The sequence below is a fragment of the Pleurodeles waltl genome, chromosome 5 (assembly GCF_031143425.1).
Source record: "Pleurodeles waltl isolate 20211129_DDA chromosome 5, aPleWal1.hap1.20221129, whole genome shotgun sequence".
NCBI lineage: Eukaryota > Metazoa > Chordata > Amphibia > Caudata > Salamandridae > Pleurodeles > Pleurodeles waltl.
The window spans coordinates 643087636-643159724 of NC_090444.1; the positions used below are offsets into that span (position 1 = coordinate 643087636).

The following is a 72089-nucleotide window of genomic DNA, read 5'->3' on the forward strand; positions in this document are numbered from 1 at the left end:
CATTCCAAAGGTAGGCCCTAAAGGTTCACAAGGCAGGGTGCATTTTATTTAAAAAGTAGGACATATGTGCTCAAATTTTACATATCCTGGTAGTCCCTAAATCCCTTTTCACTACTGTAAGGCCTAGCTCTCCGATGTCTAACACTGAGGTATCTTACTATAATTAATAAGTGCTAACTCTGAATTGGGATCATGTAGAAGTACACTGAACTCAAATGAGTTGTTATTTATAAATCTCTTTAATGGTAAGGTTGGATTTTAGATTACAATTTAGAAAATTTCACTTTTAGGAAGTTTGAATTTTCCTGCCCTAAACTTTCTGAAGCCTTCTAGAAACTTCCAACCTGTTAATTTCTCCCCCATCAGGAATGCGTGTTGGGCCCAGACAGTGAACAACAGGACCTGGGTGTAACTGGGAAAGGGCAAATCTGCCAGGGTGGCAGGGGGGAGCTGTGCCCTGCCCCACTTGCACTTCGAAGGGCTTGCCTCCAGCACACACAAAGGAACCTGACACCAGCCTTTTGTCATCCCAGACTTCTTGAAGGCTTGACAAGGACAGAACTTTCCAGAACCAAAATTGGGGGAAGAACAGTGTGTCCCCCCACACACAAAATCTGATACCAGATGTAAAGATGAGACATTCCCCAGTTCATTCCTGGACCTGTGAACACTACAGAGAAAGGACTGCTCTGTTCCCTAGAGGACTGCCCTGCTGCTTGAGGCCTGCCCTGCTATCTGAGAAGGAAAACTAGACCTGCTCCTTTCATCCCATGCTAACCTCAGGGACTCAAAGGGTCAGTTGGCTGATCTCCGGTTCTGAGCTATGGGGACACAACAAGCTCTATTGGTCTCTCTGCAACTGCCCAGCAGACCTGCTGCAAATAAACCTGCCTTGACCTGAAACTGGACCTGGTTTAGCCCTGCTGGCCTCTACTAGCCGGAGTCCCTGATCTCCAAGAGGTGCCATCCCCGATCCTGAACTTTTGGCTGGCATCAGAGTGCGCTCCTCTACAAAAATGGTAAAACCATGAAGTTTTGGGCTCTTCGCAACTGCAAACAGGCCTGTTCTCACTGAGAAAGGTCCAGCAGAGACCGTCTGATGTGCTCAACCTGTACTTCACACTATAGCGATGATAGCCCGTGCCACCCAGCGACGACCTTATGCGATGCTATCCCTGCTCCTTGCGGCCTTCTCCCTCAGAATGAAACTCTTTGCACAGGACTTTCAGAAGGCAACTTTTCAGTGGGACTAACCTGGACTCTGTATCCAGTATACGCTCCATCTTGGTAGGACTGAACTTGTGACTCTCTCCCGGTGTAGTACGAATAGATGAACGAGAATGGGCCTTTGTGCTTTTAGATCATATACTTACCTAAAACTTTAAAATTGCATCGCTTTGGTTCTACTGATTGGATTTAATTTGTTGTGGTATCATGTTATTTATTAGGATGTCCCCTATGTTTCTAAATTGGTGTATGACTTTTCTTGTGTTGTGTTTTACGTTATTACTGTTTGTGTGCTACAGAAATATTTAAAATAGCACCTCTAAGTTAAGCCTGACTGCTTTTGTGCCAAGTTACTGGATGAGTAAACACATGTTAATTTAGTGACTTTTGTGGCTCACCATGACAAGGAGTGTGGTTGTCCTCCTGAACCAATAACCTAGTTTCATACAGTTGACAAATGTAATCCTCAGGCCCGAGCAAGAACCTGGCTCAGGGTCCAGGGATTGATGTCTTCAACTATGATATAGTACCATGGACACAACATCATCTGAAACCTTTTGTTTGCCTTCTACTCAATCACTGATGACTCAGAGTTATAAGAGGTTTATACCAGTCACAACAAAAGATAAGTCACAACCTCTAGTGGTGGTTGGATATGCACAGCCTCAGGAATGGGCTATTGCTTCACTATCATAATCACACAGTGATAACAACAGAAGTGAGTGCATGTGGCAGAGAAAAAACCACGGAACAGTTGGAGGTTAGTGGGAGGTGGTTAGAATCAGAAGCAATCCACTCCTCGAAATGGAAAGTGTTGACAGTAGTGTTGTATGCTCTTGAAAGGGTTTCTCAGCATCTTTGTCAAAAATCAATTCAGATAAAAAAAATGACCAGGTGCAAAATATTACTTCCACAGACATGGGTGTACAGATAACAAAGCTATGACGAAGCTGGTGGAGAAAATCACAGCACTGATTGTGACATCCACTTAAGTAGCATTTCAAACATGTCTCAGGCCTGCCAAAAAAAGTTCAGAAGTTCAAATTTATTTGCACAGTTAATTAAAACCATTGCATACCATTTCTAAAAAAAAATATGAAACCAAATTGAATACATTTGTTTAAATTACTAAGAACACAATTCTAAAAACCTTACTTTTACCTCTACTGTTACACTACAACCCTTGGTATTATGTCATTCGCCCTATAAATTAATTGATGCTGTATAAAATAAAGTGAAAATAACCTGTCCAGGATTTTTATGGCCCAATGTTGCACCTGTCCTTACTTCGTTTGCAGCTAAAGTGCGAGTGCCTTCAAGTCGCTAGTCCGTTCTACTTCATTTTCCTACTAACCACAGATTATTGGCCACTTTGGCACCTAGGGGGTCATTCTGACTTTGGCGGGCGGCGGAGGCCGCCCGCCAAAGTACCGCCGTCAGAATACCGCTGCGCGGTCAAAAGACCGCCGCGGTAATTCTGAGTTTCCCGCTGGGCGGGCGGTCGACCGCCAGAAGGCCGCCCGCCCACCCAGCGGGAAACCCCCTTCCACGAGGATGCCGGCTCCGAATGGAGCCGGCGGAGTGGAAAGGGTGCGATGGGTGCAGTTGCACCCGTCGCAATTTTCAGTGTCTGCTATGCAGACACTGAAAATCTTGGTGGGGCCCTGTTAGGGGGCCCATGCCATTGGCATGGGCACAGCAGGGGCCCCCAGGGGCCCCATGACACCCGTTACCGCCAACCAGGTTCTGGCGGTCAAAACCGCCAGAACCAGGCTGGCGGTAAGGGGGTCGGAATCCCCATGGCGGCGCTGGATTCCTCAGGCCAGGGGAAAACCGGCGGGAAACCGCCGGTTTCACTTTTCTGACCGCGCGGCTTTACCGCCACGGTCAGAATTGGCCTGGATGCACCGCCAGCCTGTTGGCGGTGCATCCGCGGTCCCCGGCCCTGGCGGTCCATGACCGCCAGAGTCATAATGAACCCCCAAGTCTCCAGTCGTTACTGCTTCATTTTCCACAATTTGAGAGGCCTGTATTACACCTTTCATTGCTCAGTTCAAGGGTAAAATGCAAGTTTCCTATCTATATCTGTAGTCTCACAAGAAGGTCACCCTTGCTGCTTCATTTGGCCCCCAGCAGCAGATCTAAAATGCAGATTACTTACAGGGTTAGTTATCCTGAAGAACTGCCAGGCCTTGGATTGTTCCCCAGAAAGATGGTAAGACTTTGCTGCTTCGTTAGCATCCTTAGAGGCATTATAAAGTGCCTGTGCCTTACTGTGTTCAGTGCTCCAAGGATGTGCCTGACCAAAAAAGTATTTTTAGAAAAACACTTTTCAGTGAGATAAATCTTATTTGCTCACTTGTCCAGTTTTTTTAGTAGTGATTTTAAGAATGGTATTCCTTCACAGGCTAAGGCGATTTTTGTACTGTGAGAAAGTAGCCTCTTTCTAGCATGGTTACCCCCATTTGTCGCCTGTTTGCCTGTGTTTGTCAGTGTGTTTTTACTGTCTCACTGGGATTCTGCTAGTCAGGACCCCAGTGCTCATAGTTTGTGGGCTAAATGTCACTATGTTTTACTGTTTTGTCAGTATGCTTGACTGTGTCACTGGAATCTTGCTAATCAGAGCTCCAGTGCTTATGCTCTCTCTGATTCCAAGTTTGTACTTACATACTGGTAACCCAGTATCCCACTCTAAATTGGCATACTGGACTCCCCCTTACAAGTCCCTTGTATATGGTACCTAGGTACCCAGGAGATCCTTATGGGCTGCAGCATTTCTTTTGCCACCCATAAGGAGCTCATACAAACACTTCTTCTGGACTGCCATTGCAGCCTGAGTGAAATTCACAGACATTTGCACCGCACCAGGCCACTTAGAAGTCACCTATATGTCTAACCTTCAGACCCTGAAGGCTAGGTGCATAGTACTTGTGTTTGAGGACACCCCTGCACTAAAAGAGGTGCCCCCACATCATCCAGGCCCATTTTCCCAGACTTTGTGAGTGCGGGGACGCCATTATAAGTGTGCACTACATATAGGTTAATACAAATATGTAGCTTCACAATGTTAACTCTGAATATGGCCATGTGAGGTGTCTAGGATTGGAAATTGTACCCCCAATCTAATTCTGGTATTATGGGGGCAATTCCATGCACCCAGGGGTCTTCCCCATGGACTCCAAGTACTGCTATACCAGCCTTCTGAGGTTTTCCAGGCAGCCCCAGCTGCTGCCACCTCACAGACAGGCTTCTGCCCACCTGGGACTTGAGCAGCTCAATCCCAGGAAGGCAGACCAATGCATTTCCTTTAGGAGAGGGGTGTTACACCCTCTCCCTTTGGAAATAGGTGTTACAGGCATGGGAGGGGTTCCTCCTAGAGCCTCTGGAAGTGATTTGAAGGACACAGATGGTGCCCTCCTTGCATAATCCAGTCTACACCGGTTCAGGGATCCCCAGTCCCTGCTCTGGCACAAAACTGGACAAAGGAAAGGGGAGTGACCACTCCCCTGTCCATCACCACTACAGGGGTGGTACCCAGAGTTCCTGGGTTCTACCATCTTGTTCTCAGGGTGGGCAGGGAACTCTGGGAGCATCTGAGTGGCCAGTGCCGGCAGGTGACATCAGAAACCCCTCCTGATAGGTGCTTACCTGGTTAGGTGACCAATCCCCCTCTGAGGGATATTTAGGGTCTCTCCTGTGGGTGTTTCCTCAGATTCGGTTTTGCAAGACTCCAGTAGGAATCCCTTGCAACCTCTGCTTCACCTTCTACCGTTGGATCAACCACAGACCTGCTTCAGGAATTCTACAACTGCAACAAGGTATCCAAGAAGGCTACTGCAACTCTGTAACTTCAGCTCCTGCCAGCAACTGCAACAGTTTCCAGGTTGTGAACACTCTGAGGGCTGTCTGTCTTCATCCAGCACCAGAAAGACTGAAGGAATCTCCCATGGAGTGACAGAGTCACTTCCCTGCTTCAACCTGCACCTCTCTGTAGCGATTACCTGGTACTCTGTGTCCCCTCTCCTGATGACGAGCGTGGATCCTGGAACACAAGTGGTGAACTGAAATGACCCAGACTGTCCAAAGGTCCAACTGTCCAAATTTGGTGGAGGTAAGAGCTTGCCTTCCTGAGCCAGCCAATACCCCTGTGCACTACGTGTTTTGCAGGTCCTAGGGCTTCTGTGTACTTCTCCAAGGAATCATTCGTGCACAGCGTAGCCCAGGTCCCCAGCACTCTATCCTGTGATGCTCAGCTCCCTGAGTTGTTCTCCAGGGGCGTGGGATCCCTTTGTGTAGTGCTGCAACAGCCGTGATTTGCAACTCCTTTGTCCCCGTGTCCTGGGACTCCTGTGGGTGCTGCCTGGTCTTCTGAGGGCTCTCTGAAGTGCTGAGAGCCCACTCTGTCTCCTCAGTCTGAGTTGAGACCCCCAGGTCCCGCCTGGGTCCAGATAGCACCTTCTCCCGCCAAACGCATCTTTTGCGTGAGCCAAGGCTTGTGGGTGGAATCCAAAGATGAAAAACAGCCTGTGTTCTTCTACTCAGCGTGGGACATCTCTTGCACCAAGCAGGAACCTGCCGCTGTCTTCTTTGCTGCATTTCTGACTTTTTCTTCCAACCGGTGAATCCACTTTTGCACTTTCATCCGGGTTAGCAGGTGCTCCTGTACTTCCTGAACTCTTCAGTTGTTTTTGGACTTGGTCTCCTCTCTCCACAGGTCTTCAGGTCCAGGAATCCATCGTTGGTGACTCTGCAGTCTTGCTTGGTTTTTGCATAATTCTTTATCACGACTTCTAGTGTGTTCTGAGGAAATTGCTGTACTTTACTCCTGTTTTCCTTGGCTTTGGGGTGGGGTAATTTACTTACCTTTGGGGGCATATTTATACTCCGTCTGCGCCGAATGTGCGTCAAAAATGTTGACGCACATTCGGCGCAAACCTTGCCCCATTTTTAAACTTTGACGCCCGAGGACCTCAAAATCCCGCAGTGTGCGTCATTTTCTGGATGCGGGAAACCACCTTGCGTTAATGATATGTAAGGTAGGCGTTCCCGTCCAAAAAATGACTTAAACGCCCGTGCGTCATATTTATGCTACCGGGCAAAAATCCTGCACGGCCTGGAGGCGGAGTCGGAAAATGACGTACAGGCTGTTTTGCGTCAAAAATTAATGCCTGGGTCAGGGCAGGCATTAAAATGGGGCAAACACACCTGTATTTAATCAGAACACACAGAAGCAACAGCAGAGCAGCAAAAGGAAGACATGGAGGTGCTTCTCATCCAGCGTGCACGCAGAGCACAGCAACAACAGCAGCTTCCACAACACCACCAGGGACCCCAAAGGCATTGCAGAAGGCAGGAAAGGATATTCCGCACCAGGACAACCCTTCATGGCCTCAGGGAACATGACATCATCCAGAGGTACAGGTTGAACTGGCAAGCCATTCAGCAGCTGCTGAGCAACATTGAGCCACAGTTGGCACCCAGTTTGCTGACACCCCGCACCATCCCAACAGAAACCAAGCTGCTAGCTGTACTAAACATGTTGGCAAGTGGCTCCTTTCAAACCACTGGCGCCCTGGTTGCTGGGATCTAACAGCCATCATTCTCCGCCTTCCTGCCCAAGGTACTGGATGCCATCATCAGACTCACACCCCACCACATCTGCTTCCCAAACACACAGCAGAAGCAGCAGGAGACAAAACAGAGATTTTACCTCATTAATGGATTCCCACATGTCCTTGGTGCCATTGACTGCACACATGTACGCCTTGTGCCACCTGCTGCAACTGATCATCTATACCGCAACAGGAAGCACACACACTCCATCAATGTACAGGTCATTGTGGATCACCAAGGATTGATCACCAACATCGTGGCAAAGTATCCTGGGATTGTCCATGACTCATTCATCTTCCGTCACTCTACCATCAATCAACACTTCCAGGATGGACGATATGGCAATGGACTACTTGTTGGTAAGTACAGAAACCTACTTATATACACACTGCACAGCAACCCTCTAGGACAAACAACACATACACCACGACAGCAACATGTGAACAGGAACACACTGAGGTTGTGACACCGCTAGGCATGTTTGATAGGTCTGCAGTGAACCTGTCACACAACTGAAATTAGTGTACAGTCAAATGTTAAGCGTCAATGATCACAACGTATGGAGAGGTTTGGCTAATTGTCACCTTGCAAAATGTAAGCGTCTCACTGATGTTTAAATTAATCTATTGCATATGTCTAAAAGTATGAGATGTCCAGGGTACATAGATGCTAACGTGTTACCACAACTGTCAAATTGAATTTGTGTATGGAACTATCATCTCACACCCAGTGAAGACACAGGAACACCTTTATCACAAGTCACAACGCTAGGGAGTACACACTGTACTGCAAAGCCCAAAACATACTGCTGACAACCGGTCAGCAGGCAAACACTCGTTCAGCCAAGGAAACAACCCAATGCAGATGGTACATCCTAGAAGCCTAGGAATCAACACAATAACACAAAAGAGTCACAGACAACACAAGACAACTACTGCCATGCAAGGTGATATAAATGGGGCAAGCTACATCAACATGATCTCATTCATTTTCTCTTTCAGCTGATCAGGGGTATGGGATCCAGCCATGGATTATGACACCCAAGCACTGCAGCAGAGCGTGCCTACAATGAGGCACATAGGAGGACACGCACCATTGTCGAGAGGACCTTTGGCATCCTCAACTCGAGATTCAGGTACCTCGACATCACTGGTGGCAGCCTCCTATACTCACCAGAGATGGTCTGCAAGATCATTTTAACATGTGCCATCCTGCACAACATTTGTGTACGAAGGAACATTCCCCTATTAGAACCAGAGCCACAAATGCCTGAAGAGGAGGAAGAGAAGGATGCTGGCCTGCAACATGAGGGGGACCAACAAAACACAGCTGCTGGATTGCGTAGACGCCAACATATTGTGAACAATTTCTTTTGAAACAACTCACCATCACCACTGTATCAACATATGTAAATAAACACCTATAATAATCACCATATCATGGTCTGGGTAATCATTTTTGCTCACCTTTATCTCTAACTATCAGAAGAAGAGTGTAGCCTCATGGAGCATTGCAGACATACCGATCAGGACACAGAAATTTCCAAAGCATTTGTGGTGCGTATTATACAACAGTCACATTCACACACACTGTAAATTACATATATCCTGTACATTTCACCTTTGAAGGGCAGTAGCAGAGGACTACACCTATTTCACACATACATGTTGGCAACATAGTTCATCGCAGCATATGGCACGCAAATAAGACACCATCAGTCAATAAGGGAAAAAAAGCCTCATACATGAGGCAGTGGATGTGCTATTCCATTGGTAACAGGAATGTATGACCAGACCCTTGACAGCAGTAAGTCGTACAGCACCTATCTTTGCAAGGACTATCTGTGACTAGAATTCCATATAAGCAGAACATAGACAGCACAAGTGCCACACCTATGACAAGCATTTTGGCACATGACATTCCATGTACATGTCAGCCCATGTCCTAAGTCCTGACACACCCATGCTCCTGGTCTCACCCCACCTGTCTTAGGAGGTCTCTGGAATGGTAATATGTGTACCCAGATATTCCCTCCTCTGCACACACACAGACTAACAATAGTAATCCAGTGTGCTTCACCCTTTAGTATGGTATGCCATAGTCATTGTACATCTGTCTGCAAGGACATCAGGTAAAGTTATGCACTGGCTTGTAGTCTCTAAGCCCTGTTCTCACCTGTAGTTTGCTTCCCATGTGAAAGGTACTGTTGGCCATTTGAACTCAAATCTCACCTACAGGACTTGTGAGAAACTGATGCAGCACACACCTGTGAGCTCCTCCACGAAGACCAGCCATTTGAACATGCACTGCCCTTGCAGATGCTTGGAACAGCATAGAAGCTGCCATTTTGTTGATTACACTATTATGCATTGCTAGAAAAATAAGCTGTGTAACACAGCCCTTGGGTTTATGTGTCACCTTCCAAAACACAGGACAAACACAGTTTTCCATGTCAACTGTCTTGTTCTTCCTCCGACCAGTCTTAGTCAGACCACTGAGTATGTACCTTGTGAAATTGCTGGATCCTGATGGACCCTGCTTCCTGTCAGCCTGACTGGCACCTGTCTGTGCGTTACCCTAAAGAATCCTTGTGGCTACATATGATTCATACTTGCTTTCCCAACCCTCACATTCCTCTGGGGGTATTTTGTCAGGTGGTTCTTCAATGCATACTCAAATACATTGTGTAGCATAATCTGCTTATTTATCGTACAATAATTGGGAACTTGTCTCCAAATACAAAAATCATGGCCTATTCCTTGTCTGGGTCTCATGTATGCATGAGCGACAAAGTGTGACAGTGTACCAAGACCGTATGCAGGGATTGGGTATGGTGCCTCCAGCAGGACCAGCAATGTCAGATAATGTGCTTGAAAAGTCCACACGTTAGGACCCTGACAGTTCACACGCTGAATCACATTGCTCACAACATATTGATGGGCTGTGCGTGCTGAATAGCTGCAAGATTAATCAACACAGAGGCTATGATGTTCCCAGATGCAGTGGGAACTTTACAGGCCAACCTGTGTACAAATGTTGTAATGACACCTGCCGGAAAAAGAATCCTGAGATATGATCTCACTCAGCTCACCAAGGTTGCCCTGTTGACAGTCTCATAACATATCTGCAGTGACAGGGTGGGACCATCCCCATGTAGGTTCTTATATCCTCATTGGCTTTACTTCCATTGATCTCCGAAGGATACTCAGTAGATACAGGAATAGCCACCACTGACTCATGATGAGACCTGGACGTAACTGTGATAACATAGACCACTAAAAATATACAGGATCACGTTGGACCACACACATGAACTCTCTCCCTCTGTGCAATTGATCTCTGGAAGTATGTGGCCATGTGCTGCTTCGTCTACTGGTCGACCACTGCCACAGGAGAGTTGTGGCTCAGTCATATGACCACAACTGTGGCGTGATATTAAATTTGTGGTTCACCTTTGGCTTTCCGTGTCAATAACATGGTACCCACTTAGTCTGTACATGTGCCTGACTCATGGTGGGTTCACCAACAACTGCCTAGGAAGCAGTATCCAAATTTCCTGGACATGTGATGGGCAAGTTTTGGACCATTGACATGAACAAGCGTCTGCTATCTATCCAGTGCATGCTTTGTCATTTGTGGTGTTTACGTTACCCAAAAATTAGGAAGTGCACACAACAGATGTTGCTACATGTATGACTAACACATGTTCTCTCTCATTTCCACACTGACTTGCATCTGAGGGTTGGAAACACTGACTTCACATTCATACAAGCATATTTGCAATGATGCATCTTGTGATGCTCACACAGTGCGTCAACAACTACATTAGTAGCCAATGCACACACATTGAGCCATAGGCATTGAGGTATTGTACTTATGTGCGTCACCTTGCTATCCTCTCCTGATGCCAAACATGCCCAATTTGTGCAACACAGATATGTAGGCTACACGTTTGGCCATCTGGTGCATTGGTCAAGAATGAAAATCCTGGACATGAAGTAGCGGATCATGGTCCTCAGTAGTATGATGTCTCACATGTGCCCATACACCGTCATGACCAAAGTGGGTGCAATCAGCCTATCTCAGTTTTGTCACAAATGTGATATAACATTAAAATGGTAAAATGACGCACAAGCGTCAAAAAATTACACTTATGCCCGGAAAATGATGCATAATGCCCTGAAATAACCATTGCCCCTGAGCTGTATCTTCCACACTGTACCTCAGAAAATTGGTTAAGTGTAAAACTATTTCCAAACATATGGTTGCAGGCTCAATTCTACTCCTGTGCGTCGAAAACAATTACGCGCAGACTGTATGCGTCAAAATATTTTGACGCATAACGATAAAAACGCCCGCCATTTTAGACAGAAAGTGATGTAATAGGATATCCTGTTTACAGATTATGTACAGTGGGTGTACTTTCACTTTCACTTTGCAGTCTGTGATACTTCCTGACTGTGTGGCTGTGTTGAGAGTTTTGTCTGGTCAAATTGTGCTTTTGTCTCTTGTGTGGTCTTTTTGTGCATAAAAACTTGTTGTTGTATCCTGTCTGAGTGTTTTTTGTGTACATTTGTGTTGTAAAATATTGTCATTGTTTTTTTGGGAGTCTGTTGTGGGTAGTGTTAGTTTGGGTATAGTTGGGCTGTGTTAGTTGTTTAGTTTAAGTATTTCCTGTTATACTTTCCCCCTATTCTCCTTTGTTCCTATTTCTCTGTTGCTGCAAAGATGTTAGGTAGGCCTCGTCTTGGCAAGATTGGTGAGGAGGAGCTGGGTGGATTTATATGGCTGGTGTGCCATTTCCTACCCCTAATGATTGAGGCAGGTGGGTGGGTGATACAGGGGTATCACACTGAGGCACAGAGGCTCAGATGGGCAAAGGTGTTGCATCATCTGCAACAGATTTATCGGACAACAAGGAACGACCACCAGCTGAAGCACCGCTGGGCTGCCCTTATCTCCAGGGAGCAAGATCTGCTGGACCACCTGGGGATTGTGATTGGTGGCCCTGTTGGTGAATATAAATCATGTAAATGTGCACGTTTAAATGCTCTTTAGTGACATCAGATGATTTTTACAATATCTGCCGGCAATGTTGTTGAGTGTGTGGAATGCTAATTTTATCATACAGGGTCATATATCTACTTTGTTAAGGACAACAATTGCTGGCTGTTAGGAAGCAAGAGCTCCACAAACTTACTGAATACTTTTGCATTATGTAAGTTAGTGCCGCCTTTGTGTCAAACAGCAACACAAATCAGGAGCCAATTATGTCTAGATATAGGCCACAGTTGCCTCTGAGGTATAGAAATTTCCAAATAATTACTAACATTTGTTGACGCAACAGCTATACTGACTTTTGAAACACTACATGAGGCTGAAAATGAGTGCAGGCGTCACGTCAATTGATGATAGCAAAGTGGCCCGAACATATGTCTTATGTGTGTCTGGTGAGTGTGTAAGGAAACCGATCACGGAAATTCCAAAAATCTTAAGGATTATTGTGCCCCTCCTTCATTTCGGATACATGTCTGATCTGGATTTGGACACATAGGGAACAAGTTCTAGTTGCGCTCAGCAAACATCTTAGACTGGTATTTGGAGTTTGTAGTGCCACATTTCGTTTAGAGATGGCTGGCCAAAGGTATGCACATGGGTTCATATCTCTATGGTTGGTGCAATTCATCATAGCTGGGCCACATCAAATGAAGAAACTGTAACAACATGAGGGCTAACAACTGTCCCTGGCCCTCTGTACATTGTACCTGTGTGTCATAAATTTGTCATGGTCACAATGGCTGGTTGACTGGTAATGCAGTCCTCACGGAAAGTGGCTTTGGATGTCTCTCTTGGATTCACATGATGAGACGAATACACTCTATTATTATGTCTGCTCACTAATAAAGGAGCATGTTTGCCACCACATGATAGTTAGGGCCACTGCATGTGTGCAGATATGTGTGTAACACTCACTGTAGACCCATGGTATGTACATGTTAGCCGTGCTATATCGGATGCAGTATCATCATGTCTGAGAGGCTTTACTTTCTTATGTAATATTACACATAGTATTTGTCTTTGGAATTGTTGTACAGTGCACAGACATTGAGCACATTTCTCCCGTCCATGCCTTACAGGTGGACCGGCACCCTACACTGTTGGCCAGGTGGCCCAATTCGAGGACCCAGACAACTCCAGTAGGTGTTGATATGTCTGTTATGTGTTGTGTTTGCTGGTGATGTGTGATGGACTCCTGTGTGTTGGACACATAGCAAGGTGTGATGTGCAGGCCAATCTTTTGTTTTGTTCCATGAGTTGAATATCATTTTATCACCATCTTTGAGTTGGCCAATCCTTATCCTATTTTCTTATTTAGAGATTCTAGGTCAGTCCTGTAGGCCCCGCAATGTGAATAGGGATGAGTCATGTGGATAACACTTGAATCAGAAAGAGTCGCACTGGACCTAATTTGTGATTTAGTCAGACAGTCAGACCCAAATTCTCCTAGAATGGGGCTGCCAAATGCTTACCCACAGACTTCTGCTTCCCAATTCACTAATGTACTTATTAAACTGTAGGTTGAACTTCCTAGCAGCATGTAGCTCCACATGTAGTGCTATGAGTATCTGGCACTTGAGTCCAATGGCCTAGGTGTGCATGAATCTCATGGCCAGGGTTGTTCTTGCATCTCTGTTTTTGTTGTGAGTCATGGCTTACTGGTAGTAAATGATGTGGACAAAGGTCTGCTTTTCCAAACATGAGTGGCGCTGGAATTGGTCAAGGTTTGGCTGTCTCCTTTTTGGAGTTCCTCCTTACCTGTGGTGTGTGTGTTGAGCCAAGCACATGTCCAGCTTTCCTAAGCTTCCTGGGTATCCGTGTTGTTTGAAATTGTTAGTTGTTAGTCCACCCCCCCACCCTCAAACACAGGCATAGGTTTGTGAATTGTGTACCTAGGACTGATGATACAAGTTTGGTACACAGACAAGTAAATCAGTGAATCTCTTGTCTGAACCTAGCATCCATGCGAAGGTGCGACATGTCAACCGGCGGGTGCAGTCAATCAAGAGGACCCTCCGGAGGGCCAACCTGTAGCAGATTAGATGGACATGATTCCCTCCCCTCCCTCCTCTTTCCTGGTTCTTATACTTTGTGGGTTTAGGGGGCTTAGTGTTAGGTTGGTATAGGATGTTAGTTTAGTTAGTGTTAGAGGGTGGGGTTTCCTGAATATTTCTACTGTTTATTTTTAAGTGTGTGGTTGGGTGGGTGGGTGCATGGCAATGTTGGGGTTCTTGTGTGTTTAAAAAAACTAAATAAAAATAATAATAAAAAATTCAAACAAAAAAAACAAACAAATATATATTTGTTTAGTATAGGACAATATGTGTTTAGGTTAATATCTGTAGTCCTCCATGTGTCCCGTCTCATAAGGGGGGTGGGGGATTGATGTTTAGAATGTTTTGTTAAATGTGATAAGTAAGTTTAGCTTAGGTTAGTTAGGGACAGTTGTGGGTAATGAGTAGTTAGAGTAGATTAGGGTAGGTAAGGCTTTTCCCCGAGTTTTCACTTCTGTTTTTATTGTTTAATAAATATGTAGGTAACCCTTTACAGTATGTGTGACAAGCTTGTAGATCAGGGCCTTGGCTTGAGTGTACAGTGTTTCTTTTGTATTACATTTTGTGTCCTATGCTGCTAACAAATCCCAACTGAGCTGTAACATTGGCAGCAACCCCAAAGCTACCTTCCAAAGATTAGGCCATTCATTGCAACCACCAATCACAGTTACTATGGATCCCAAAGTGTTTTTTTTTCATAATGTATGTTTTCAATGTCACATACAGTGCTTCCAGATTTATGACTGGGGACACTGTGTTATGTCTGACTGCAGTCTCATGTCCAAGGAAACCCTTATAAGGTGAGTGGTAGTAAGCTCTCTTATAGTATAGTGTACATAACTCACATAGATCATTTGTTACACTGTTCAGCATGATTACTTATTTGGATGTAAACTCATACACCTCCATTTATGCAGTTTGGTGACTGTTCGCTTATATTTGTGGGCAATGTTACATGTGTTAGTTTTGCATTGAAGCAACATTTTGTTGGCACCATTTTATTGTTTAGATATCCCTTGCGGAAGGGTTGATCTGTCCAACACAGCATTATGGTGTATAGTTTATCTTTTCCTCAGATATTACCCTCAGGCAGGGCAGAGTATGGTAGAATCCAAGCCACTGTGCATAGTTATCAGCCTACATTATTTCAGGACAGTTGTATTGACAAGCTATGATATTTGACAGGAGGCACAATTCAGTGATCTACTGCATGGTTGATGTGTCACATTACGCAGAGACAAAGTGGTTGTGTAAGTGCTATTTATTAAAAAGTGCTGTAGTGCTATATGTAAATTGTCCATGATTGTGAGTCCATTATAGTGACATCTTCCATTGTGATCCTACACAAGTGCAAAAGGACATTTCATTGGACATGCTGGGGTGAAGTGTCAGACAGTGCAGAGGGACAGGATTTGCCAATGAGTTAGTGAGAGACAATCACAGGGCAGGCTGACAAGATAGACAGTGGTTTGCAGAACAGTGCTTGAGTACAGTTGTTGCAAGACTGGCAGGTTATGAAGCGCAGGACCTTGGTAATAGGTGGCCATGTGGCAGGGACTAGTGCTTCCGGGTACTTTTATGTGTGAAGGTGATCTGTTCCTGGTCTTCATCTTCTGATGTGTGTGTTGCCTCCTCTGCCCTTGTTGGTAGTGGTTGTGAAGGGGCAACACACACCTCAGTGTGTGTAGACGTGGAGTCAGACATCCCGCTAGCTGCTACCTGTGGGGGTCTTAAGGGCAGTACTGCTGCAAGGAGGATCTGCTGGTTCTTAAGAATAGCAGCCACATCACGATGGTAGGCAGCCAGGTTGGCCCTGAGGGGGTCATGATTGCATTCGTGCATGCAGTGGAAGGTTTGGGGTGCGAGGTGTTGTGGCAACTCCCTTACTGCAGTGGTGAATTCCTTTACAGTTTGTTGTAGTCCTTGCAGGATGGATGTTAGCGCTTGCATGGCTGCTGCCTGATCTGCAGATGACATCATGCACAAACGCATCCCCTCAAGGCTGGCTGCCATAGTTTGCATCCCCACCCGCACCTCCTTGGCCAGCACCCGCTGTACTCCCTCTACAGTTCTCTCAAAGCTGGTGCCCGTGTCGTCAGAGTCCTCAGCTGCATTGGAGCTGGCAGGTTGTACAATTGGGGTGGTGGGTGGATCCTCTGCAATGGCTGCTTGTTCTGTGCTCCTCCTTGTGACTGAAGGTGGGGTCTGGAGGGTTCCAAGGACATCTTGGAGGGTCTGCTGACTGATGTTTGTCAGCTCGTCATCCACGTCATCAGGGTAGTCCTGGACAGGCATATCCGCAGGAGATTCATCGTCCTCTGCAATGAAATAGAGTACAATTAGTGTGTCTGTGTTGTGGCATTTGTGATGTGACATGCCTGCCTTGTGATGATTTCACATCGTGATCTTGGTTCCTGTTCATTGATCCAGTCTTTCAGATGGGCATTCTCCCAGGCCTATGCCCCACCTGCATGTCACATGTATTGTAGTCAGTTAGTGGACTTGTCAGCATCACATCCTCTAGGTGTTGGTTTTGGCCAAATAGTGAATTGCCACATTCTTGTCCTACTCAACCCTCCCCCTACTTCCATTCTTATGGTGAGACCTTTCACTGGCTGTGGGGGCTCTGATGGCACTAGCAGCACACTTAACATTCTGGACCTGCCCCAGTCTCTGATCTTTCACATCCATCTATATGTAGTTGAAATGTAGCGTATACTATGCATAGCATTTTTATGGCACAATATGGATGTCAGCATTGGTAATGTGTACAGCTGATCTTGGGGAATGTGTGGTACATTGGATTGCCCTGATTGTCGTAGCAGTGTCCTATTTCCTCCTCTGACTGTGCAGGTGTATTTCAGAGACCAGTTACATGTGTCCTCTCCCTCAATGCTGTTGTCTGAGCAGTATGACATTTGGGATGTTGCATTGTGACCCAGGCACAGGGTGGACCCTGACATATGCAGCATGGGTATGACATTAGTGCTGTGTACCTCCTAATGTTGATGACATTGGCTGATGTTTGCAGCAACTATGGGCATTCACATTTGACAGGACTGGAACATTTATCTTGTTTCAGGGGATTGTTAACGTTGTCATCCTAAACCCTCTAATTTGGGTGTGTATGATCCATGGGGACATTACTGCCATTGGCTACTTGGCCAGCACACACAGAGGAGGTGGTAGTGGCAACTGGTGTCAATGTTACATTCCAGTTCTCAGTATGGCTAGAGGTTGTTAATTGGGCCCTAGTTAATGTAGGGGGTATAGTGGCTGACGTGTGAGGGGAAGTCAGTTTGACGTTGTGCCCTTCCCTCCTGGCATGGCTTTACCTTTGCAACATCATTGGCATGGCAGCATACCCCCATGGAAAGGTTGTTGGTGTTGTGTTATGGTGTGCCCCAGCTTTTCTCTGAATGGGCCATGCCCCCGTGCCGTACCCCTTTACCCATGCCACTCCATGTATATGATGACTTACATGCATTGTGTAGTAGGTATTCCCCTTCCCCCGGTTGCAGTTAACATTAGTGCATTTTAGTTCCCCATGCGACTTACCCTGCATGTGCGTTGTCTCCTGGTAGTCTGCGCTGTCCTATCCTTGAATCCTTGTGACGATCTCCTCAGGGATGAGGGCTGTGACCTCGCCAGGGCCTCCTGGTTTGCTGGACTCCTACCTCCAGTCTGCAGTGCTGCCTTCCTGTTCCTGGCCATCTTTTCCTTGGCCCTGTGCTTGCAGTCATGCCAGCGTTTCTTGCACTCGATGACTGTTCTGCGTACTTCTGCCACACTGTTAATCTTGTCAACAAATTGTTGCCATATTGCCTCTCTCCTACTGATTGGCAACTTTGAGGTGACAAACAGTTGGTGCTGGTGTTCCGTCACCTCTTTCACCAGAATTTCCTGCTCCTCTGCACTGAAGTGACACTTTCTTTTCTTCTTCTCCCTGTCCTGGGTCTTGTGTGCGTCCTCCTGGTTGGTTCCTGGTCTGTTGTCATCTTCCTGGGGTCTGTACAGGCATCCGGGATCCATTTTGGCTCTCCTCTGCTGAAATGGCTGTGTTTGCTGTGAATTTTGACGCTTTTGCGTCAAAAAACACTGCATATCCGGTTTGCGGTGTTGTAAATCGGCTCACAGTCATTTCCGTCGCGTTGACGTCATTTTCCTTTACGACGTGACGCTGCGGTGTGCGTAAAAAAAATGACTCACACCTGTGGTTTGCGCCGCCGTGCGTCAAAGTATAAATTTGACGTCTGCACGGCACACAGAAATGGTGTTAGCTGGCGGAAATATTTTTGACGCAAAACTGCATCGGCGCAGTTTTGCATCAAAAAGTATAAATATGGCCCTTGGTGTTTTCTTACACTCCCAGCATCCCTCTACACACTATTCTTGCCTAGGTGGGAAACCAACATTTGCATTCCACTATTTTAGTATATGGTTTGTGTTCCCCCTAGGCCCATTGTAACCTATGGTGATTTTCACTATTTGCACTATTCTATGACTGTTTACTTAGTTGATTTTGGTTACAAGTGTATATTTTGTGCATAATACTTACTTCCTAAGAGAGTATAGTCTCTAAGATATTTTTGGCCTTGTGTCACTAAAATAAAGTACCTTTATTTTTGGTAACACTGAGTATTATCTTTCTCGTGTGTAAGTACTGTGAGACTACAGTGGTATTGCAAGAGCTTTGCATGTCTCCGAGTTCAGCTTTGGCTGCTCTGCCCACAGCTACCTCTAGACTGCCTGGCTTCTAGACACTGACTACATTTCAGTAATAAGAGATAACTGGACCTGGTATAAAGTGTAAGTACCTTAGGTACCCACTACCAACCAGGCCAGCCTACTACATGTACCACTTAAGCAAGTAAATACTGCTTGTCTGGAGGAACAAATGTGCGGGTTTCCTAGTATTGGTTTGAACATATTTTTCCTTTGAGCCCGGGGCACCACACATAGGCAAAAAATATGTGCTAGAAACTCTTGCTTGTAACCACAAAGCCAGCATTTTCTATTTTGACACAGGTTTTTCCAGGCTGGAATCAGATCATTAACGTTTATGATCCAAAAGCAAATAACATGAACTGATGTTTTAAGGCCTGGGAAAAGTACGCTGAGACATATTCCTGGGGTCCTTAGGTGATGTAAGAGTTGATCACAGCCCAGACATGCTGTTACAGCGGTGGGCTGTTTTGTCTGTTAGATGGGACAAGATCCAAGCTAAGGCATTGGTTGCATGATTAAATGCTAATTTTCCCATGTTGGTAACCCAGGCATCTGGCATGCCTAATTCCTTGATAGCCTGGCCTAAGTGTTTTCCTCATGAGCCTTTTGCAATACTGTGTTGTTGCTCCTCAGTTTCCAACCATCATAAATTGTTGATGGAACCCCTCTAAGAAGCATGCAGCCTCCAGCATAGTTTAATAAAACCCTCTCACTTTGAGAAGATTGTTTTTTTTAAACCAAACTCAAGACGTACCTGGGCTGGTGTGGCTGATTTTGAAATAATATCCGTCACTTTACCTTCACTTTTGGGACGGATTAACACCTCCTCCAAAGTTGTAATAACCCCCTGTGTGTCTTTCATCGTTTTATCAGTTGGTGAATGAAACCAGAAACCACTTTCTCTCCAGTCTTTTTCACATGAACTGCCTTTTCATAAATCCCTACGAATTCCTAATTTCTCAGTTTATTAGTGTAGGAGGCTGGCCTGACTTATAGTGGGTACCTTGTGGTACTTACACCTTGTGCCAGGTCCAGTTATCCCTTATTAGTAGATTAGTAGAGTTCTAGCAGCTTAGGCTGATAGAGGTAGCTATAGCAAAGCAGCTTAGGCTGAAGTAGAAGACATGCAAAGCTCCTACTATACCATTTATATCATATAGCACTATATCATAAGAAAACACAATACTCAGAGTTACTAAAAATAAAGGTACTTTATTTTAGTGACAATATACCAAAAGTATCTCAGAGAATATACTCCCTTCGGAGGTAAGTAAAATACACAAAATATACACACAAACCAAAATCAGGTAAGTAAAACACTTAGAAAAGTAGTGCAAACACTGTAGGACACAATAGAATGCAATAGGAGACAATAGGCCTAGGGGCAACACAAACCGTATACTCCAAAAGTGGAATGCGAACCCCAAATGGACCCCAGACCTAGTGTAGTGTGTAGAAAGTTGCTGGGAGTGTAAGAAAACACTAAGGGTGTCCAAGATACCCCACCTCAAGACCCTGAAAAGTAGGAGTAAATTTACCCTACTACCCCAGAAAGACAGTAAAGTCGAGATAGGGGATTCTGAAAAGGCAACAACTGACTGCAAAGCACTGAAGATAGATTCCTGGACCTGAGGACCTGCAAAGGAAGGGTACCAAGTCCAAGAGCTACGCAAGTGTCCAGGAGGGGCAAGAGCCCACTAAACCCCAGATGAAGGTGCAAAAGGGCTGCCTCCGGGTGGAAGAAGCTGTAGATTCTGCAACAACGGAAGGTGCCAGGAACTTCTCCTTTGGTCAGAAGATGTTGCACGGCGTGCTGGAGGATGCAGAGTAGTTTCCATGCAGAAATATCCCAAACAAGCCTTGCTAGCTGCAAGAGTTGCCATTAAAGATTTTGGATGCTGCCAGGGCCCAGGCAAGACCAGGAGGTTGCCCCTTCAAGGAGGACACAGAGGGGCTGCTCTGCAACAGAGAGAGTCCATGCAGAAGCAGTCAGCACTCGTAGAAGGACCTGAACAGGTGTTCAAGAAATCTGAGAACGGCGGTCATCTCAGCACAACAAAAGAGAGTCCCACGAAGTCGGAGGTCAACTCAGCGAGTTGAGCAGTGCAGGACGGAGTGCTGGGGACCTGGGCTAGGCTGTGCATGAAGGAATCCTTGCAAAAGTGCACAGAATCCCTAGCAGCTGTAGATCATGCAGTACACAGGATTACTATCTGGCGTGGGGAGGCAAGGACTTACCTCCACCAAATTTGGAAAGGAGGACCACTGGACTGTTGGGGTCACTTGGCTCCATCTCCTGTGTTCCAGGGACCATGCTCGTCAAGATGGGAGGGGACCCAGAGGACCAGTGATGCAGATGTTTGGTGCCTTCATCAGCAGGGGGAAGATTCCGTCGACCCACGGGAGATTTCTTCTTGGCTTCCAGTGCAGGGTGAAGGCAGACAGCCCTCAGAGCATGCACCACCAGGAAACAGTCGAGAAAGCCGGCAGAATTAGGCGCTACAATGTTGCTGGTAGTCTTCTTGCTACTTTGTTGCGGTTTTGCAGGCGTCCTGGAGCAGTCAGCGGTTGATCCTTGGCAGAAGTCGAAGAGGGAAGTGCAGAGGAACTCTGGTGAGCTCTTGCATTCATTATCTGGAGAGAAACCCACAGGAGAGACCCTAAATAGCCTTCAGAGGAGGATTGGATACCTAACCAGGTAAGAGCCTATCAGGAGGGGTCTCTGACGTCACCTGCTGGCACTGGCCACTCAGAGGTCTCAATTATTCCAATGGTCATCAGAGATATAAACTCCGACTTATGAGATTATCTATTTCGAGATAAGGTACCACCCTTTTTTCTACTGACATCATTCAAGGGGAATACTTACTGCACAATGGTATCACTAAGCATGATCTTTCATATATTGATTCTTTTAAAAAAAGGTTTTGTTAAAATTGGGTTTCACGATTTTGGGTCCACACGGAGATGAAGTGATGTGTATATATAGAAGTTTGATATTTTGTCATCTAAAGAGTGGCATTTTTACTGCACGTTGATTGGAACCACGGTTTTCACATATGAATATACAACAATTAAGTCACATTGGACAGTGAGGGGTCATTGGACTGACATTCATATTTTGATAATATAATTACAATGTATGTTGTAGAAGGTCCTGAAGAAATCAAGGGGTATTCCCCAGACGAAACACATGTTGACCTGGACTGGAACGGGAGCAATTTTGGATATAAGAACTTTCAAGAAGAATAAAGAAGACTTTGATTTAATTTATGGAGACTGTTATAATTGTGGATCTTTAAAACAATCAATGTATTATTAAATATTAATGCTTACTGAGTTTTAACGTGTGCTGATACATTAGGGCCGGGATACTCCTCGGAGCAGTTGAGTGCTTTGTAACACCATTCATTCATTCATTTGTTTATTCGTTCTGAATGTATGGGCAGTTCATGCAGTAGTGATACATTGGCCTAAGGGATTGCTCCATGCTTTTCTCCCACTGCCACTACTACTGAGAGTATTATGGACGATCCAAACAGTGGATGTGGAATTAATGGTGATTACTCTGTTCTGGCCACACGTGCCATAGTTTTCCCTGCTCAAACACCTAGCAATAGACCAATATTACCAGCTTCCCTTGGATCCTTCCCTTCTTCAATTTCCAGTTTTATGCCAGAAACTATTTTTGAGTTTATTTTACTTTGCATGGAGATTGAAAGGGCGGTTTTACAAAGTCTAGGATGTTGTACTGGGGTTGTTCAGGATATTTAATCAGCGAAGAAAATGACAACCCTTAAGTCCTACACTGTGTGTTAGTCCCATTTTGAAAAGTGGTGCTTGCCGAAAGCAGTAGAACCTAAAGCATCTGATCAATTTCTGATATTGGAGTTTTTAGGTGATGGGTTTTGTTGAGTTTAGCTCAAGTTACTTTATCAGCAGAGTGGGCATTTAAAGAGACATTAAAAAAATAATCCAGTTGACTGTGAAACTTCCAAAAAATGTATAGTCAAGGAAGTCAGTCATCCTGGCTCCAGTAGCAGATTAAGACTCGACAATACTACTGAAAAGGCCACTCGGATTCGCTTTTGAATCAGAGGTGTACCATCAGAAGGTTGTTTGGGGTGTTACACCCCCCTAAAAAAAAAATTATATAGTAAATAGTTGGGGACAAGTGATTTCAGTCGGGTATAGTGAGGTGTCTGTCAGATTTCACCTGGGATATTTACCTGCCCATACTGACAAAAACATGCACACACACACACTCTCTTGCCTCTGTTTTGAAGGCCTTAAAATGATTAGTTTGAAAAATATTGTTTAAGTATCCCTAACAATGTCAATCCCTCTCTCTTTTCACTTCACTTTAAGCCCTCCTCATATCTTGCTTCTCATATAATGTATTTTTATAAGATACCCCAGCGTGATGGTTGAGAAATCTGAAGCCCACACCCCCCAGCCTTACTGACCAAGTTACGCCTCTGTTTTGAACCACTAGAAATAGCCTATATTGTATAGGTTTCATCAAAAGATGCCTTTTTGATTGTAATATCTTTGAAAATTAGACTGGGAAACTTGGCTTACTGGAGGTCAATTACCCTTACTTAAAGTTCCTTTCAGATGGGGTGGTTCTTAAATCAGATCCCACGTCTAGACAAAAAGTGCAGAAACGTTTCTCTTATCTCAGGAGAGAGTCTTGACTATTGCTGAGGTAGAGTCGCAGCACTCTGTTTCAGTGGAACTAGATGCTAAAGGAGCTTTGGAAATTTACATCCAAAAAACAAAGGAGTTTAGAGAATCCAGTTCTTTATTTGTCTCCCATGGGGTTACTAACAGAGGTAAGACAGTATTTATAGCAATGTTCTGCAAATCAGTTATGCAAGCAATATCCCAAGCATATCTATTGGCATGGTACAAAGTACTTCAAATAGCTCGGGTCAACCTACAAGAACAATAGCTATGCATGGGCGGGAGCAGCAGGAGTTTGGTCACGGGAGATATGTAGGGCAGTTACCTGGTCCACCCCAAACACATTTGTATGTGGTTATCATTCAGATCTGGGGAATAATGAATGGGATAACTATGCTTCTGGTATATTAAAAGCTGCAGTGAAAATTTGTATTCAATATTGTCAAAATTCTCAAAACATATATGGCACATCTGCATTATGGGGCCTGGGGCCAACTCTTATCTTGTGTATATCCTCAATGTGTAACGACTGGGATAAGCAGCACTTACAAAGTGGTAATGATTTCATTATTTACTTAGGGTGACCACCCGTCTGTAATTTTCACGGACTGCCCATAATTTTGCCCTGCCATCTGTTGACCGTGATGAAAGGTTTAAAGGACAGCATTTGTCCATAATTTTAGCCTTTCACCTAAAGGACAAAATGTAATTAGCACAGGTCAGTTTTCTCAGCTGGATTGAAAGGTAGGGAGTCTTGAATGCTCTGAGGGAGGGAGGGGCAGACAGATAAGAAAAGGCCTTCTTGCCAGGGTATCTCCTTGCCTAAAGAAATGCAAATGTGGGCAACTGGTAAAGCTGCAAATGCAAAGGGGCTTGGAAACCTGCATTGACTTTAATCAAAGGAGTCACTTGAAGCTTTCTGATGATATTTGAAGATATTTTCTTTTAGAGAGGTACTGTAATGATCTTCCAAGGTGAGCTGTGGACTGTGTGGTTTTCTTGGACTGTTATTAAAAAAATGTAATAATACGTATAAACTGTCTATTATTCAAATCTGTATTTAGAAGGACTTTTGGCATACAATAGACTGGCAGAGAAAGCAGTAGTTTAGAGTGGTGCAATGGCATAGAGTGCAGCGTAGACTGGAGTGGCATAGAGTGCAGTGGCGTACAGTGGTGCAAAGTGGAGTAGTGGAGCATGGTGCAGTGCAGAGCAGAGTATAGTGCTGTAAAGTGCAGTGATGTAGAGTGGAGTTATGCACAGTAGAGTGGTATTGAGTGCAGTGGAATACAGTGTATTGATGACAAATGCAGTAGTAAAGAGTAGAGTGGAGTACAGTATAGTGGTGGCCAGTGCAGTGTTGCAGAGTAGAGTGTCAGAGTGCAGTGGTGTATAGTGCAGTTGTTTAGAGTACATTGGTGTAAAGTGCATTGAAGTAGAGTGCAGTGGTTTAGAGTGCAGTGGCATAGAATAGTTTGTTTCAGAGTAGAGTGCAGTGGCATGGAGTGGAGTGGTGTAGGGTAGAGTGCAGAGGCATAGAATGCAGTGGTGCAGAGTACAGTGGCATAAACTAGATTGTTTCACAGTAGAGTGAAGTGGCGTAGAGTGGAGAGGTGCAGGGTTGAGTGGAGTTGTATAGAGTAAAGTGGTGTGGAGTGTCGGTGCATAGAGTAGATTAGAGTGACGTACAGTATATTGATGTAGAGTGCAGGATCACAGAAGTGAACTAGCATAGAGTGTATTAGCATAGAGCGCAGTGGCATACAGTGCAGTGTTGCAGAGTGGCATAGAGTGAAGTTGTCTGGACTAGATTGGTGTTGCCTAGACTGAAGTGATATAGCGTGCAGAGGCACAGAGCGCAATGGTGTAGAGAGGCGTAAAGTACATTGGCATAGAATAGAATGGTACAGAGTAGAGTAGAGAGGCATAGTGTGAAGTAGCATAGAGTGCAGTGGCATAGAGTGGAGTAGTTCAGAGTGGATAAGAGTGCAGTGGCTCAATGTGCAATGGCATGGAGTGGTGTAAAGTGGAGTGATGCAGAGTAGGGTGCAGTGGTGTGGAGTGGTGCAGAGCAGAGTGGAGTGAAGTATGCATGGTGTGGTAACACATTGCCATTACAGACAACACGTTTTTGATTGAAATGACCATTACATTGCACAGCCATACAGTTTTTCAACTATACAGAGCACAGACAATGATGTGTGGACATTGTATCACCTAATGCAATGATTTGTTTTAATCATACAAAGGTATTTGTTTCCAGCACAGTTCAGAATTAACAAAAATGTGCTCATTTGTACTCCTAATTCTGATATATTCTGAAGTTTATTTAAATGTTGTCATGTGATAGAAAAAACTCTTTCCTATCCCCAGTATCCAGCAAGAGTGTTGCATAAATCCTCTCACTTGGAAGTCAGAGAAAGAAAAGTAAACACTAAGGGCCATATGTACGAACACTTTTTCCCATAGACACAGAATGGGTAAAAACCTTTGCTACATCTGGCCCTAAGTTCCCACCGAAGACAGAGCCTGACATTTGACCTTGTTATTTGAATGCACAGCAAATGTGATGAGATAAGAACAAGATTTACTGGCCTGTTTACAGAAAAGGAGCACTCGGAAGGATACTGTAAATAAGATTTTGGCAAGGGAAGGGATGAGCTCAAGCTGCATAGCCTGAAACAAATAAAGCCAGCAAATTGAAAGCAACGAAATGTAAGTTACAAACCACAAAGCCAATGGCAAGCAATGGGCGGAATGTATTCTCAAGGAAGCTCTACGTACTTAAAGTGACAGCTGTGCTAAGCTTTGTGGGGAAAGTCCAGTATTTTAGTCCAGTCCATTTCTTGCAGAGGTTTGGCCACATAAATCACCCAGGTAGTATGATGAGAAGACCTGGAGTGGTTTCAATGTTGCAGGAAAGGTCTGTACACCCATTCTATCAGTTTGCCACCAGTCCCTATGGTGTAGAGGTTCTGGTACACCTCATGTACGGTTAGTGTTAAGTGGCAGACATGAAGTAGGGCATTTAATGATTGTTTAAGGTGTTTGTAAGTAAGGAGTTGACCGGAGTGAAGATGGTAGTCAGCCACAAAGGTTTGGAAATTTAGTAGCTCGCCATCCAGAAAGAAACCCCCCAATTTAAGACACCTGCAGCATGCCACTGATGGTGTTGCTCTGAACACAGCTGTCCTGTGCGAGTGGAGAGGCTTTGTAAACGTAGTGCAGGAGCACAGGGTTTCTTTGTGTCAGTGAGTTTACAGATTTTAGCATGGCAAGAGAAAGCTGTGCATGATAACCCCAGATGGGGATCCATAGAATGGTCAGTCAGAAACAATGAGCAGTGCAGTAAGCCCTCCTTAAAAGTATTTCCGGATAAACCCCATCTCAGGCATGGGGCGAGCAGAAAGCCAGCCTGCCACCCATTTGACCTGTGCAACTGAATAATAGTGTTCTAAGTCCAGAAGGCCTAATCCACCCAGGCAACTTTAGAGTGGAAAGAGCTACCCGACGGCACCTCAGCGCCGAAATCAGATGTGCAGCATGTCTAAAGAAGGAAATAAGGATAAGCAAGAGAGGGTTTGCAAAATAATACTATCATAGGGGTAGCACACCATCTTCACTAGTGCTGCATGGCCAACTAGGGAAAGCAGAAGAGAAGCCCAAAAAGCAAACTGGGCTCGGAGGGACCGTGACACTCGGCTGAGATTTCCATCCTGCAAATCAGTGGGAGAATGGTAGATAGTAATCACTAGGTATCGAAAGGTATCTGGTTCCCACTTCAATCTGAGCTCTAATTGTATATAAAGGGGAAAACAGTGCCATATGTTAAAGAAACACTAATTGCATTTCAACCCAGATCACTAGTTTGGCTTTTACTCAATTCCAAAACCATTTTCAGACATGGACTAAGCAGGCAATTGCCTTGCACAACCTTACAAGGGGTCTGGTTCCTACTCACCCTTCACAAGCCCGAACAGTGGACTTCTGCAGCAGAAGAGTTTGCCAAGGTGGGTGGGTGCTGCTTATTGAACCACTTGACAGTGCCTCTTCTGTTTCTCTCCTGTCCACAGAGACAACTCCCCAGGTACCCAATACCTTCTGATAGTCTTGGTGGACCCATAATATATGATTTTAGCAATTCCCCACCTTGTTCTTCTCTTCCTTATTTATCCAGTTCTTAGCAACAACCTCCTGTTTGATCCCGATTTCAACCTCCTCTTTTATTATCTTTAATTGGTAATCCAGACTCCCAGTTCTGAGATAAATGTAGAGTCCCAGATATGCACACTAGTGCTGTGAGACTACAGACAAGTTGTGGGTACCTCACATTCCGACATTAGGAGTGAGACTGTCATCCTCACCATCTGCTCTGCCTCATTAACATTTTTTTAGATTGAAAGTCCATGGGCGGTTGGGGTGAGCCAGATGTTTTTGTTCAATTTGTTTAAACTACTTTAAGGTTAATGATATTTATGTTTCCCAAACGGTTTGCCAGGGGATTTAAAATGCTCAGACACATAATCAAAATGTTGTTACTTTCTCTTTAAGAAAGATTGAGTAGATTTGAGTAGGGTGATGGCCTTGACACAGTGCTGAAGGGCATTCATTTACTACTGAACAAGGACGTAAAGTGACACCTGAATGTAGCATACCATGAGGCAATCACAAAAAGACCACAGTGAATAAATAGTGCTATGTAAAAAAAGAGCAAATAAGTGCACTGATAACATAGTGAGGATTGGCCTCTCTTGGGTATGTCTGCAAAACTAATGTTTGTTCTTGAATTTTTGTCCTGAATTCTGACCCTTCGTCCTGAATTTTAGTCCTGAATTTTGACCCTTCATCCTGAATTTTTTACAGTCCTGTACAGAATTTGCCTCAATGCCAGGTGGCACCCTATATTTACTGGTAAACTTCATTACACTATTTTAGGTATTTTTTACATTATAGTGGTTTTTTTCGCGCAGTTCATATCTCGCTTAGAGTCCTTTTTTAGCTCGAACCATTGTCCTGCCGCTATCTCCCGTGATTTTTGCACCCGAACTGTGCAGCCATGTTAATAAAGTCGAAGAGTTACGGCCAAGCCACTCTTCGCTCTTAAAGCATACTTTTATGATCTCTTTATGGAATTTTGCAAAATTGCACGGAGAAAAAAGTAAGTGATTTCGCCCAACTTTACTCTCATGTTACAAATCATTGTGTGTTAGTGTGCGGTACCTTAAACCAAACTGAAACCACAACTACCAGAATGCACTTGTTTTTCCCCATACATGAATAGGACTAGATAAACGCTTATCTGGTGACATGGAGCAATATTTGCGCCCTGTCACTGTGTCTACCACATGTATTGTCATCAGTGCTTAATTTTTAAATAAAAAGGTGCTGGTGCCCAAAGCCCTCCTCTTAAACACGCGGCTGCTGCAATTGTGTGAACACGGAATACTGAGGCAACTTAATCCTGAAGCCATCTCGGGCCTCTTCAATCCATATAAATCCACTCGCTGCTCCTTCAGCTCACTCTTGCAGCTTTCTACTTTCTCCCTTTGTGACGTTTTTTCGTTTTTCCCTTCCTCCGTCTGTCCCATATGTGTCTTTTGTTCGCAGCAAATGCTTGAGGCAGAAGAATAAGCCCCGGCCCTCAAAAATAACTGCCGGTGCTCAGCACCAGAAACAAGCCCAAATTAAGCACTGATTGTCATGGTTTACCCATCCTACTTTCTGTGGCAAAGGTAGGCATTGTATTAATTATATCAGGCTGCTGTTTCTGTAGCTAAATCCGAACATTAGCCAGCATCCACGGTTCCTGATATCCTCTTTTTGGTTGATGTTTTGTGGCGAAACTGTTGTCATCCTGTGGGCATCAGCTGTACGACTAGCCAGGCTGCATGCATCCACCCACCGGCTGCTTCTTCGGTTGTCAGTGCTCTGCTCTGTGCTGACTGCCCGCCCGCGCTGCCCTGTGGTGGGGGCTCCAGCAGCAGCCACTGAGACCTCTCTGGCGCTCGTCTGCCTGCTAATGGTATTCCGCTCAGGTAGCCCTGCAGATCAGAGCTCATTTTAGAAATGAAAGGCTGCCGTTTACTGCATCTCCTTTGACGTCAGGCCCAGTCTTCGGGATCACCAAAACAAGCCACGGCAGCACCTTCTTGCAGGGATGACAGCGGCCAGCGCCTGCTCGCCTTCCTAAATGTGTTATGACACTATATAGACAATGTCTGCCTAGCCAATGGGACATTTGCCGTCCCTGGGACTATATTCTTGCAGTATGTGTATAAAGGTCAAACTTGGTGGTGAATGGATTAATTTATTCTAAGCATATTGCATATGTGTAATGCAATATGGATGCTGTGTTGTGATGGCGTGCTACTGCGTGATACATATTGACATATGGATGGATGGCTGGATGGGAGATCTATCTATCTATTTATCTATTTTTTGTCTATCTATCCATATACGCATGCATTCAGACCTCCATCCATTTTCACACCGGCCACTCGGCCAACAAGCCTATAGCCTCCCTTTTTCTCGCTCTCTGTGAGACTGTCTAGCTGTATGAGTACTACGCGCAACATAGACCTTGCTGTATTGATAGACATACGTTGCTGATGTGTGTGCGTACGAACATGCGCATGCCTGCGATACTTAACTAAATGTGGGTATACATGTTGCGAAAAGCCAGCGCAATGGACCTAGTGAGTAATAAATACAAATAGTCATCGTGTAGTCTCAGCGTTGTGTACACACACGCACGTTTACGTGCCCTCACGTATGAGCGTGTGTGCGTACAGAAAGGTCACGAAAGAAGGCTGCTTCGAGACATATCTGTGGACATAGGTATTGTTCACCATGCAACCTTTTTAATGTTATGTTGCAATTCCCTTTAATGCAGGTTTGTTTTCCATTTTGCGATTCTAGGCAAACACACATATTGCGGTAAATATAGTCAATATTCATGCGTTAGAGTGGTAGAACTACTAGAATGGGCGCATTATTATATTAACACGTGGGTTATTAGTGGAATGTACATGTACCAAGTGGGTCGTTATGTAATATTACTATTTCTTGAATGTCGAAAATCCAGTGTGCCTATCAGACCAAGACATACATGGATGGATGGATGGACGGGTGCAGGCCTGAACATAAATGGATTTCTATGTGGCATATGTTTATCCATATATTTATGTGTATGCGTATGTACAAGTATGTTTGCCCTATCATGTATTGACAAACGAAAAATCCTTCGACATGCAATTATTTGCCTCACAGATTATGACGTACGAATGGGTACATTAATGGATGGTGAAAGGGATGGGTGGATGAATGACAGATGACTGGACGGATACATGGACCTATCCATGCGTTGGTGATACCTGCATGCATGGAAACATACACGGGTGCATAAATCTTTATAAAGCGAGCTCTTCCTGTGTGTGGGCGGAGAGCCACGTGTTTTTTAATGATATGCACATGTATTTGCAAACATCGTAGTCTTATTATTTATTTACAAAGGACAAGTCCTTCAAAATATTATTTTCCTGTCACACCAAAGTATACAAAGGCGTACAGCTAAACGGATGCCTTGATGCATACATTTATGCATAGTGAGATAGATGCATGTATGCATCCATGGATGTTCCTAGATGGGGTTCTGTGTGTTCCCACGGTGGGGTGCTTGTGTATTTAAAGGGGTATGCGTATTTTAAATGCACGTTAGTCCTGTTACTTATTTACAAACGAAAAAATCTTCAAAGTACAATAATTTCCCTGACAGAACAAGACATGGATGGATTGATCGATCGATCGATCAAAGCGTTTGTTTGTGTAGGGTGTGTGTTCGTGTGCTGCATAAAAGTGTGGTCAAATATTTATGCATACATATTTCCATGTACAACGCTACTGTTATTTAGAAATGGTAAAATCCTCCAAAATTCGAAAATGGCTCCAAAAGACAGATAAAACATATGCAGACACAATGTTGAGAACAATAGAATGGTCACATCGGCAGGGGAAATTACTCTGAATCTGGGAACGGACAGAAGATTCCTCTCGAAATATAAAAACACTCTAGTATTGTGAGAATTAACTGAATTGAGAAATGAATTTGAAATGAGTATCTTGAACTGATCAGTTATACCGAAGAGGGTAAACCACAAGACAGTCAGTGTAAAAAGGCTGTGCTGAAAAATGCCTGATTGCACCCCACCTGATAGCCCGACTTAACCTTGCTTTAAAACCACAATCAGTAACGCGTCCATATAATCACTCCAGGCACTGCTCCATATCGTACATCAGAACCACTACCCCATCACCCCAATCCTGGTCACTGAAAGGGAGTATTTCTCCGTTGGCCAATTTCAACACCCCCGCTCTCTCCAATCCCAAACTCATATAAGTCAAGTGTAACCTGAACCTGCTGAGATGAATCCTGAGCATATACGTGAGGGTTATACCATATATATTGACAGTTAGATGGGTGAGTGGGTGGATAGATAGATAGATAGATAGATAGATAGATAGATAGATAGATAGATAGATAGATAGATAGATAGATAGATAGACATCAGCCCTGTTTAATAAGAGTCTCTCCTCAGTACAAGAATTTGTTGAACATGGTCTGTAACCCTGCTTTCTAGTTGCTTTTTATTGTCATCCAACACCATGATGCTACACACACACACAACAGGACCACTTGTTTTAAAGAGTTTATTTCTCTGTGTACAAAATCTGTCTTAATTTATCAATGTGTGCCGCAAAATAGACTATCACGTACAACAAAATACAACATGTTGTCCCCTCTGTTTCATTGTCCCCACCCACACTTTTGAAAATCTCAACACTGTTTTGGCAGTTCAGCAGCTAAAAATAAAGTGCTATCATGAAGCAATACTGGAATGTCTTCACTTCACGTGTGTGACATGCACCACATTGTTCATAGACTGGACAGCCCCTTGGATAAAGAGTCATTGCCAGGCTGGGGGTTTAAAGTGCTCATGTTTATAAATATGTCCTCCACAACTTCACAACATAGACCCTTTCCGGGACAGGCACTGGATTTGACTAGATTGTCCACTTGTGCAATGTCACCCAAAAAGCTGTGTGTTCTCATACATCACTGGGGGATCTGGAGCGAAAGGGCACTTTGGACTGGAAACAGCCACAGAAGAGGACCCACATGGCCCTCTGGATCTCTGTGTTTCTGTAGGCATAGATGATAGGGTTGATCATAGAATTGTAAGTGGCTGGCAGCAGGGTGGCGTAAGTGTACACCGTTGGGTAGTCATGGTCGCCCACCACACAGTAGATGGCAAAGGGCAGCCAACTGGCCCCAAATGTCCCCAGGATGATAGCCAGCGTGGACACCCCCTTCTTGGTGGCCACGTAATGAGAGGCCGTCAGGAAGTGCTGCTGCAGGGCAATCTGGTGGGCATGCCTGCAGACAATCTTGCAGATCTTGATGTACAGGTGGAGCATTAAGGTAAAGATAAAGAAAAAGGAGGCAGAGAGGAGAGTTACATTGCTCTTGGTCAGGGGCCGGACAATGCTGCAGGACGAGCTGTCCTCCAGGCAGTTCCAGCCCAGGATAGGCAGGAGGCCCAAGCAGATGGATACCCCCCAGGTGATGATGAGCATGAGGTGGATCCACAGGATGGTCCTCTCAGAGTAGTAAGTCAGTGCATTGTACAGCGAGAGATAGCGATCCACTGTGATGGCTAACAAGCTGCTCACCGACGCTGTGAAAGAGGCCACCAGGAAGCCAACAGTGACCAGACTGACGGTCTCCGACTGTATCACATACTGAAAGACAAAGTTCATGATCAGGCCGAAGCCTGCCAGCAGGTCCGCTGTGGCCAGGCTACCAATCAGTACGAACATGGGCGTCCGCAGGGTGGGTGTATAGAATATGATGGCCACCACTATGGCATTCTCGCAGGCAATGATGGTGCCAGAAATGCAGAGCATGATGTCCCAGGGGTTGATTGCGAAGAACGGGAAGAGGGATGACAGTTCCAGGGAGGAGTTGCCATCACTAGCCTGGATCCAGGGCAGGGGTACCAGAGCTTCGCTCTCGTTGGCGCTCTCATTCATTTCTTACACGCTCCTAGAGAGGAAAGAATGATACAGGAGTTTGATCATCACAGTAATGCCATCAAAAAAATACGAACAATATACATATGTACAACACCCATCATTGACGCCCCAGGCATTTCAATTTGGTTATTGTGTGTGCTCTAAGTCTATGTTATGGATCTATTATGGTCCGAGGAAAAACACCTGAGTTTCATAAAGAAACAGGCATCATGTTCTAAACGTCACACCATAATTTTCAAGGAGTTGGAACGGTTTGTTCAGATACATAAATCGCGTTCATTCATCGATGCATGCAAGATTGCGTTCAGAGCGCCTTAAAAATGCAAGGGTGTACACGGCAAGCGAGCCTTTTACTAAGCTCTCATTTATACGGATGTTGCTTTTAAATCGAAGTACACCTCTACGTAAATGTCTGACTGTTGGAAGAAAATAAACTCTCTCCTTTCTCGTGCCTCGAGATGTGCTATCGCGCTTCAGAATGATGATATAGCTCTGGTGAGCTGACCACGGTGCTGAAATACAGCACACTCCCGAACAGTAGTTCAGTGATCTATGGCAAGGCCACTTCATGCACAAAACAGTTACCTCTTCTCAAGGCAGCTGGTTCATGGGTGCTCTGCGCCGGCTCCGTCGCTTGCTCCGGGCTGTGGCCTGAGCTCTGTCCCCGGTCCGGGCTCTGCTCGCATGGGCTCTGGGACTCCTGTGCTGCAGCCGCGGCGCTCCTCGGAGCAGGTGTCAGAGCGGAGGAGCTGGCTCTAGTGCAGCGGACGAGTGGTGCTGCAGTGTGATCAGCCGGCCGGGGGCGGAGCAGTACCGGCGCGAGGGGCTATGGACGAGCCCGCCGTTGATTGGTGATGGCGGTGTGGGCGGGGCGTGGATGGCTGCGGGAGTCCGTGTGTTCTCACGTGTATCCTTGCGCACAGGGAATGTGATCAGAGCCTGTCGCTCTGACGTTCAGAGCAGACCTGTTGCTGCATCGATGGGTCCAGGGGACCCCTGTGTGCAGCGCGTATCGCCAGGATTAGCGTCAGTGCCCCCCAAAGCCTGATCCACATCTCCCCAGAGTGCTGTTCGGGAGCCCTCCACCGGTGGTGAAGAAGTCTCAGGCTGCATCATTCTTGGCCAGGATTAGCGTCAGTGCCCCCACAAACCGTCCCACGTCTCAATTGGGTGCCATGCTGGTGCACCCCCCGGGTAGTGAAGAATTAGACTTTTCAGGCTGCCTCATCCTTGGCCAGGGCTAGCATCAGTGCCCCAACTCCTGCCTACTTAGACTGCCTCTTTTTTGGCTAGGACTAGCGTCAGGGCCCCCACACCTTGTCCCCCATCTCACTTGGTTGCCGCACTGGTGCACGCCCTGGGCAATGCAGGCTACTCAGAATATCAGAATATCTCCTCTCGGTTCAGGAGTACGCCATGTTTACATGCCTCTGAACCAATGAGGGGGGCCGGTGAGTCGGCGTGGGCAGCCTTCTGTTGGCATCTAGGATGTCTTTTAAGGAAAATGGGCTGATAAGGCCATTCTTCTTCATTCAGCCTATCCTCAGAGTCAGGTCACATCAGGGGAAGTTAGCGCTCAAATATGTGGATTAAAAGACGGACGGAGCGATATACTGAGTAGGATAATGGTATGAAACAGTCATGCCTTTCGCCTTCTCGATTTTGTAAAAAATGCTCCAGGATGCACATATGAATGTTTCCAGGGGTCGTAGGTATGGCAATCCGGGGGCTGCACTCTTCTCCACACAGGCTGGTCTCTCTTCGTTTGTTTGCACCAGGACCCTAGACTCATTAAACACGAGCAGATAAGGTAAACACACCAGGGGGCATATTACGATGAGCTTTTGTGACGCAGCACAGGGCACAAAGCCTGTTTCTGTCCCCCCAGGGAGTAAAGTGAATTCATTGAATCCAATATTTCTCTGAATCAAATAAGCGAAAGGGAACCCTTAGTGGACCTCCTGCAATACATCGGAAAAGATGCAAGAACCCTTCCAAGTCTTGCGTAATTTATTAATACAGACAACGTCCGAAGCTTTTACTTAACAGACGTGATGTTTACAGTTCAAATATGTTATTGAAAAAAATAATGAATATTAAAGCCAAGCCAACATCAAAGAGATCCGGTCATCCAGTTATTTTTTTCCACCAGACGTATTCGAATTTTGACAATGCAGTTATCATGCGTCCTTCAAATTGGGTACATAACCATAAAAAATGAAGTGATGCGTTCCCTTTTTTCTCTCCTGAAGACAGTCACCTTTTACCCCGAACAGGGAGACTGAATGTCTGTAACGAATTGACTGGAACTTATAAAACTTGTGACACTTTTTGTAAAAACTCAGTGTTTCCTCTGAAGAAGCAACAGACAAATATAGAGGTTGCAAATCGTGTTGACTTGGTTTTAGTATTTATTAAAATTTCCGATAATATATTTGGACTGTGACCATATGTGTAGGAACGTAACCTCTTTCTAGCATGGTTACCCCCACTTTTGGCCTGTTTGTGAGTGTGTGTCAGTGTGTTTTTACTGTGTCACTGGGATCCTGCTAGCCAGGACCCCATTGCTCATAGATAAAAACCTATATGTCAGTGTGTTTTGCCTGTCTCACTGGGATCCTGCTAGCCAGGACCCCAGTGCTCATAGTTTGTGGCCTAATGTGTATGACTGTGTAGTGCCTAACTGTGTCACTGAGGCTCTGCTAATCAGAACCTCAGTGCTTATGCTCTCTGTGCTTTTAAATTTGTCACTGTAGGCCAGTGACTTCTTTACCAATTTCAATTGGCATACTGGACCCCATTATAAGTCCCTAGTATATAGTACCCAGGCACCCAGGGCATCGGGGTTCCAGGAGATCCATATGGGCTGCATAATTATTTTGTCACCCATAAGGAGCTAAGTCAAACCCTTACACAGGACTGCCACTGCAACCTGCATGAAATAGTGCACACACTATTTCACAGCCATTCACTGCACTTAAGTAACTTATAAGTCACCTATATGTCTAATCTTCACTTGCTGAAGGTTAGGTGCAAAGTTAATAAGTGTGAGGGCACCCTTGAACTAGCAAAGGTGCCTCCACATAGTTCAGGGCCATTTCCCCGGACTTTGTGAGTACGGGGATGCCATTACACGCGTCAGCTACATATAGGTCAATACCTATGTATAGCTCCACAATGGTAACTTCGAATATGGTCATGTAACATGTCTAAGACCATGGAATTGTCCCCCCATTCCAAATCCGGTATTGGGGAGCCAATTCCATGCATCCTGGGGGCTCCACCATGGACCCCCAGTACTGCCAAACCAGCTCTCTGAGGCTTGCACTACAGCTACAGTTGCTGCCACCTCACAGACAGGGTTCTGCCCTCCTGGGGTCTGGGCAGCCCAGTCCCAGGAAGGCAGAACAAAGCATTTCCTCTGAGAGCAGGGTGTTACACCCTCTCCCTTTGGAAATATGTGTTACAGGCTGGGGAGGGATAGCCTCCCCCAGCCTCTGGAAATACTTTGAAGGGCACAGATGGTGTCCTCCTTGCATAAACTAGTCTACACTGGCTCAGGGACCCCTTCTCCCCTGCTCTGGTGGGAAACTGGACAAAGGAAAGGGGAGTGACCACTCCCCTGTCCATCACCACCCCAGGGGTGGTGCCCAGAGCTCCTCCAGTGTGTCCCAGACATCAGTCATCTTGCTTTGCAAGGTGTGGGGGCACTCTGGAGGGCTCTGAGTGGCCAGTGCCAGCAGGTGACATCAGAGACCCCTCCTGATAGATCCATACCTGATAAGGTAGCCAATCCCCTTCTCAGGGCTATTTAGGGTCTCTCCTGTGGATTCTCTTCAGATTCTGCTTGCAAGTTTCCTTCAGGAATCCTCTGCAACAACTTCAGCATCCTCTGACCTCAGATCAACAGCATCCTGCTCCAAGAAACGCTGTAACTGCAACAAAGTGTCTACAAGAGACACTTTTCTTCAGCAACCTCAGCTCCAAGTCAGCAACTGCAACAGTTTCCATAGTGTGCATGCTCTGGGGACTCCTTGTCTTCATCCTGCACCAGAAGAACCGAAGAACTCTCCCATGGAGTGAAGGTTTCACTCCCCTGCTCCAAGCAGGTACCTTCCAAGGCGACAGCCAGTACCTTGGGACTCCTCTCACGGCGACGTGCATGCTCCTAAGGACACAGAGGGTGGACATTATCGACATAGACTGTCCTGAGGTCCAGCTGACGCAATGTGGAGGAGGTAAGATCTTGCGTTCCCCGAGAACAACGGTACCCCTGTGTATTGTGTCTTCTTCGCCTCCTGAGGCCTCTGGGCACTCTTTGCACAATTCCTTCATGCACAGCCTGGCCCAGGTCCCCAGCACTTGACCCTGCAACGCTCAAATCGCTGAGTTGTTCTCCGGTGGCGTGGGACCTTCTTTTGTTGTGCTGCATCGACCGCGTTTTGCAACTCCCTTGAACCCGGATCCTACGGCTTTGGGGGTGCTGGCTGGCATCCTGAGGGCTCTCTAAAGTGCTGAGAGCCCCCTCTTCCTCCTCACACAGTTGAGGCCTCCAGGTCCCTCCCGGGTCCATCCAGCGCCATTTTGATGAAAGGCGCACTTTTGCCGTAGACAAGGCTTGTTGGCGTCTTCCAACACGAAATCTCATCTGCTATGATCTTCACGCTGTGGGACATCTTTTGCATCACACAGGAACCTGCTAACGTCTTCCTAGGGTGCATTTCTGGATTCTTCTACTAACCAGGGACACTTCTTTTGCACCCTCTTCTCGGCTGGCAGGGGCTCCTGTCCTTCCTGGACCTTCTTTCGACTTCTGAACTTGGTCCCCTTCTTTTGCAGGTCTTCAGGTCCAATAATCCAGCAGTTGTTCTTTGCAGACTTGGTTGGTTGCTGCAAAATCCCAAAAAAGACGTGTAGTGTGTCCTAATGAAGCTTGTAGTACTTTACTCCTGCTTTTCAGGACTCTGGGGTGGGGTAATTTACTTACCTTTACTGTATTCTTACTCTCACAGCGATTCTGCACACACTACACTTGTCTAGGGGGGAATTTGTGATTCACATTCCACTTTTTTACTATATGGTTAGACCTATTTTCTCCCTTTGCATTCTATAGGATTTCCTACTGTTTGCTTTGTTCTATGACTATTGTCTAATTTTGGTGTCTAGTGTATATATTGTGTATAATATTTACCTCCAGAAGGAGTATTGTTTCTAAGATATTTTTGGTACTGTCTCACTGTAGGAGGCGGGCCTTGCTTAAAGTGGGTACCTGATGGTACTTACACCTTGTGTCTGGTCCAGTTATCCCTTATTAGTAGATTAGTAGTGTTCTAGCAGCTTAGGCTGATAGAGGTAGCTATAGCAGAGCAGCTCAGGCTGAACTAGGAGACATGCAAAGCTCCTACTATACCACTTATATCACATAGCACTATATCATAAGAAACACAATACTCAGAGTTACTAAAAATAAAGGTACTTTATTTTAGTGACAATGTGCCAAAATATCTCAGAGGATATACTCCCTTAGGAGTTAAGTAAAATACACAAAATATACACACAAACCAAAATCAGGTAAGTAAACAGTTAGAAAAGTAGTGCAAATACTGTAGAACACAATAGGATACAATAGGCCTGGGGGCAACACAAACCAGATACTCCAAAAGTGGAATGCGAACCACGAATGGACCCCAGGACTAGTGTAGTGTGTAGAGGGTCGCTGGGAGTGTAAGAAAACACCAAGGGTGTCCAAGATACCCCACCCCAGGACTCTGAAAAGTAGGAGTAAAGTTACCCTGTTACCCCAGAAAAACACTAAAGTCGTGATACGATATTCTGCAAGGACAACAACTGACTGCAAAGCACTGAAGACAGATTCCTGGACCTGAGGACCTGTAAAGGAAGGGGACCAAGTCCAAGAGTCATGCAAGTGTCCGGGGGGGCAGGAGCCCACTATACCCCAGATGAAGGTGCAAAAGGGCTGGCTCTGGGTGGAAGAAGCTGAAGATTCTCCAACAAGGGAAGGCACTATGAACTTCTCTTTAGCACAGAAGATGTCCCACCGTGTGCTGAAGGATGCAGAGAAAGACTACAAACAAGCCTTGCTAGCTGCAAGAGTCGTGGTTGAAGAAAATGGGTGCTGCCCGGGCCCAGGAAGGACCAGGAGGTCACCCCTTGGAGGAGGAGACAGAGGGGGCGATCACCTGTACAGCGAGCCCACGCAGAAGCAGGCAGCACCCACAGAAGCACTTGGACAGGCATTCAAGAAATCTGAGCACAGCGGTCGTCTCAACACTACAAAAGAGGGTCCCACGAAGTTGGAGGTCAACTCAGTGAGCTGAGCAATGCAGAATGGAGTGCTGGGGACCTGGGCTATGCTGTGCACAAAGGATTCCTTTCAAAAGTGCACAGAAGCCCTAGCAGCTGCAGATCACGCAGTACACAGGATTACTGTCTGGCGTGGGGAGGCAAGGACTTACCTCCACCAACTTTGGACAGAAGGACACTGGACTGTCGGGTTCACTTGGATGCAGCTCCTATGTTACAGGGACCATGCTCGTCAAGATGGGAGGGGACCCAGACGACCGGTGATGCAGAAGTTTGGTGCCTGCGTTAGCAGGGGGAAGATTCCGTCGACCCACAGGAGATTTCTTCTTGGCTTCCAGTGCAGGGTGAAGGCAGACAGCCCTCAGAGCATGCACCACCAGGAAACATTTGAGAAGGCCGGCAGGATTAGGCGCTACAATGTTGCTGGTAGTCATCTTGTTACTTTGTTGCGATTTTGCAGGCATCCTGGAGCAGTCAGTGGTTGATCCTTGGCAGAAGTTGAAGAGAGAGATGCAGAGGAACTCTGGTGAGTTCTTGCATTCGTTATCTGACGAGAAACCCACAGGAGAGACCCTAAATAGCCCTCAGAGGAGAATTGGCCACCTAACCAGGTAAGCACCTATCAGGAGGGGTCTCTGACGTCACCTGCTGACACTAGCCACTCAGAGGCCTCCACTGTGCCCTCACACCTCTGCATTCAAGATGGCAGAGGTCTGGGACACACTGGAGGAGCTCTGGGCACCACCCCTGGGGTGGTGATGGACAGAGGAGTGGTCATACCCCTTTCCTTTGTTCACTTTCGTGCCAAAGCAGGGACTGGGGGTTCCCTAAACCGTTGTAGATTGGCTTATGCAAGGAGGGCACTATCTGTGCCCTTCAAAGCATTTCCAGAGGCTGGGAGAGGCTACCCCTTCCCATTCCTTAACACCAATTTCCAAAGGGAGAGGGTGTAACACCCTCTCTCAGAGGAAATCCTTTCTTCTGCCTTCCTGGGACTGGGCTGCCCAGACCCCAGGAGGGCAGAACCCTGTCTGTGGGGTGGCAGCAGCTGTAGCTGCAGAGAAAACCCCAGAGAGCTGGTTTGGCAGTACTGGGGGTCCAAAGTGGAGCCCCCAGGATGCATGGAATTGGACCCCCAATACCATATTTGGAATGGGTGGACAATTCCATGATCTTAGACATGTTACATGGCCATATTCGGAGTTACCATTGTGAAGCTACATATAGGTATTGACCTATATGTAGTGCACGTGTGTAATGGTGTCCCCGCACTCACAAAGTCCGGGGAAATTGCCCTGAACAATGTGGGGGCATCTTGGCTAGTTACAGGGTACCCTCACACTTAGTACCTTTGTACCTAACCTTCACCAAGTGAGGGTTAGACATATAGGTGACTTATAAGTTACTTCAGTGCAGTGAAAATGGCTGTGAAATAACATGTGTGTTATTTCATTCAGGCTGCAATGGCAGTCCTGTTTAAAGGTTTGTCTGAGCTCCCTATGGATGACAAAGAAAATGCTGCAGCCCATTGGGATCTCCTAGAACCCCAATACCCTGGGTACCTAGGTACCATATACTAGGGAATTATAAGGGTGTTCCAGTATGCCAATTGAAATTGGTAAAAATGGTCACTAACCTATAGTGACAAATTTAAAGGCAGAGAAAGTTTGAGCACTGAGGGTCTGATTAGCAGAGCATCAGTGACACAGTTAGGCACTAAACAGGTATACACATTCAGGGCACAAACTATGAGCACTGGGGTCCTGGCTAGCAGGATCCCAGTGAGACAGACAAAAACATACTGACATACATGTAAAATTGGGGGTAACATGCCAAGAAAGATGGTACTTTCCTATGCAAAGCCCCCCCCCAAATGAGGGACAATAAGGCTAACCTTCCCCTGATGAGTCTTCATTGTCTAAGTGGAAATAATTGGAGATTCCATCTGCATTGGAGTGGTTACTCCCAGGTCTATGTTCCACTGTATAGTCCATTCCCTGTAGGAAGATGGACCACCTCAACAATTTAGGGTTTTCACCTTTCATTTGTTTAAGCCATAATAGAGGTTTGTGGTCTGTATGAACAATAAAGTGAGTACCAAAGAGGTATGGTGTCAACTTTTTCAAGGTCCACACCACAGCAAAGGCCTTTCTCTCTATGGCAGACCAACGGTTTTCACTAGGGGTCAACCTCCTGCTGATAAAAGCAACAGGCTGATCCTGGCCCTCTGTAATTAAATGTGATAGAACTGCCCCTACCCCCAATTTAGAAGCATCAGTCTGAACTATGATTTGTTTGGAGTAGCAAGGGCTTTTGAGGACAGGTGCAGAGCACATGGCCTGTTTGAGCTCATCAAAAGCCTTTTGACAGCTAGCTTTCCATATTAACTTTTTAGGCATCTTCTTTAATGTGAGGTCATTAAGAGGAGCAGCTATAGTGCATAATTCTTTATGAACCTCCTGTAGTACCCAGTGAGGCCTAGGAAGGCTCTCACTTGGGTTTGAGTTGTAGGGGGAGTTCATTCCATAATGGTTTGGATTTTCCCCTGCAGTGGTGCAATTTGTTCCCCACCTACTAGGTGGCCAAGATGAACCACTTTCTCTGTCCTATCTGGCACTTTGAGGCCTTGATAGTGAGGCCTGCCTTTGCAGGGCCTCCAAAACTTTCCACAGGTGGACCAGGTGATCATCCCAGTTGGAGCTAAAGACAGCAATATCGTCTAGATATGCTCCACTAAAGGCTTCCAATCCTTGGACGACTGTATTCACCAAACTCTGAAAAGTGGCTGGTGCATTTTTCAATCCAAATGGCATAACTGTGAACTGATAATGCCCTCCAATGGTTGAAAATGCTGACTTTGGTTACACATCTTCTGATAACTTAATCTACCCTGCAGTTAAATCAAAAGTGCTCAGATACTTGGCAGAGGCCAGTGTATCTATTAGCTCATCTTCCCTGGGTATAGGGTGAGCATCAGTTTTTTATACTTGTTTGAGACCCCTATAGTCCACACAAAACTGCATTTCCTTTTTACCTTCTTTAATATGAGGTTTGGGGACAAGCCCCACTGCGCTAGCCCAGGGGCTTTCAGGGGGTTTAATCACTCTGAGGTCCAACATTTTTTGTACCTCTTGTTTAATACAGTCTCAGACATGGTCAGGCTGTCTATAAATTTTACTTTTGACAGGTAAATTGTCTCCAGTGTTGATTGTGTGCTCACACCAGGTAGTTGTACTTGGAATAAGTGAGAAGAGGTCAGAGAATTGATCAAGGAGATTTATGCAGTTCTCCTTCTGCTCAGCAGTAAGGCAATCTGCCAGTACAACTCCCTCCACTAAGCCATCAGCTTCAGTGGTGGAGAAGAGGTCAGGGAGAGGGTCACTCTCTTCCTCCTGCCCCTCATCTGTGGCCATGAGCAGGGTTAATTCAGCCCTATCATAGTAAGGTTTAAGGCCATTGACATGAAGCACCCTAAGGAGGTTTCTGGCAGTGCCCAGGTCTACCAAGTAGGTGACCTCACCTTTCTTTTCCACAATGAGATGGGGTCCACTCCATTTGTCCTCGAGTGCTCTTGGTGCCATACGCTCCAATAACCACACCTTCTGTCCTGGGTGGTACTAAGTCAGGACAGCCTTCTGGTAATGCCATTGCTTTTGGAGCTCTTGGCTGGCCTGAAGGTTTTTTCTGGCCTTTTTCATGTACTCAGCCATCCTTGATCTGAGGCCAAGCACATAGTCCACAATGTCTTGTTTGGGAGCTTTTAAAGGTTGTTCCCAACCCTCCTTCACAAGAGCGAGGGGGCCTCTTACAGGATGTGCAAAGAGGAGTTCAAAGGTGCTGAATACCACTCCTTTCTGGAGTACCTCCCTATAAGCAAAAAGAAGGCATTGCAATAGGACATCCCATCTTCTCCTGAGTTTTTCAGGGAGTACCATGATCATGCCTTTCAGAGTTTTGTTAAATCTCTCAACCAATCCATTTGTCTGTGGATGATAAGGAGTAGTGAACTTGTAGGTAACACCACACCCCTTCAACATTGCCTTGAGATATGCAGGCATGAAGTTAATACCTCTGTCTGATACCACTTCCTTAGGGAAACCCACTCTGGAAAAGATTCCCAGGAGGGCTTTTGCCACTGTAGGAGTTGTAGTGGTCCTTAAAGGTGTAGTTTCAGGATACCTAGTGGCATGGTTCACTACCACTAGGATGAACCTATTTCCTGAAGCTTTTGGAGGGTCAAGGGGGCCAACAATGTCAACACCTACCCTCTCAAAGGGCAACCCATCCACTGATAGTGGAATTAAGGGGGCCTTAGGTGTGCCACCAGCCTTGCCACTGGATTGTTAGGTCACATAGGAGTAACAGAACTCCTTGGTGTCCTCTGACAGATGAGGCCAGTGAAACAATGGAGCCAGTCTGTCCCATGTTTTACTTTGGCCCAAATGCCCAGCCAAAGGAATGTCATGGGCCAAAGTCAGAAGAAACTCCCTATTCTGCAAAGGGATGGCCAATCTTCTGGTAGCTCCAGGTTTAGGGTCCCTTGCCTCAGTATAGAGAAGGTTGTCTTCCCAATAGACTTTGTGGGTATCAGTGACATCCCCATTCTGCTGTTTGTCAGCTTGCTGTCTTAAACCCTCTAGTATGGGACAGGTCTGCTGTGCCACACTCGGCTCTTCCCTAGCAGCCCCCCGCACCCAAAAGCTCAGCCGAGTCAGCTGCCAGCTCACCTGGTGTAGGTTCTGCACAGGGGGAGAATTTCACTTCCTCAAAAGGGGAATCTTCTGGAGAGGGAGGGATAGTGGGCAAGGATTTACCCTTTCAACCCCTAGCTTTTGGGAGCACTTAGTCCATTTTTCCAGGATCCAAGTTTCCCTGTCCTCCTTGCTTCTGGGCCTGAGCCCTTATGAGAGCAAAGATATGCCCTGGAGTGCTCAGCTTTCCTGCATGAGCCTCCAACTCCACTTCAGCCCAAGCTGATGTTTCCAAATCATTTCCTAGTAAGCAGTCTACAGGTAAATCAGTGGCTACCACAACTTTCTCTGGGCCAGTAACTCCCCCCTCCCCCCAGTTCAGATTCACAACAGCCATGGGGTGTCTAAGAGTGTTGTTTTGAGCACCAGTCACTTGGTTCTGTTGACCAAGTAGGTGTTGTTCAGGGGCAACCAGTTTCTCTATCACCATGGTGACACTGGCTCCTGTGTCCCTGTAGGCCTCAACCTCAACACCATTTATTAGGGGTAGTTGCTTGTACTTCCCCATATTAAGGGGACACGCAAATAAGGTGGAAAAATCAATATCACCATCAGAGACTAAAACAGCCTCTGTGGTCTCCCTAACTAGATCAACCCCCACTACATTACCAATGGTGAGCCCAGCTACACCCTTTGTCTGGCTATTTCTAGTGTTCGTCCCACCACCACTGCTATTACTAGGGGCACTAGTGGACGCAGTTGGGGTTGTGGTGGTGGGAGCCTGGGTGTTTTTCTTTAGACAAGTGGGATCACTTGCCCAGTGGCCTTTACTTTTACATAAATAACACCATGGCTTCTTTTGATTTTGTGAAGAGGATTTGGACCCACCTTCCCTAGATGATTTTTGTGGGCCTGATAAAGACTCTGAATTATTTTTGTCTTTATCTCCACCCTTGTCATGAGACTTACCATCTGTCTTCTTGCCATCCTTGTCACCCCCTGTATGAGCTTTTCTGCTCACTCTTGTTCTGACCCATTTGGCTGCCTTGTTTCCCAATTCTTGGGGAGAGCTCAGATCTGAGTCTACCAAGTACTGATGCAACAAGTCAGACACACAATTATTCAAGATATGCTCGCTCAAAATTAGATTGTACAGGCTTTCATAGTCAGTCATCTTACTGCCATGTAACCATCCCTCAAAGGCCTTCACTGAACAGTCTACAAAGTCTGTCCAGTCTTGAGAGGACTCTTTTCTGATATCTCTGAACTTTATCCTGTATTGTTCAGTGGTTAAGCCAAATCCATCTAAGAGTGCATCCTTCAAAACTTTATAATTGTTGCCATCATTCTCCCTTACAGTAAGGAGTCTGTCCCTACCTTTGCCAGTGAAAGATAGCCAGAATATAGCAGCCCACTGCCTTTCAGGGACCAACAGTACCATAGAGGCCCTCTCAAGTGCAGAAAACCACTTGTTTATGTCATCCTCCTCCTTATAAGTGGGGGCAATCTTGTGCAGGTTTCTTGAATCTGTTTCTCTAACAGGATGACTATCAAGATTACTGCTGTTGCTGCCACCATAGGGAACTAACCCCAACTTCTGTCTTTCTCTCTCTACATCTAGGGATTCCCTGTCTAAATCCAACTGTTGCTGCCTTAGCCTCTTTCTGGCCTCTTCCAACCTTAGCTTTCTGAGTTTCCTGTCTGGGTGTTATCCTCAGGGTGGGAGGTTTGGGAATTCTCTGATACAGAGGTAATGTGAGAATGGGCAGAAGTGGACCTTTCTCTGACTACCGGAACCCTAGTGACCTGGCCTTTTGGAGTGAAAGGTGCCCTACTGGCGTGTGACCCACTACCAGCTTCACTAGGTGGCCTGACAAGTGAAAGGTCTTTGGAAGTACCCTCCCCAGAGTTCTCAGGACTTTCCCCTGAATCTATCTGGGTACCCCCCTCCTCTACCTCCTGATCCTGGGTTTGACCAGTCTGACTCTGATTACTTTCAAGGAGAAGGTTAAGAAGGAGATCTTTGGTAGGGGTTCTTACCAATCCCTGAAATTTCTTTATATACAGAGACCCCTCAAACTTTTAAAGTTTAGCTTATCATAAGTTGTCTTCACAACTTTGGGAGTGGCCCCTACCACAGACATGGTGGAAAGAAAGAGGTTAGGGGAGAGAGAAAAAGTTTTATAAAACATTGAAGGAAAATAATAAACGTTTTCAAACTTTTTGGAAACTTTTTAGAAAGGTTTTAGAGAGATAGTAAGACTGTTATTTTCTAAGTGTTAGAATATGGTTTTCTTATGAAAAGCACCAATGACAAAAGTGGTAAAGCAGTTACAGGTACTTATCCCACCGCTGCCACCAATGTAGGAGGCTGGCCTGGCTTATAGTGGGTACCAGTGGTACTTACACTTGTGCCAGGTCCAGTTATCCCTTATTAGTAGAGTGTAATAGTGTTCTAGCAGCTTAGGCTGATCGAGGTAGCTATAGCAGAGCAGCCAAGGCTGAACTAGGAGACATGCAAAGCTCATGCAATACCACTTATATCGTATGGGTACTATATCATAGGAAAGATAATACTCATAGTTACTGAATATAAAGGTACTTTATTTTAGTGACAATGTGCCAAACATATCTCAGAGGATATACTCCCTTACGAGGGAGGTAAGTAACATACACAAAATATACACAACTAACCAAATCAGGTAAGTAAAACAGTCAGAAAGTAGTGCAAACACTGTAAAACACAATAGGATGCAATTGGCCTAGGGACAACACAAACCATATACTAAGAAAGTGGAATGCGAACCACAAATGGACCCCTAGGTTAGTGTAGTGTGTAGAGGGTCGCTGTGAGTGTAAGAAAACACTAAGGGTGTCGTAGTTGGACTCTTGCTCTAGGCACGACTGCTGGTTTAGGGATGACAGTACTTATGTTTGTAGGCGACTATGCCTATCCTACAACAAGTCGCAACTGTCGTCCCAACCCTTCCGGCTCACTAGAAGCACCTCACCAAAAACCCAAACAGTAAAAGGTGATTTGTGGCAGCCTTTACGCATGGACTCAAGAGTATGACATCTCAGGGAGTGTCGTGGTTAAACGATGATTACCCTTTTCTCACAGATATATTGTGTCTCATCCAAACAGAGGCAATAACGAAGATGCAGTAAAGTTTCAATGGTGTTTATTTAACACAACTGCAATCTGCGATAAGTTGCATGGGCTGCAATGATTAGGATAATGAACAGTGCAAGAAACAGAATTGTAAAGACAAGAGTCATTATTACGAAGACCCCCACCATCTTGTAATAACATGAAACGACATAAAGTGTGTAATATGTCCTAATATCCTATCATGATAGGCCTAACCTCCTACCTAAAGGAGAGCTGGGTATGTTAAACCTAATCTGCCAATGCTATGTCCATGATAGGAGCACCCATCCCTCGTTACCTTGGAATGAGGTCTCTATCTCAGATAGGGCACGAAGACTGAGTCAGCATCAAGGCGACGTGCAGCATCAATATCTGCGATGGTGGCGATGCCCTCTCGTAGGAATCCCTCTGATTATCTGTTTAAAGTGTAATGTATTTATACAGATCTACTTGGACCCCTGACGTAGGTGTGTTCCCAAACAAGAGTAACGGCATGCTTGGAACGGTAATTAATATAAACATTTCCCTTGAAAGCATGAAGAGGGAAAGTCCCTCAATGTGAACACCTACAGATTGTTTGTCTTTGACGCCTTAACGTGGTGGCACTGATGATGCAAAACATAACAAGTGGCCTAACTATAAACAAGGCAGCCATCTTAGAAGAATTAAATAATTAAATGGGCCAAGACAGAGCAAGCTAAGTAGGTTCAAAGTCATTAGGTGACGGGGGCACGAGTCTGCAAGCCAATGGCTAAGTTAACTCCTGTTATCCCATTAAAACAAACTAGGATTCACTACAAGGGTGTAAAGAATATCCCCCCTAGACCCTGGAAAGTAGGAGTAAAGTACTACTATTTCCCCTGTAACACACTAAAGTCATGATAAAGGATTTTGCAAAGACCACAACAGACTTTCAAAGCACTGAAGACGGATTCCTGGACCTGAAAACCTGCAAAGGAAGGGGACCAAGTCCAAGAGTCGCTAAAGTGTCCGGGGGGGCAGGAGCCCAGTAAACCCTTGATAAAGGTGCAAAATGGCTGCCTCCGGTTGGAAGAATCTGCAAGATTTGCAACAATGGAAGGAGGTAGGAAGTTCTTCCTCATGCAGAAGATGTCCCACGGCGTGCTGGAGGTTGAAGTTGTTTTGGTAGGCAAAATACCGCAAACAATCCTTGCTAGCTGCAAGAGTCGCGGTTGGAGGAAAAAGGGTGCCGCCCGGGCCCAGGAAGGACCAGGATGTCACCACTTGGGAGAGGGAGAAAAAGGGGGCCCTCAGCAAAGTAGAGAGCCCATGGACAGGAAGGAAGCACCCGCAGAAGTCCTTGAACACGGGTTCAAGAAGACAGAACACGGCTGTCGTCCCAACACTGCAAAGAGAGGTCCCACGACACCGGAGATCAACTCAGGGAGCTCAGCATCGCAGGATGGAGTGCTGGGGACCTAGGGTCGACTGTGCATGCAGGATTTCTTGGAAATGTGCACAGAAGCCCTTGTAGCTCCAGAACATGTGGTGCACAGGATTACTGTCTGAGGAGGGGAGGCAAGGACTTACCTCCTCCAACTTCAGACAGTTGGACCACTGGACAGTCTGGGTCACTTGGGTCCACCACCTGTGTTCCAGGGGCCACGCTCGTCAGTATGAGAAGGGACCAAGAGTACAAGTGAAACTAAAGTTTGGTGCCTGCTGAAGCAGGGGGAAGATTTCATCGACCCACAGGAGATTTCTTTGTGGCTTCCAGTGCAGGGAGAAGGCAGGCAGACCCCAGAGCTTGCACCACCAGGAAACAGTCACGAAAGCTGGCAGGATTAAGCGCTATAATGTCGCTGGTAGTCTTCTGGCTACTTTGTTGCAGTTTTGCAGGCATCCTGGAGCAGTCAGCAGTTGATCCTTGGCGGAAGTCGAAGATAGAAGTGCAGAGGAACCCTGATGAATTTTTGCAAGTCGTAATCTGAGGAAAAGCCCACTGGAGAGACCCTAAATAGCCCTCAGAGGAGGATTGGCCACCTAGTCAGGTATGCACCTATCAGGAGGGGTCTCTGACATCACTTGCTGGCATTGGCCACTCAAAGGCATCCAGAGTGCCCCCACATCTCTGGATCCAAGATGGCAGAGGTCTGAGACACACTGGAGGAGCTCTGGGTACCACCCCTGGGGTGGTGATGGACAGAGGAGTAGTCACTTCCCTTTCCTTTGTCCAGTTTCGCATCAGAGCAGGGACTGGGGGTTCCCTAAACTGGTGTAGACTGGCTTATGCAAGGAGGGCACCATCTGTGCCCTTCAAAGCATTTCCAGAGACTGGGAGAGGCTACCCCTCCCCATCCCTTAACACCTATTTCCAAAGGGAAAGGGTGTACCACCCTCTCTCAGAGGAAATTCTTTGTTCTGCCTTCCTGGGACTGGGCTGCCCAGACCCCAGGAGGGCAGAACCCTGTCTGTGGGGTGGCAGCAGCTACAGCTGCAGAGAAAACCCCAGGGTGCTGGTTTGGCAGTACTGGGGGTCCATAGTGGAGCCCCCAGGATGCATGGAATTGGCTCCTCAATACCATATTTGGAATGGGGGGACAATTCCATGATCTTAGACATGTTACATGGCCATATTCGGAGTTACCATTGTGAAGCTACATATAGGTATTGACCTATAATGGTGTCCCGCACTCACAAAGTCCAGGTAAATGGCCCTGAACTATGTGGGGGCACCTTTGCTAGTGCAATGGTGCACTCACACTTACTAACTTTGCACCTGACCTTCATCAAGTGAAGGTTAGACATATAGGTGACTTATAAGTTACTTAAGTGTAGTGAAAATGGCAGTGAAATAACATGTGTGTTATTTCATTCAGGCTGCAATGGCAGTCCTGTGTAAAGGTCTGTCTGAGCTCCCTATGGGTGGCAAGAGAAATGCTGCAGCCCATATGGATCTCCTGGAACCCCAATACCCTGGGTACCTAGGTACCATATACTGGGGAATTATAAGGGTGTTCCAGTATGCCAATTGAAATTGGTAAAAGTGGTCACTAGCCTATAGTGACAAATTTAAAGGCAGAGAGAGCATGATCACTGAGGTTCTGACACAGTTAGGCACTACTCAGGTATACACATTCAGGCTACAAACTATGAGCACTGGGGTCCTGGCTAGGAGGATCCTAGTGAGACAGGCAAAAACATGTAAAATTGGGGGTAACATGCCAAGAAAGATGGTACTTTCCTACAGCCTGTAAATCAAATGCTACTAGTGGGCCGGCAGCACTGGTTGTGCCACCCACATTAGTAGCTCTGTAAACATCTCACTCCTGCCACTGCAGTGTCTGTGTGTGCAGTTTTACACTGCCAATTCAACTTGGCAAGTGTACCCACTTGTCAGGACTAAACCTTCCCTTTTCATACATGTAAGAGACCCCTAAGGTAGGCCTTAGGTAGCCCCATTTTGTTAATGTCATTATCATTCTCATTACTTGGTCTGTCCTTTCTTTATCAAGGTTTGCTCTCTACGTGTATTTAGTGCTCTTGCCATGCCCTTTTTAATGTATTGTTTGGGAAATCCTCTCATTTCAAATCTGTTTTTCACATCCTCAAAATGTTTTGTCATTTCTGTATCCTCTGAGCAGTTCCGTCTGACCCTTAGGAACTCCCCATAAAGTATGCTTTTGAGTAAACTTTGTTTATGAAAACTATTTCCATGTAGGATGCTGTTTGTATGTATATATATATATATATATATTGATGGTCACCAGTAGGTAGTTATAGTTCGGACTTAGGCCCTCATTACAACCCTTGAGGTCAGTGATAAAGCAGCGGTAATACCGGCAACAGGCTGGCGGTAACAAAAATGGAATTATGACCACGGCGGAAACCGCTCAGGGAGACACTCACTTTAACACACCGACTGCTACAGCGGTATCAACAAGCGCCATGGTGGTAACCGCCATCAGCCAGGCGGAAGACAGTGTACCGTCCACTGTATTATGACAGGCCTATCCACCACCTTTTCCGGGCGGTACCAACGACATCAAAAGCACGGCGGAAACAGAACACAGAAGTCAAAGGACTCACCTCTGGAGACTCAGGGAACAACCATGATGCCATGGAACCCGAGCTGCACATATTTCCCATGCTCGCCTACCTTTTCCTGCATTATGAGCAGCAACGCTGGTGAAGATGACCACGGTGAGTACTGCCTCCTAGCACACAAGAGAGGTGGGAGGAAAAAGAGAGTGACACACACACGCAGCATGCAACACCCCCATCCCCAACACCATACAGACAACCAGATGCACAAACATTACATATCCACCCCGTACCCCTCAGGAATCATGCAAGGACAAAATGATTGGAAAAAAGTGAGTGTAATACGATAAAATAACATGGATAACTGCATCAAAATACAAACGTATTTACATATTTACCAGTGGAGGGACACTGCCCAGTCCTCAATGTCTGTGGGCCACAGGGCCACATCACATATGCCAAGGCCCCACCTCATGCCTGCAACAACACGGAGAGAACACTGCAGGGGCATCAGGTTGAAAATACACAGGCATCTCAGGGGGACAGGTAATGGGGGGCACCTCAGCCGGAAGATGGTACAACACCACTGGTCCTAGAGGGGCCAACATGCCCTGTGCGCTGTCCTGGGGAGTGCAAGGCCACAGTCTCTCTAGTGGGTGGTTTGCCCACTGCTTGGTCCTGGGGAGTGCAAGGCCACAGTCTCTCAAGTGGGTGGTTTGCCCACTGCTTGGTCATGGGGAGTGCAAGGCCACAGTCTCTCAAGTGGGTGGTTTGCCCACTGCTTGGTCCTGTGCAGTGCAAGGCCGCAGTCTCTCTAGTGGGTGGTTTGCCTACTGCTTGGTCCTGGGGAGTGCAAGGCCGCAGTCTCTCTAGTGGATGGCTTCTCCACTGGTTCTTGAGGGGGCCTTGTGCCCAGTGTGCTTCATCCTGGGAAGGATGGGGTGAGTGGATGGCTTCTTCCACTGGTTCTGGAGGGGGCCTTGTGCCCAGTGTGCTTCATCCTGGGAAGGATGCGGTGAGTGGATGGTTTCTTCCACTGGTTCTGGAGCGGGCATTGTGCCCTGTGATGCAAATCTTGGGGAGTGCAAGGTCACAGTCTCTCACCTGGATGTCAGACCCACAGGATTTGCTGGGGCAAGGACGCACAACAGCCCATGGAGGCAGGACTACAAAGTGTCTGCCGGCGGTGATGGGTGCTCAGTGCTGGCAGTGGCAGTGGTGGTGGTGCTCCCAGTGGTGGGGGGAGGCTCCAGCCCATCCCCTGCAGCCTCGGACGGCTGCCCACTGGGGCTGCTGCTGCTTGCAGTGGTGCTGGAGGCAGTGCTGATGGCGGTGCTGGTGGCAGTGCTGGTGGCAGTGCTAGCAGGGGTGGGAGGAGGCTCCAGCCCACCCCCTGCAGCCTCAGATGGCTGCCCACTCGGGCTGCTGCTGCTGGCAGTGGTGCTGGTGGCGGTGCTGGTGGCGGTGCTGGTGGCAGTGCTGGCAGGGGCGGGGGAGGCTCCAGCCCATCCCCTGCAGCCTCAGACGGCTGCCCACTGGGGCTGCTGCTGCTGGCAGTGGTGCTGGCAGTGGTGCTGGTGGCAGTGCTGGCAGTGGTGGGGGGAGGCTCCAGCCCATCCCCTGCAGCCTCGGATGGCTGCCCACTGGGGCTGTTGCTGCTGGCAGCGGTGCTAGTGGCGGTGCTGGTGGCGGTGTTGGTGGCGGTGCTGGTGGCAGTGCTGGTGGTGGTGGGGGGAGGATCCAGCCCTTCCCCTGCAGCCTCGGATGGCTGAACCACCATGGTTGGTGGTGGGTGATCAGAATGAGTCTCAGCATCAGGCCTCCTTTCCTTCCTGCCTGCTGGTGCAGGCCCCTTGCCCTTCCTGTCAGCAGCGGGGATTGCCCCTTGTCCTTCCCTGTCGCAGCTGGTGGTGCCTCCTTGCCCTTCCCTTTCGTAGCTGGTGGTGCCTCCTTGCCATTCCCTGTCACAGCTGGTGATGCCTCCTTGCCCTTCTTTGATGCACCTGGTGCAGGCACCCTGTCAGTGTTGCTGCCTGGTGCCCGGGATCCTCTCCCACCTGCAGTAGCTTTCGACCTTACTGTGGCCGTGGACTGGGTGGCTGAGGTGTTCACCTGGGTTCTGACCCCCCCTGGCCCGACAAGAAGGACGGGGGTGGGAGTGGTAGGGAAGAGGTCAAGGGTGGAGGGGAAAAGCTTCTTAGGGACATTGGGGTGGGAAGAGGGTGAAGGTTTGGGAGTGGAGGAAGAGGAAGTGGTTGTATGAGGTGTCTGTCTGCTGTGATTGGGTGCAGGTGCATGGGCTGGATGCTGTTGTGAGGTGGATGGCTGTTGGGTGTCTGAGTGCTTGCGTTTGTGTACTTTAGGACAAGGGGGCTCAGACACAGTGGGAGAGGACACAGAGGACATGTGCATGGATATAGGGGTGGTGACTGCCAGTGAGGGGCATGTAGTGATAGGCGTGATGGTGGTAGTGGATGAGGATGTAGTGCATGCTGGTATGAGTGTAGATGCAACTGGGAGGGAGGTGGATGGGAGGAGGAGGGGGACACAGTGGAGGCAGTGGATGTTGGTATGTCTGATTCTGTATGGTGTTTGTGTGAGTGCCTGAGGGATGATGTGTGGTGCTTGTGTTTCCCTGTACCACTGCTGTGTGTTGTCCTGGGTGCATGCTGGTCTGCCTGTGTGCTTGGGATAGGTTGGGGTTCAGGGGAATGGGATTGGGCAGAGTACGTTGGAGAGGGGAGGCTAGAAACAGGGACAATGGCTTCCATCAGGGAGGAGGCCAGAGCCTGGATTGATCTCTGTTGGGCCGCCATTCCATAGTGAATGCCCACCAGGAATGCATTTGTTTGTTGCAATTGTGCTGCCAGCCCCTGGATGGCATTCACAATGGTTGACTTCCCAACAGAGATGGATCGCAGGAGGTCAATAGCCTCCTCACTCAGAGCAGCAGAGATAACTGGGGCAGGGCCTGAGGTGCCTGGAGCGAAGGAAATGCCCACCCTCCTGGATGAGCCGGCACAGGAAACATGCTGAGGGGCTGGTGGGAGGGCGGTGCTGGTACAGGGGTGGCGGCTGTACCTGTAGTTGGGGTGGGCACAGAGGTGTCCCTCACCACCAGGGAGCTTCCATCGGAGGAGGTATCACTGTCAGAACTGTCCTCTCCGGTCTCTGCCGTGGTGCTCCCCTCACCCTTCGTCCCACTGGTGCCCTCACTGTCAGTGGATTCGGCCTCCTGGGCCCTGTGGGATGCAGCTCTCCCCATTGTGGTGCCTCTGCTCCTCCGCCAGATGATGCTAATACACATAAGGACAGGGTGACAAAACAAAAATTGGGGGGAGAGACAAAGAATACCCTTGGTCAATGGCGGCAACAACACCACAGTTGACGTACATGACACACACACACACACACACGGAACAGCCCTATGCACTACTAGGCAATGCACTAACATTCACAATGTTAGTCACCACCCAAAGACAGGGATACCTAATGCCAATTGCAGCATAGCTGAGGCCCACAGACCTCTGCCCAGTGGTGGATGCCTACTAGCTTGGTTTAAGGAAGTGTACATCAGACCCTGCCCAACATGGGCCCTACCCTGCAATATCCGGCCTGGCCTAGGGGCACCCACAGGCCCACATCCCCGACCTGGATGCCACCCCACCATGTGCAAGTAGTATATTGGGGCACTGTACTCACCCCTTTGTGGCTGCTGTGAGCACCCATCCAGCTCCGGATAGGCCACCACCAGTATGCGGGCCATCAGGGGGATCAAAGTTTGACGGGCACCCCTTCCTCGTTGGGAGGCCATCCACAGTGGGGCCTCCGCTGTCTTCCATGCCCAGCGTCTCAGATCCTCCCACCATTTCCGACAGTGGGTACTACGCCTGCCGTAGACCCCCAGGGTCTGTACTTCCTTGATAATGGCATGCCATATGCCCTTTTTTTGATGGGCGCTCACCTGCAGAGAAATACACCTAGGAAAAGGTATCAGTCAGACCATCCTGCCTGTTACACTCATTGCCCACCATAGCCCTCACATCCCCTTACGCACAGACATTGCCCACCATACATGCAGCACGCTGCCCAGGCCCCTTCCACCAACCCCCATCTACAGGTGACCCTCACACACAGCACTCCGTGCATTCATGTCCCATGCATCGTGCTCACAGTGTTCTCATCTGTTGGTCTGGAGGCCCATACATCATTTGGTACTGTGGTAGGACCCCATCCACCAGTCTCTCCAATTCCGCAGTGGTGCAGGCAGGGGCCCTTTCCCCAGTCACACGAGTCACGGTTGGTTCCAGACACAGGTCACAGCGGCACTTGCAGGGTAGGTCCTCTCCTGTTGAAGGTCAGGTACAAGTGAGTGAACAGATAGAAAATGGTGGTCACATCCGCTGCGGTGCATACCGTCACCGCCGGCATACATCACCATTGGTCACTGTAACCCATTGGGCCCAATGGTATCCAATGAGGAGTTGCACAGCAGTTTTCAACCGCCTCCCGCAACAACGTACAACGTCAGTGGAATTACCTCATTTCCATCTGTCCCTCCATACAGGACAGGCAGACGCTATTTCAGGGGGAGCAGGCCATGGCACTTAACTGCATCACAGTACACATAGGCACCATTTGGGCCTATCCAACAATATACTGTTACAGTCACAACATGCAATGCAGTCTAGTGTTTTGAAAAATGGAATATTGACCATCTGCTCACCGCTTGCCCCCTAGATTGCAACCGCTGTGGATGAACAGGAGATGGAGACATACCACCATGTACAGGCCCCTGGTGGACTTGGCAACAAAGGAGGACAGGCACATTTTCCTCTCCTATAGACTGGACAGGGCCAAAATCACAGAGCTGTGTGCCCAGTTGGAACCTGACCTGATATCTGCTATCCGTCAGCCCACTGGGATCCCCCCTCTTGTGCAAGTGCTATCAGTGCTCCATTTCCTGGCAAGTGGCTCCTTTCAAGTGACAGTGGACTTGGCAGCAGGAATGTCTCAGCCAGTGTTCTCAATAGTGCTGATCAGAGTGTTGTCTGCCCTGATTAAACACATGTGCAGCTACATCGTTTTCCCCCAGGTGGAGGATTTGGCCACAGTGAAAGCAGATGTCTATGCAATGGGACAAATCCCCACATTATTAGGGCAATAGATGGTACACATATTGCATTTGTCCTCCCCCGGAGAAATGAACAGATGTTCAGAAATCGAAAGAGCTTTCACTCCATGAATGTGCAGATAGTGTGCCTTGCGGACTAGTACATCTCCCATGTCAATGCAAAGTATCCTGGATTCTGTACATGATTCATTTATCCTGAGGTCTAGCAGCATTCCATATGCGATGGCTCAACTCCAGAGGCACCGGGTGTGGCTAATAGGTGAGCCTTGGGTACTACCCAGTAGGTGTTAGTATATGGTTATGGTGTGGGCCTCAAGGGTTAGTGCATGTCTAAAAGTTGTCCCTCGATATTTTCAGGTGACTCTGGTTACCCCAACCTCTCATGGCTAGTGACCCCTGTGAGGAATCCCAGGACAAGGGCAGAGGAACGTTACAATGTGGAACATGGGCGAACAAGAATAATAATAGAAAGGATATTCGGCCTCCTGAAGGCCAGGTTTCATTGCCTCCATCTAACAGGTGGAGGCAATGAAACCTGAAACCTACTACTCACCCAAGAAGGTGTGCCAGATCATCATGGCATGCTATATGTTGCACAACCTTGCCTTGCATCGCCAGATGCCTTTTCTGCAGCAGGATGAAGCTTTAGATGGGCGTGTGGCAGCAGTGGACCCTGTGGACAGTGAAGATGAGGAGGCAGAGGATGAGGATGAGGACAACAGAAGTTCTATAATATGACAAAACTTCCAATGACACACAGGTAAGACACTGTAATTTCACTTTACATTGACAGTTTTGTGTTTGACATTGTCACTGGCAGGCTGGTTTTCCCACCTCTATGGCCACTTATTGTACCCTTTGGCTACTCTGTTTGCAGATATTTGTGCCCCACTCCTGGTGTGTTGACTGCAGCCAGCTACTGGTCATTCCTATGTATACATTACTGTACAGTTGCATTGCAGTGTTTATAGCGTGTTAAACAAATACATAATTCAATCATTTGACAGACTCCCTACTTGTACTTATTCAAATGGTGTTTATTTAAGTGCTAATATGTAGAGGGGGCTGTGCAATGGGCTGGGGTTATGGTGGAGGAACGTCCAGGTTAGAGTCCATTCTAGTTGTATCACAGGTGCATTGTCCAAGGGGGCATAGGAAGTGGAGCAATGGCAGTTCAAGGTGGACAGGGTGACAGAGTGGTTCACAAGGGTGACAATCAGGAGAGTCTTATTTCCTGGCGGGGGTCTTGGCAATAGTCTATGGCTTCTGCCTGGATCACAGAGACCGTTTGAAGGGTGGTTCTCCTTCTGCAGGAAATGGGGTGCTGGTAGCCTGTTGTTCCTGTGGTGGGGCCTCCTTTCCATGAGTGGCAGTGGAGGTGGAAGGCTGTTCATCAGTTTGGCTAGTGTCAGGGGCCCGCTGGTGTGCCACTGCCTCCCTCATGGTGTTGCCATGTCTGCCAACACCCCTGCAATGGTGACCAGGGTGATGTGGATGTCCTTCAAGTTCTCCCTGATCCCCAGGTACTGTCCCTCCTTCAGCCGCTGGGTCTCCTGCTACTTGTCCAGTATCTGACCCATCATCACCTGGGAATGGTGGTATGCTCCAAGGATGTTGGTGAGTGCCTTCTGGAGAGTCGGTTCCCTGGGCCTGTCCTCTCCCTGTCGCACAGCAGTGCTCCCAGCTTCCCTGTTGTCCAGTGCCTCTGTCCCCTGAACCGTGTGCCCACTGCCACTGACCCGAGGTCCCTGATTGTCCTGTGTTTGTGGGGTGGCCTGGAGTCCCTGTAGTGGTGGACACACTGCTGATTGATGTGTCCTGGGGACAGAGGTAGGGGTCCGCTGGGTGGGTACTGTGCTGCTGTTTCCTGAAGGGGGAGGCTCTGTGGTGGTATGGGACTGTGCCTGGGTAACCGACTGTCCAGAGATCCCTGATTGGCCAGGTTGGGCATCCTGATCCAGGTGTCCAGAGCTGCAGTCATCACTGTGGGCCTCTTCTGGGGTGGGACTGGATGTTGCTGGCACCTCCTTTCTAGTGATGTTGGGTGGGGGACCTGTGGGGATGTAAATGCAATGTTATTGTTCCTGTCTGTATGTAGTTTTGTGAATGGGTGTGTTGACCTCTATGGTTGTTATTGCTGTGTCAGCTTTGCTTTGTGTGAGTAGTTATTTTGTGGGCTAGGTGATTCTCTCTATTGTGCATGCTTTAGTGATGTGTGTCCATGCAGATCAGTGATGGGGGTCCGTGCATTGGTGTTACATGCAGTGCTTGGAATTGGGAGGGGTGTGTTGTGATGGTGAGGTGTGTGTAAGGTGGTGGAGTGATGGGAGTGAGGGTAAGGGTGGTGTTTTGTGATGACATGAAGGTAAGGGGGGTGATAGTAATAGAGAGTTGACTTACCAGAGTCCAGTCCTACTCCTACTCCTGCCAGGCCCTCAGGATGCATGATTGCCAAGACTTGCTCCTCCCATGTTGTTAGTTGTGGGGGAGGAGGTGGTGGCCCACCACCATTCCTCAGTACAGCTAGTTGGTGTCTTGCTGCTGTGGAACGCACCTTCCCCTGTAGGTCGTTCCACCTCTTCCTGATGTCATCCCTTGTTCTGGGGTGCTGTCCTACGGCATTGACCCTGTCCACAATTTTCCGCCATAGCTCCATCTTCCTTGCAATGGATGTATGCTGCACCTGTGATCCGAATAGCGGTGGCTCTACCCGGATGATTTCCTCCACCATGACCCTTAGCTCCTCCTCTGAGAACCTGGGGTATCGTTGTGGTGCCATAGGTGTAGTGTGAGTGGTGTGGGTTGATGTGTTCGGGTGTGTGATGTAAGGTGTGTGGATGGTGTATAGGTGATGGTGGTGTGTGGCTGTGGTCTTGTCTTTGGTCTTGCTATCTCTCTTGTGGCAATTGTTTTTAATCGTTAAGGGTTGGGGTAATGTGGGTGTGTGTTTTATAGTGGTGTGGGTGTGTGGGTGTGGTGTGTGTATGTGTGTCAGGTATGCGTATTTTAAATTTTCCAATGTGGTGTTTTTTTTGTTAGGCAGTGTGTATTTTGAGCGCAACGCTATGTACCGCTAGTGGTTTACCATCATTGAATGTCCACCGTGGTGATTCGTGGGACATAATGCTGTGGGTGTTGTTCTGTTGGCATAACAGTGTGAGTTTTGCTACTGCCAGTTTATCCCTGACCTCTGGGCTGGGGGACATATGTGTGTGGCTGGACAGTGACTCCCGCACCACTGGGACCACAACCCCAGGAAAAAAAATTGTTAACGTAAGTGGGTAAGGCCCGATGGCCTCCCGCACAGTCCCGGGAACCACCACCTCCCCGGGGCTATCCATTTAATTAATGTGGGAGGCGTGTGGCCTGCCCCGTGCCCTAGAGAGCACCACCCGGTGCTATTTGGAGCAGGGGACAGCTCAGTCCCACAGTACCCCAGGGACCACCACTCCAGGGACAAAAAGCAATTTATTGGTGGGGGCCACGCAGCCTCCCACTGCCCTGGGGACCACCACCCCCGAGGCAATTCTGTATTTGGAGCGGGGGTAGCACAGCCCCCCGCTGCCCTGGGGACCACCTCCCAGGACAAATCTTTAAAAAAAGAAAGGGATCCCTATGGGGCCCCCAAACCCTGGGGACCACTACACCCCTGAGCTATTCTCGCTGGAGGGTGGCAATCTGGCCCCCCTCGTGAAGCCACTGATGGCCCAGGAGGACGCCAACCTCCCAAGACCGGCTCCTGCTAAGTCCCAGGGGTGCCAACCCCCGGGAGATAGCTGTTTGCTATGGCTTGGCTTCATCGCTGCAGCACAGCCAAGCCATAACAAACACTCTGCTGTTTGACAGCGGGAACTTTAAAGCAGGTCCCGCTGTCATACAGCAGAGCTTTCATCTCTGTTCCCTGCACACGTGCAGGGGACAGAGATGAAATACTTCAGCAAGCAGATAGCTGCTGTCAAAGCAGCTCTGTGCTTGCTGAAGCATTGGCACTGCAGGAGAAGCCTCGAGGCTTCCCCTGCAGTGTCAGGTAGTCTGTAAAGCGCATTTTATTATAAATCAATGAAAATTACTACACGTTAAAAATACAAAGAAATTCACTGAGAAAAACAAAGGTTACAGGTACATTATAGTTATGCTCACATTTTAAATCTACTAAAACTTTGAAATTTGCCAATTATAGTTATACTTAGCTCAACTAACCATAACTCATGCCCTAAGGTAACTATAGCTCCCGCCCTCATCATGCACACACAAATGTTGGCACTTATAATTTCAATGTAATATTTGCAGTAAAAGTAGTTGTTAGAAATTGCGTCCCTGGTTCGCAAAGTTATGCACCCAGTCCAAGTAGGGACCACAATCCTAGTCAGGGTATGTCAGATACACACCCTAAATTAACCTGGCCTCAACCTCTAGTTGCTTGGCACAGAGTAGTGCGGCTGAACGTAAACAGTGTGTAAAGTATTTATTCAACACTTAATTACAGTAACACAGTGAAAGAAGCCACAAAAAGGCTCTACACCGGCTTAGAAAAAGGTTACTTGAGGTAATGGGAACTGGTACAAATCTAAAGTTCAGGCCAACCATGATGGAGGGTAGGCTGGCCACAGAACCCACGCAGAAGCCACAGAAACAGTACCTTGGATGGAGCAAGTGTCAATGTTGAGGAGCAAATGTGAAGGTGATGTGTCAATCTTTTCCACGTAGTCATGTCACTGGGTTGTTGCCGAACCTTGCAGTCAGGTCCCGGATTAGCATCAAACTCACTGAGATGAGTGCAATGCATTGTTATTGAGCCACTCAGAGCACTGTCGTCAGGCTGTGCAGGCTGTGGATCCACTATTATCGAACAGCCTCCCCGTCGGCAGTGTTGAAGGCTGTTTGGTCATTTCGGACTGGCGCAGTGGTGGTGATCCATCAGTTTTAGTAGAAAACAGTTGCAGAACCCACTTCTGAGGCCCTGGACTGGAGGGGGCTCCTTATGTAAGGATAGGACTCACATGTGGCAGAGCCCAGCAGCACCAGGAGAGTTGCAGAAAACCTTTGATGTCCCTGAGACTGCAAGAGAACAGGAAGCAAGCCAGCAAGCCCTTGGAGGAGCTTGGATTCAAGGATGGAGAGAGCAGGTCCAGTCCTTCTCAATCCCAGGCCAGAAGCAGCAGGCAGCAAGCTAACAAAGCAATGCAGGTAGCAAAGTGGCAGTCCCTCCTATAGCACAGCAATCAGCAGGAAGTGGACCAACACATCAGAACAGTTAGCAAAGTCACAGACCCTCCTGCAGCACAGCAGTCTTCTTCCAGGCGGAATATCCTTTGGTCCAGCAAAGTTCTGATTTGGTGTAGTTTGGGGTCCAATACTCTCCAACACCAAGCTCTGAAGTGAGAGAAACTTCAGCGAGAGGCCTTTGAAGTGCACACGGTCCTTGCCCTTCCTTCCCTGGCTCCAGATACTCTACAAGGAGGTTATGCAGCCCTTTTTGTGGGGAGAGGCACAGCCCTATTCAGGTGTAGGTGTCAGCTACTCCCTCCCATCTAGCCCAGGAAGAACCATCAGCCTGGTGAAGGGTCAACAGGATGAAAATGTCACACCCAAGCTTCCTTTATGTATGACTGCCTAGAGGGAATGCACAAAGCCCAGCTGTCACCTTCTCCAGATGTGTTTTCAGAGAGAGGATGGAGGCACAGAATAGTTAAAGTAAGAAAATGGCAACTTTCTAAAAGTGCCATTTTCAGACTTACAATTTAAAATCCAACTTCACCAGAACTTTTGATTTTAAATTGTGTGTCCAGAGACACTAAACTCTATATTTCAATTTTTTCCCAATTGGAAGTTATACATAAAGGGTGCATCACAAGGTAACCCCAATGTTAACCTATGGGAGAGCTAGACCTTTCAGTAGTGAAAAAACTAATTTAGCTGTGTTTCATTACCAGGACATGTTAAAATAAAAGCACATGTCCAACCTTTTAAACACACTGCACCCTGCCCTTGGAGCTAACTGGGACCTACCTTCTCTGTAATGTAAAAGAAGGTTAGGGCCTGGCAAGTGGGTGCACATGCCAGGTTGAAATGGGTTCTAGTTGTCCTGCTGGGGAGGACTTCAATGCCCAGCATTACACAGGGCCCCAGGATGCCGTCCTGTGGTGTTGTCCAGGTGCAGCTTGTTGGAGCTAAATAGCGCAAGCCTTTCTCCAACAACGTGGGTTCTATTTGTCCTGCTGGGGAGGACTTCAATGCCCAGCATTACACAGGGCCCCAGGAGGCCGTCCTGTGATGTTGTCCAGCTGCAGCTTGTTGGAGCTAAATAGCGCAAGCCTTTCTCCCAGTGCAGGATCCATTTGTCCTGCTGGGGAGGACTTAAATGCCCAGTATACCTCAGGGCCCCAGGCAGTGGTTATGCAGCGTTCCCCAGCTGGAGTTGTTTGGCACTCTAGTATATAGCGCATGCTTTTCCCCCACTGTGCGGGTTCCAGTTGTGATGCTGGGGAGGACTTCAATGCCCAGCATTCCTTGGGGCCCCAGGAGGCGGTTTTGCAACTTTGCCCATGCTCCAGCTTGTTGGTGCTATATAGTGCATGCCTTTCTCTAGTAGCATGGATTCCAGTTGTCCTTCTGGGGGGGACTTTAATGCTGTGCATTCCTCAGGGCCCCAGGATGTGGTCCTGCAACATTACCCAGCTACAGCTTGTTGGCGCTATATAGCGCATACCTTTCTCCTCCAGCGTTGGACACGTGCAGGTGGGCTCAGGCAAAGCCGTTGCAAGGGCAGTCCCATCCGTGCCCGTCAGAGACCGGAGGAGGCTGGGTTGGACCCACTCTCTGACTTTGTGATTCTGGGGTAAGTCTTTTAACTTTGTATTTGAAATTACTATAACTTTGTGACCATTATTTTGCAGTCATTACCTCTTGTGGCTGTGATCGAAACTACAATGGGCAAACTGAAAGCACAAGGGGGTTTACCCAAGGCACTCTCTAGACCGAAGACCACCAGCATCGATAAAATGCTGAATAGGGCCATGGGTATTATTTCAACTGAAATTGCACTAACAGAAAGGAGACTGTCATTGGGAGTCCCTAATGCCCCAGTCCAAGATGGGCCTACATTGCCTATTCTTATCATTGCTGATATCACAGTGGACAGCACAGCCCTAGATAATGAGCTGGGTAGCTTTGATAACATAAATCCAGTGTCCAACCCAGCGGGGACTCGAAAGATGGCCACTTTTCAGCCACCTTGTGCTGTTAAACTGACCATACATCATTCTCCACCGCCATCCCCCTTTGGACCTGCTAGCCCACACGTTGCACTCAATGCAGGGGACTCTTTAATTTTTAGCCCTGAAGGCACAACGTATAAACCGCCTTGAGCGGTTGATCTTCTGGAGACTTACCAGGGGAAGATTAAAGACCACTACATAAAGAGCTCTCCCAGTTAATTGCACAGTTGGAAGTCATTGAAAAGGCCCTTGAACTAATACTTACTCAACCAAAGCAACCTGCCTGCTCTATACCCGAGGGAGAAGTTGGAGCTCGTGCTTCGACACCAGACTGTCAAAGTAATTTGAATAAGGCATTGGGTGGTTCACAATATAATCTATTAGGTAATGTATTTAGCTTTAATACAACTAGCCAAACCTAATAAAATAATGGTGAGGAGATTGAAGCTAGGGATTCCTTGCATGTGACTAAGGCTCCTGAAGCCCATTTGGGTCCAACCCCTCAATCCGTGGTGCTGTGGGAATGAGTTAATCTAAGTCTAACGCCCCGCACTCACAAAGGGTCAACCAGTGATTGATATTACATCGGCCTCCTGTCCGTATGTTCTTGTTTAGGTTGTTGTTCCGGAGTTGCTTGAAAATCAGAGGGAGGGACAGGCTGAGTTGACTAACAAATGCTTGAGCTGGCTGTCCCATCAGAAGCAATTTTCTTATCATATGACAAGGGAGAGTTTGCTTACATGAAGAGTGAGTTGGCTAGGGCCTGGCACAAAGGTCCATTGTGGTGATTGTATTATCATTATTTTTAGATCCCCCCAGGTTGTACGGAGGTTGCTCTTTGGTTTCTTCCTGTGACCTATGAGAAAATCTAAGATTGGCCCATTCCTGTTGGGGTATTTCTACAAATCACTTTTCCCTAGGGAAACAGATACCTTTGCACACAAATCCCCTGCCCGTACTTGTGCACTAAGGGATCCTTCTGATTCTGCAATGGGCTATGCTGCTTCTAAGCTACCAGCTTTGAATTGTTTTGATGCCCTAGACAGTGTTGAGTGACTAGACCCAACAGGGAATGGCCCACTCAGAACGTGTTTCTCAATAGGGAAGAATAGGGGAGTTTTTGAAAGTGATCAGGCATATAAAAATGAAAAAGGGAGAGCTAAGAGCCATACTTTGGTGCGGGGAAGCAGATATAAGATTGAAAATGTCACAGTGCCAATTAGGTCTAAAGCATGTGACAAAAACGAAGCTCCAGAAGCTCTAGATAGTGGGGAGATTGTCCCCATAGATTGTCAGGATTATCAGTCTATGGATAAATACTGTCACTATTAACTTGTTGGGGGGTCACAGATATTTGTCCACAGCGGAATTTCCTGGCTCAGTTAGCTCCCATGACAGGTTGTAGCAACAGCAATAATCTTGGACTGCCTAACCCTGTGGGTTCTTGTTTAAATACCCCTGATAATTGGTACAAAAACTTGTCTTGGAATTTTGCAAGGTTGCAACAGCATCATAAGCTTAGTATCCCTTAATGGGCTTAATTTATTGAACAACATATCAGCTGACTTTTCCAGGAAATGTGGGCCCTCAGACCTTTGTATCTGGCTGGTTATGTTAATTTTAGCAACTGGGTACTCCCAGTGGCAGAGGTAGACCATCTGGAGAGTTGACAACCTGGGTTACACTCGATTAGCCAGTAAGGTTAAAGATGTCTTGATAACCTCCCCTGATATTTTATGTGTTTCTATACCTACCACGGCTACAACTGTGTATCCTTATAATGTATATTTAAGTCGGGTGTATGACATGAGTCGCCCACTATTGAGCTGTTAATTTCTCATATGATAGCTGTGCCTGGGGATGTACTGAAGTTGGTGGGCGACAATTTTAACTGTCAGTTTGAACCTTTGGATGATGACGGTGTGACATATGCCCATGAAGAAGATAGTATACGAGGTATTCCTAGGCTGTCAATAGTTCTGATTAGGTAATGATCTCCCTTGGCTATGCAATTGGGTCTTTGAGCAATAAATGGTACAACAAAGTCTGATTGTAAGGGGAAATATATGTATAATCACCTACCTAACACTAGCCTTATTGATTATATCTTAGTGGCTCTCAGGGTTTGGCCATCGTTGAATGATTTTTCTGTTGTTTCTCATTTAGCGACCACACAACCTTAATCCTGGATGTTGACCTCTTTGCCCTGGGCTTAGAGACTCATTCTGGGCACCCATTGGATCCCAAGGTACGTGGGTCCAGTAGCAAGCACAGAGTAAAGTAGGCTAGTATGAAGGGCTTGGAGGAACAGATGGGTAAAATTTACACTCTAGTGGCTGGTTGTCTAGGGGACCTTCTCAATTTGGGGAGTGATTATGGCAGCAAGGTGGTTTTGAATTCTATCTCTTTAATCCACAATAAATTATTTGATGATCTTAAGGGCTATTGTATGTGGAATCTAAAAGTCCCCACCGTTTATGCCTGTCTCGGTCTTGGTATAATAGAGAGTGTTGGATCCGCTCTTTTCTCTGCAATTAAGGGCCAGGATAGAGGGGAAATTAAAGTCCAGATGGATCTATATAAAAAAAAAACTATTAGGAAGGCTAAAAAAACTGGGAATTTGAGCCATGGGACAATAATTTGACTGCAGTAACGAATAGGGACCAATGTGGTTTCTGGAATTGTGGTCTCACTGGGTTGTAGAAGAGGTGTTTGTCCTTCAATGTCAAATATTTCCACAGTAGACTGAGTAGCACACTTTTCCTCCATATATTCACTGTATGAAGATGTCACTAAATCCCAACTAATGCTGATGGTTGATAATTTTATGTTAGAAGAGGGTGGCCACTCTAATTGCATGAAACCTAATCCAATCATCTTAGAGAAGGTAAATTCCGCTATCACTAAGATAGCGGTTAATAATGCCCCGGACTGGATAAAATTCCCAGGGACCTCTTTAGGAGGTAATTGGATGTTTGGGGACTGTACTTCTTGCTAATCTTCAACAATATCCTGGAAGGAGTACAGACATTCCACACATGGGCAGGGGCTGAACTTATCACTATTCATAAAAAGGGATCTTTAGGTGAGCCTTCCTAATAACAGACGTATCAGTCTTATTAATTTCTCTCAAAAATGATTTTGTACCTTACTCCTTGACCGGCTTCATGCCTGGATGGATGAATACAAAATATTAACACCACTTCAAGCTAGATTTAGGGAGGGCATTAGTACAGTGAACCAAGTTTTTAATTTCCAACTAATTTTCTGGTCCTGTGTGGTGGCAGCCTTTACAGCACACTTGTCGATTTACGTTTGACATTTGGTATGGTTCCCAATCGAAACTGTGGCAGGTCTTGGCTGATATGGGTATCCCTGCCCATCATCTGGCTATTCTTATCAGATTACTTTCTTTTAATTTTGTGCAAGTTTGATTATCGAGGAATGACCCTCACTAAGAATTTAGATTGGAGCTTTCATACAGAGAAACAGAGACTCAAACTTATACAACATAGTGGGGTATTATTAAGAGCTCAGCAAAGTTTGTCTTTTCCCACAATTTCACCTGCAATCAAAATATATAAAATGAAAGCTTTGGGGGCTGCTACATAGAGGTCTGAAAACTGGGGACACAAAAGTATGCCCACATTACAAGGTGTAGGAAACAGTTTCCTACACCAGCTATTAGGTCTTCCCAGCAGTACATCGCTAATTCTACTTAGATTTGATCTGGGTTTGAGGCCTATCACTCAGGTGGTGGGACACAGGTCCATACTTTACTGAAGAAGGATCTAGACCACCTCAGAGGTATTTTCTTACTGAGCCGGTCCCTATAAATTGTTAGGTTTGCTTGGATCGAGAAGTATCCTCTGGTTTAGGTATGTGAAAGAAACTGATTGTTTTTATTCAAACTAAGGTAGCTCGTAATTTTTAACAATTGCTTGATGAAATAGAGTCCCCATTCGCTTGGAAGCTGTATCTGCATTTTAGGCATGGAACATTGTCAATTGCCTCTTCTACCGAAACTGGGCACCAATGGGTGTGCCTGTCCTTCCTATGGCTCAGAAAGGGAAACGGCAGAACACGTGTTGTTTTTCTGTCCAGGTTATGTTTTGAGCAGGAAAAAGTGGATCTTTCTAGTCTGTCAACTTTTAAGCATTAGAGAACATAAAAATGCCCCTCTATATTATAAGGTTTGATGCTAGCCAAAGTCTAGTTTTTGTTGTATCCCGTTTTTTTTGGTAACTATGTGGAAGATTAGGCAAGTAGTATGTTCACAACCTGCCATTTGTGATCTCTAGCTTTTTTTATGTCTTAGTAAAAGTCCTAATTATTTGTGTCTGTATTTGGAGTGATTATCACTATGAATTTTGCATGTATATTTTCTTTTTATCTTTTTTGAACATAGGTAGTTTTAAGTGTCATATTGCCATGGGGCATTTAAATTGTTTGTAATTGATTGTGAAACCCATTTTGTCTTGGAGGGTTTCTATATTGGTTTTATAGCTTTTTACTGATCTTGTTTTATTGATTATTACACATGATTCAATTGTATTAATTATATATTAGATGTTTTAATACATTTCTGTGACAATGGTATTGTTTTATAAATTAAATGAATATTGTAATGTTTAAAGTTGCTACTTTTGTGGTCTTTAGACCAAAATAAAGTATTTTTGAGTTTAAATTTAAAACTGCACACAAAGGTTCTGCAGTAGCAGGCCTGAGGCATGTTCAATTGCCTACTATAGGGAGTGGTACAATCAGTGCTGCAGGCCTACTAGTGGCATTTAATTTTCAGGCCCTCGGCACATACAGTGCACTTTACTAGGGACATATAAGTAAATTAAATATGCCAATTGTGAATAAGCCAATGTTACCATGTTTAGAGTACAGAGCACCAGCACTTTAGCATTGGTCAGCAGTGGTAAAGTGCTCAGAATCCTAAAGCCAGCAAAAACGAAAAGCATTTTTTGTTTTGCCAATAACTTTGGCACTGTTTGACAAATCTTCATGAAAGCTTCAAAACCAGCATGCCTTCCACTTCAACTGCTGCCTTGAAAGTTTCAGGGCGAGAAAAAACGGTGGGGGGATCTTAAAGTGTGTTTTCTTCTTTCCATTTCCAATGGGGATTTTAGACACAACTGCAGCCCGAACCACTGGACGGAATTACACCAAATTTGGCAAAAAGCTAAATAAATCTTGGTCCAGAAAGATCTCTTTTTGTAATTTGACGTAAATCTGGTCAGTAGTTTTGGAGTTATTAAAGAAAAAAAATATTTATGTATATCTAGGGACATGGATCCACTGGGAACTTGCGACCACAATTTTCTATATTGGGACTCGGTCCCAGAGGCCAATAATTTGCATCTGAAATTGATGAAGTGTTCAGGGTATAGGTACCTTAATCCCATGGGTGTGATAAAGGGGTCTGAAAGGGATCCTTAATTGAGATGAAGTTTTAAATAAACATTTTTTTCGGGTGTGTGCCGATCCACTGGAATGCTCAGCACGGTTCCCCGTGTAAATCTGCAACGGATCTGCAGATCCAGAGTCCAATGAAAAAACATTCACCCAATCACAGAACTAGTGCCTAGAAGGAGGTTTGGCTCTGAAAATAGCCTTTGTTTCTATGATGTGTAGAGGATTATTATACGTAGAAGAGAATGCAGTCTTTCTAGTTATTGAAGAACACCCTGTTGCCTCTGTCTGTGAAATGGACTCCATCTTTTCAATAAATTCCGTTCTAATCAAAGCACAAGTTGTTGTGGTATACCGAACCCATGTTGTGGTCTCAGAGGAATTCAGAAACAGTTTTATTGATAGGTTTCCTGGATTTCTCGATCTGTGGATGAAATTCAGTTGACCGCTGCCACTTCTGTCTTTGACAAATGTTGGAGAATACCATGTAGTAGTATGTGGGAAAGATGTCATTAATTTACCAAAGAGATCCTTCAGTAGGATCTCCAGTCCTACCTCAAAAAGTGTGCAGCGTCATTGCCACCACAGAGCATAATCATGGGGTATGGATGTTGGCAATCCACAATGGTTTCAACCAAAGGCAGCAATTGATGCCACTTTAACGCTCTCTGCCAAACCCAAGTAATGTCTACATTAGGTAAACCTAGGTCCCTGTCAATGCCACTTTTTATAGCACTCTCTCTGACCCAAAACACAAAGCGATTGGACCACAATCCACTCTCAGGCCATTTTGGAGACAAGCAGGAGTAACACACAGGAAAAGGCTACAGCAGAATAAGGCAGTTTTTAAGATCAAAGACAGTTAAAATAGATGACAGGACCTAAAATATAAAAGAATATATTTGATTGGTTGGCGGTGATGTGCAGGGAACTTAAATTAGGTAGTGATTTTAAGAAACAAAGGGGCATATTTATGAAAAGTGGCGCTGCCCCCTCCAACACCACCATGTGTGCACTGTATTTAATATACAGCACGCCATGGTGGTAGTTAGGGAACTAGTATCAGAATTTTTGATGCAAGTTAAGCACTTTGCAGGATTAGCGTAAAAAATTCTGGCGCTAATCCTACAAAGCACCCAGAGGGCCATTGAAACCAATAGGAGCCTCCTTTTAATGCCTGCTCTGAACAGGCGTTAAAAGTGCAGACCCCCACTAATGGGGAAACACCCCCTTTGCATACATTACGCCTGGTGCAGATATAATGTAGCGCAAAGGTTTACAAAGTGGTACAATGCATGCATTGCGCCACTTTGTACATTTGGCACAGCAATTTTGGCCTTGTTGGGCTACATTAGCATAAAAAAATTAAGCTAATGTGGCGCAAGGAGGCGCTAGGGGCTCTTAAATCAGCCTCGAAGTTTTGCAATTGAAGGCAATAGATAAAATGGTACACCAGGGTGTGACTGTATTTCGAAATGCAAAGGTACAACAAAACTGGATTCATTAGAAAAATCTGTTTCACAAACTGCAGAATTAGCAAAATAATTAAGTCCATGCAAAAATTGTGGGACAATTTTTCATCCAAATTTAAATGTTGAGTGTTAGACCTGACAGCCTTAGGGTGGTCACCGCTAACATTTTGCCTGCCTCCCTCCACTTTCTGGACACTGTTTTTGCTGGTTTTAGGACTTTGCGCACTTTATCAATGCTAACCAATGCTAAAGTGCATATGCTATCTCTCTTAAACATGATGACATTGGATCATACCCAATTAGCTTATTTAATTTACATATAAGTCCCTAGTATAGGGCACTATGTGTGCCCAGGGCCTGTAGATTAAATGCTACTAGTGGACCCGCACCACTGCTTGTGCCACCCACTTAAGTAGCCCCTTAACCATGTCTCAGGCCTGCCATTGCAAGGCCTTTGTGTGCAGTTTCACTGCCAATTTGACTAGCCATCTAAAAGTGCTTACCAAGCCTAAAACTCCCCGTTTGCTACATATAAGTCACCGCTAAGGTAGGCCCTAGGTAAGCCATAGGGCAGGGTGCTGTGTAGACAAAAGGCAGGACATGTACCTGTGTAGTTTACATGTCCTGGTAGTGTAAAACTCCTAAATTCGTTTTGGCCTGCTCCTTTCATAGGTTAACATTAGGGCTACCTTCATATACGGTTTGGATGGTATCTGCTGATCTGAAAGGAGTAGGAAGGTCATATTTAATATGGGCAGAATGATAATACACAATCCCGCTGACTGGTGAAGCTGGATTTAATATTTCTATTTTAGAAATGACACTTTTAGAAAGTGAGCATTTCTCTGCACTTAAATCCTTCTGTGCCTTTCAATCCACATCTGGCTAGGTTCAGTTGACAGCTTCCTTGTGCATTCACTCAGACAAACCCCAAACATAAGGATGCTCAACCACACTTGCATACATCTGCATATTGAATGGGTCTTCCTGGGCTGGGAGGGTGGAGGGCCTGACACTTACATGTCAAAGGACAGTAGTCTGTCCTCACACAAAGGACTGCCACACTCCCTACTGGGACCCTGGCAGACACGATTGAACTGAAAGCGGACCATGTGCACTTCTAAGCCACTCTTTGAAGCCTCCCCACACTTCAAAGGCTCATTTGGGTATTTAAACAGGGCCTCTGCCCCTACCAACTCAGACAATTCCTGGAGAA

General features: G+C 46.5%; 1 protein-coding gene across 1 annotated transcript; it reads right to left on the reverse strand.

Annotated features, from left to right (window-relative positions):
* Window positions 1–32065: 32065 nt before the first annotated feature.
* Window positions 32066–34236, reverse strand: GPR6 (G protein-coupled receptor 6). Its single transcript, XM_069236732.1, has 2 exons — window positions 34044–34236; window positions 32066–33468 (listed from the first exon to the last, which is right to left on the reverse strand). The coding sequence occupies exon 2, from the start codon at window positions 33453–33455 to the stop codon at window positions 32472–32474; it is 984 nt and encodes a 327-aa protein (XP_069092833.1). The 5' UTR covers window positions 33456–33468; window positions 34044–34236; the 3' UTR covers window positions 32066–32471.
* Between the last annotated feature and the right edge of the window lie 37853 nt (window positions 34237–72089).

Excerpts from the sequence above, each read along its gene's own strand:
- GPR6 (XM_069236732.1), bottom strand. The coding sequence starts at position 33,455 with ATGAATGAGAGCGCCAACGAGAGCGAAGCTCTGGTACCCCTGCCCTGG.